The sequence below is a fragment of the Sitophilus oryzae genome, unplaced genomic scaffold (assembly GCF_002938485.1).
Source record: "Sitophilus oryzae breed Bouriz unplaced genomic scaffold, Soryzae_2.0 scaffold_1693_pilon_pilon, whole genome shotgun sequence".
Classification (NCBI taxonomy): domain Eukaryota; kingdom Metazoa; phylum Arthropoda; class Insecta; order Coleoptera; family Curculionidae; genus Sitophilus; species Sitophilus oryzae.
In genome coordinates this window covers 1,058,044-1,130,132 of record NW_022146383.1, presented here as the reverse complement: position 1 = coordinate 1,130,132, position 72,089 = coordinate 1,058,044, and the positions used below count along the sequence as shown (strand labels likewise).

The following is a 72,089-nucleotide window of genomic DNA, read 5'->3' as shown; positions in this document are numbered from 1 at the left end:
AATCAACGTAATTGACTGTTTACGTTGATTAATGTAGTTTGAATTCTGGGATTAGTTTTGTTTATTCTTTAATCAAATCATTATATTGACAATATTAGTATCTGTACTCTTTGAAACTTTGTTACATCTTTAAAAATAATCTAAAATGTCAATATTCCATGGGTATAGTGATAAATGAGGTCTAAATTATAAGAAAATGCATTTTCTACGAAAACTTGAAGAGATAGGTAAAGATAGTATAATACAATTTGATAAGACAATAGCTTTAAACGGCAATAACTTCTTTAATTTAAATGGAACACCCTGTATATTTTATGAGAATCGCATGCACAATTTAGATTCTCATAAAATATACAGGGTGTTCCATTTAAATTAAAGAAGTTATTGCCGTTTAAAGCTAGTAATTATTTATATAAATTTTCAGACACTCTGTATAATGTAGTATTTTGTTTATTGTTGCAATACAAGATTTGATCAATAAATAAACTTCAGTTCAATTTAAAAAATACAACTATAATATTTTTTACTGATTTGGGACACTCTGTATCTGGTAAAAATATTTTTAAATTTTAGCTCTAATAGTCCTTCAACGAACACAAAACTTACAATATGTAAAAATCTAATCGTTTAGCTACAATACTCCATGTCGTATGTGGTGAACAACCCTGTATAATAATCAAAAAAATACTTACTGACTCAGTAATAATTGATCCGTCTTTTGATCTCAATCTCCCATAAATATCTTCCCAAACATCATCCTTTTTTTTATCACTATCATCTTCCTCATCTGAATCATTTTCTTCACTATTATCAGCATCCATATCATCACCTTCGCTACCACTGTCTTGAAACTCATCAATTTCCTCCTCATTTTTCACAATTTTCCTTTTTTTACTTGATTCACCTTCTCTATCATCAAAACTTCTCTTTCCTGATTTTTTGTTACCTTGTTCTTCCTCGATATTATCACTATCACTATCAGAAAAATCTGAGTTCCCTAAAAATATTACACAAAAAATACATACACAGTAACTGAATACCATTTAATTATTTACCTTCATCTTGGAATTCACCATCGCTGGACTCATCTTCATTTAATATATCTTCAAACCCATCTTCCTCATCACTATCGCTCTCAGTAGTATCATTTTTTTGTTTATTTTTCTTACTTTTCCCAGATGTTTTGCCTGTCATCAACTCAAAGTCTTCTTCAAACTCGTCATTGACTTCGTTTAGATCTTGTTCAGTTGATGCCATGTCTTTCATATTATTTAAATCTGTTGCTTCAAGAATATCTAAAAAATATATGTATAAAGAATGCTTCATTAAATATTGAAATTATAAAAAAACTACAAGCACAAATAACAAACTAAAAATAGCTACTACCCGAAATCAATAGAAAAATTAAATTAGCATAGCTAGAATCCCAATTACAAAGAGATTATCTAAATATGTGACAGAGGCTACATCATAATTAAAAATGGTTCATAAATTGTAGTATACTTACATGCCAAACCATCAGATACAAAAGATTTCGGTATAGCTTTCGATTTCCTTTTGTTCAATTTGAGTTGTTTCTCCAATTTCCTCAAATTCTGATCCTCTTTTTCATTTTCCTTCAATAACTGGTCTTTTCTTTGTTTGGCCATATCGTCAATAAGCTTCTTATGTTGTTTTTTCTCCTTTTTACGTTCATTGTCAATGATATTATTATTACCTACATTATTCTTTGCGGTTTTTGGCTCAGTTTTAACCGATTTTATATCACTCTTAGTTTTCTCAGTCTTTCTATTTAACTTCTCCTCTTTAACATGCTCATTTGTAACAATTTCACCAGAGTTTAATTTCTTTTTTGAAAAGTACTCGTTTCGTTTTAACTTTTTCGCTTGGCGTTGTTCTTTTCTAGACTCTTTTCTGGTTGGTTTGCGGCTGAAATTGTTTTTCTTTTTAACTTTTAAACCCATTTTTAAACTATAATAAACAATGTGTTAAAATATCAACCACTGAAAATATTACGCTAAATTTGTGAGGTTAGATCAGTTGTCAAATATAGAAATGGGTATAATTTATCGATAACAAGTACGGTTTTAGTGTATCGATATGTTTGTATCGATAAAATACTTGTCCTTTATTTATTTCACTTTTCTTACAACTGGGTACTTGTAAGTCTTACAGAATATTCCCCCGCTTAAATTAAACAAATATTCTATGTAAACAACTGTTTTATTTGTCAATATTTACAGATTTACAGGGTGTTTCTTATATTGACATGCAAATATTTAATTAAAAAATCAATTTTTTATGTATAATATGTATAACAACATCAGAGTTATTCTGAAAAAAGTTTTTCTTAGAAAATTTTACCACCCCTATCTCTAAAGTCAAGATATTTAGGATATACATTCATATGATTTTTTTTGCTTAGGATATGTCTAAGAATCCCCCTTAAATATTAGTATGTCATTAAGGAATACCCTGTATATTTTTTACATCATCAGGAAGGCGTAAAATATCACTTAATTTTATACAAATGTTTGTATAATTAACAGGACAAATAGAAAATGGCTTTAAACAAAGAAATTAAACAGAATTATCGATAGCAGTAGTGAGATAGAGACAGATGTATACACTGCACTGCTACCTTCAGTAGTGCTGGAAGTTCCTGGTGAAGAAGTGGTAGTTAATTCAGGAGTAGTAGTAGGCGGAGGAGGACTAGTAGTAGTTGTAGATGGAGTACTTGTAGTAGTAGAAACTGTAGTTGAAGATTCTGTTACAACAGAAGTACTAGACGATGTGGATGAAGAAGAAATTGTGCTTGTACTACTTGGAGAATTAGTAGAAGTAGACCCAGAACTAGTAGTAGTATCTGTAGGAGTTACAGTAGAACCACTTGATCCAGTGCTAGTAGAACCAGAAGAAGTAGATTGGCTGGTTGAACTAGAAGATGTAGTGCTGGCAGAGATGGAAGTAGTAGATTGGCTAGCAGTTGGAGAACTACTAGGTACTGTACTCGTGCTTGCAACAGTGGTACTTGGTGAGGCATCATCATTAGTAGATGACCCAGTCTCTGAATCTTGCTCATTTGTATCTCTTTTTGATATACTTTTTATTGGAGATTGTACATCGCAGCTCACAACATTGACACTTGTCTTCAATCTTTGGCAGAAATTATTACTGTCATCCACCAGGACACATTGCTTTGTATATTTGACAGTATTACCTGTAAGAGAATACCAGATTGATTTAGAAAATATACCGAAAGTATATATTTGCATCAAAATTTTAAATTATTTTTTCATTAAAATTAAAAAAAAAAATAATTGTAAAAAACATTTCATTTTCAACTCTAACCTTAACTGAGAGAATTTTGAAATAGAAGTTTGAGATTTGATTATTTTTTTTTAAATAAATATCAATCAAATCTCAAACAAAAATCCTGATTATGGAACTTTGATTTTGAAGTTTTAAATTTATTTAACGGACAATAATGTAGAAAACAGTATTTTTTACCATCAATATACTCCAAATTCAAACATCCAAAATTCGGAGCAGCACCAACAATACTATCTTCTGATTTCCTGCCAAAAATATCAGAGTTCTCTGTATTGCACAGAGTATACTCTGTATCTTGACTAAAACAACTCTCTCCTATGCAGCTTTGACATATATCAGCCCCACCTATAAGAATAAACAATCAATTAATATATCTAATTGTATTAATTATAAAATTTTATATCACTTAATAATAACCAATAATCTCTAAGACTATAATCGCAATAATATTGTAATTGTGTATTTTTTTGTGCAGGTAATATCGTAACATTAAAGGATTTGGATTTTATAATGGGTATTGAACGTTGTAAAAAGTATCTTATTTAGTTTTACACTCCTTGATTAACAAAACGTCACAATTGAGGGTTTAAAATGTGTTACATGTATTAACCTTTTTAAACGGTTTTATTTAGCTCGACCCGTACGGTATTTATTTATTTGTTTGTTTATTTGGGTCAAAATTACAAATTGAAATTTAAGTACCTTCCTGTTGTCAGATTGATCTGAAATTTGGTACACACCTTTAGTTCCGATGACAATACAATATAGTAATATCAATAACATTGTAAATCTAAGATGGCCGCCGGTACAAAATGGCGAATTTCATATTTTCCACAACCCCTCAACCATGGGTATCAAAGGAAAGGGGAGCTACACTAGTAGAATACTGTGATTATGACAAAATTTAAAATCCAGATGGACGTCGTTACAAAATGGAGTATTAGGTGAGGGCATGAGTAGTCGTGTCCAAGAACAGTTGTGTGTCCAAGATTGTGTGACGTTAGAAGGACAGATAAAAAAATAGGTGATTAGATGTACCTACGTAGTTAGCGGTAGCTTTACCACCCAAGTTAAGGCAATAGGTTAAAACGCGCTGAGGGACACCACTGTATGGCATTAGGGTGGCTAAAAAATGTAATGTCGCAAGCGTTTTCCCCTCAAGATTGGGCGCCTCTTGTTGTATATTATAGCCTTGCTCCTCTACTGAACCTCTGGGGGGATCGACCTTTTAAAATGTCCATTACTCATTAGAACATGGAAGCAATAAATAAAAAAACAAACAAAAATAAAAAACAGAAACTGCTACACAACGAAAGAAGGCTTGAAAGGCGAAAGAAAGTATAGAACGAAACGATGCAAAAAGAAAGTGAAAATGAAACCTATAGTCTACAGAAACAGAGAACGGTTAGCAACAGAAACACCTGAGCAACATGATGCCGCCGGTTAATAGCTGGCGTGAGAGACAAAGGCAGCTGGGTAGAGTCAGAAACACCTGAAGGCGTCATGAGTCCAGGCTAGCATCACAACGTGATAGACAGAGAGAGAGTTGTTAGCGGCAGAAACACCTGAGCGTCGATGGTCTAGGCTGGCATCACAACGAGAGAGACAAAGAGAGAGTTGTTAGCGTCAGAAACACCCTGAGCGTCATGAGGTCTAGGCTAGCATCAGAACGCGACAGACAGAGAGAGAGTTGTTAGCGTCAGAAACACCTGAGCGTCAGATTGTAATAAATTATCAAGGTAAAAAACCATGTAATAACGATGCACTAAATGAATTAAATAGAATGAAAGGAATATTCGGTAGGCATTTCCGTTAAATACTAAAAACTAGAAAATAAAAAATCGGTAAAAAACTTTTTAAGTTAAACGGTTTTATCTTATGTGCACTGAAAACTAGAAAATAATAATAACAATTAGGTATTTTGAACTTCTAGTTCAGAAATATTTTAGTACTAGGCAGAATAGCTTTTTAGGCATATTAGACTAAAATAAAAACGTGCGGCCCATTAACTATTGCTGTAATACTTTCTTCTATATACTAAGTGTGGATTGCATCGACTTACTATAATCATAACTGGAGATTTTTGACAATCAATAACCAGCCAAACGGCGGCCTTCACCAACGAACGCCGAGCTCATGATCTATCAAAGTATAAAGATATGCTTTGCCATAGGTAGAATTTCAGAGGGGCCCCACGTTTTTATTTTAGTCTAATATGCCTAAAAGCTATTCTGCCTAGTACTAAAATATTTCTGAACTAGAAGTTCAAAATACCTAATTGTTATTATTATTTTCTAGTTTTCAGTGCACATAAGATAAAACCGTTTAACTTAAAAGTTTTTTTACCGATCTTTTATTTATATTATACGAAATAATTAGTAATTTTAAGGTCATTCTTTATTATACTGTCTATTTCCTGTTTAGTAATCATTATTTTTTGGACATGAAAGTACGCGTACAAATAAGTTTTTACCTATCAGTTAAAACGGTCAGATATAGTGATGTAAAATTTCCAGAAATATATTTCCTGAAAAATTTGAAATATGTGGAAATATTGGAAATATATGAAATATTTTAAAAAATAAGAAAACCTGAAATATTTATTTATAAAAGTCATAACAAAACATCGCAAAACACAAAATGAGTTATTCTGCAAATTAAAAAATAAATTAAAGTTAAATTTGTACAAAAAAAATATTTTTGACACACTAGTCGAGCAAGAGGCATATCTTCATCGCTGTCATCAGCATCACACTTAATAACATCTTCTTGCCAGTCTATTTCCTCAAAATCTTCAATAGTATCGGAAATAAAAATTGATCTATTGCCGTTTCCTATTTTCATTGTGGGATACATAGTGTAGCTTAGCGGCTCTATCATTAGTAAGCCTGTTTCTCTTTTTTGAATGAATATGCCTATAAACGCTAAAACTGCGTTCCGTGGCAGCCGAAAATGCTGGCATCATCAAAATTTGTGAAGCTACTTGTGATAATGAAGATGAAGAACACAGTCCTTTCCACCAGGAGACTGGGTTATCAAAACTACCTTTCCATATGAAGTTATTTCCAAATAATCTGCCACTTCTACAACGGTAATCTGCTATTTTATCTATTATTTCTTGCTCCTTTATATTGAGTTTATTTTTTGATATATTAAGTATGCATTCTATGGCAGAAAGAATTTGGGTTTCATCTTTCATCAAGTTTAGAACCTTGTGATTTTGGATTTAGTAGTTCTGCAGCATAATGAATGGGTTTAATAGCAAATTTTTCTCTTTGAATTCGCTGAATCCTCAAACTCGATATATTCACCATATTATATGTTTGTAAAACTGTTCTATAGTAAGTTTAATGTTTATAGGGTTACGAAATATGAAAGATATATTAATAAACATCGGGTTCGAATCCAATTATTCCCAATATTCCCAATATTTCCAATATTTCCGAGACACGTTTGGAAATTTCCAATATTGCCATTTCCATGGAAATATTTCCGTAGAAGGAAATATTTACAACACTAGTCAGATATGATGGATTAAAAACTTTAGCAAAAACCATGAACAGCTTTTATTTATTATACGAGGGTTGTCTTTTTTTGCATATAGAAACATAGTAGGCTCCTGTCAACATATATCAAATGTTAAAATTAACTGTCATCTTTCGTTTTACATCGCTTTGTTTAAAGCTGTACAGGGTGGGCTAAATTGGACGGTTTTAAAGGAAAACATCCTTTTCTATAGAAGATAGACAAAAACTAATATCGGTGTATGGAGCTCAATTTTCATCAAAAACATGATAGTGAAAAGCGCACATCGATATCTGTTTCCGTTTCGGAGTTACGGGGTGTTTATCAAAAATGTGCATATTTCTTTTTGTTTTGGAAATTAGGACACAATTTATTTAAACTAATTTCAAGTCCGGATCTGTTTTTTTTTAATATTTAATATATTCATCGTTACAATATTGATAAGCTTTCAAACTTAACAGTGACGTAGGTTGGATACGGAAAATCGAATGCAATAAAATAATAAATAAAATGTAGGTAATATAAATATAATATAAATAAAATGTAATATAAACAATCAACTCATTTCCCCGGAAGATGGATTTGAAATGGTAGAGCAGTCTAATGGCCAGCGAGGTACCTGGGCCGTCTGATGACGTCAAGTAATTCGACAGGTCCAAATTTTAACAAAAAAGTAAAATCAACACATCTAGGCAGTACAAAATGCATTCGAAAGTATAAGAACATCTAAAAAGCTATAAATAAAATTGAACGAAAAATAAATTTGTGCAATAGGGAGGCTGAAAACCCTTTCGAACATGCAGACTGTGTAAAGCATTAGAAACTAGTTTGTAGAAGTTAATTTATTCATAATAACTACAATTAATATTATGCAAATTATTAGATCGTACACTGAGAATTTCAAATTCACAATAAGAAAAATTAAAAATAATATCTTTAAATTGCTGATCTGGATATTATTTATTTGAATCTTTCAATTGGCTCAATTTTCCTTATTCGATGTTAATTAGCACTGATCAATATTGTTGCGATGAATAAAATCAGATTAAATAATTTAATAAACAGAGTCGAACTTGAAATTTTTTTTAAATTATAATTAAACAAAAAAAAAGTATAAAGTGTGGTATATCGTTGTACTCAGGAGACTGAGTTCTTTCAAAATCTGAAATAAAAAATGCAGGTCCGTATTTAAAAAAATTAACTTGGCCTCTGTATCTCACAAATTATCAGCTAATTTGAAAATCTAAAAATAATATCAGATAGCCCTAACAAAGTGGCTATGAGAATGTGCAATTAGTTTTTCGATTTTCTAAAAACTAACGACAGGAAAAAATAAAATTAGTTTTAAAAAAAAACGTTTTTTCCAAAAAACTCAGCAATCCTTGAAATTTTTAAAACTTTTTCGATGGCATTTTGGTGAACAGCCTAAGACGCAACTTTGCCCCAATTTATCCATCTTCGTTAAATAATAATCTTCAAATAACACTTTAAATTTAACCAAAAATTTTTCCGTTGCGTTTTTTGCTGAGTGTATTTTCAAAACTTATCCAAAATTATTATTCTGAATAAAAAATATTTTATCATTTCTTGGAAAACTAAAATTTTGTTGAAAATTTACCGTATAATGGAACGACCATCAACAAAGCAACCAAAAAAATCCTTTTGCTATCCATAATTGTACGAACTTTTGATCCTGTATTAGACTATTATCACTACGCCAAGACTACGGTTGGCAAAACTCAAGACAGTCAGATGGAAACTGCATTAAACAAACCGCGAAAACCAAGAAGTATGTTTCAGTCGCCCGGTTTATCAAAGATAACAAAAAAGATAAAAAAAATGATTAATTCTTCAACGTGATATAAATGGCGGGGGACGCCCTAAAGTTGCACAAATTATCCCACAATAAAACTTGAGTAAACAAGGAAAAAAAAATAGTATGTAGCTATAGACAAAGCCCTGTGATAATCTGCCTGGATGCCATAAAACTGTTTACAATGGGTGGATATCACAGCTATTTATTTGCTTTTGTGTTGTTTTTGTTGGTTGGATAGTAGAAATAAATTTTGCAATATTTGTACAATAACTAAGTGTGTTGTCTTTGTTGCAAAGTTTTAATTCAAAGTACAGTAGTGTTTCTTGATATGATTTCATCAAAATTCTTTAAAAATCCTGTTGAAAAATTCTTGGAAATAAAAAGAGTAAGGAAGAATTACAGATGTCTCCAAATTGTCTTTACAAGAGGAAAAACTTGTTTAATATTGACATTTCGAGAAAAATCCATTCTTCATAAAAATGTTTGCTTGTTCCAAAGACATTATAAAGATAGACCGAACATCTCATTCATAAATACCCGTTGGTAGTGTATCAAACATTCCAATGTGTCAAACAAGGACAGAAGAGACAGAGAAGTCTAAAATTTCCGACCCCGGCAACTAGGCGCATTTAGGATTGTTCCAGCGCGTATGGCCAGTGGCGTATCGTTTTTTGGAACGAATTTAAAAAGTAAAGTAATTAGTAAAATTTTTACTCCATATTAATATACTACATTAACACTTTTTCGTCAGATGAGTTTTGTTATAATATAATACAATTAATATCCCACATATACTTATGTTGAAACGTTAGTAGTTTTCGAAAATCACTCCAACGTCGATTTTCAATTTAAACTTTCAGTTACTTTTGAATACTTACAGGGTGACTCAGGCTTCCGAAACAGTTCTATATTAGGTTTGTGGTTGGTGACTTTTCTTTCAATTTTTTTTTCAGAATATGGAGGCATTTAAGCACATTTTAGACATTTTTGTAAACATAGGTGGCCGGAACATATTTTCAAACCAAAGTTGTAGATTTGCCATTAAATTTCCATTCCAGAAATACCTAGGGTTGCCACTTGTCCTTTTTTGAATAGGACAGTCCTTTTTTAGAATAACTTGTCCTTTTTTTGAAATAACTTGTCCTTTTGACTTTTTTTGACTTAAAAAGTCATTTTTATTTACGTATTTTCCATGAGAAAATTACCTACAGCAAACAGAAATATTCTTTTCGTCCAAATTTAATTAGGAATGTTATAAAACTTAACTTATAAATAAATTTTTCTTGTTTAGATTAGGCAACATTATTTAGAACTTCCCGTTTAATCTCAAATGATAGTTTAGGTTTTAGTTACCTTTTTTTATCTTAAAAAGAACTTTTCAAAATTAGTACCTAATTAGTAACGATTTAGTTAGTTCGCAATCGATAGCTTCCTGTGAGGTACTGTGTAATAGTTGTTTAATCTTGTATTATTAATAACTTCCTATACCAAAAATCAATATTTAATGAGAAAATTGTGTTTTTTTTGAAAATATAAGACAATATTTGACTTTCGGTCTTCTTCTTGTATTATGATGGCTCTGATACGAGGCAATTGCCTTTTAGTCTCGCAATAGAAGGTTTTTATCATTAAAAGTATAAAATCTGTGTGCTACACTTCATGAACTGTATTAAGCATATGTATTGCGGTTTGAATCACCCTGTATGTTGACAAAAATATTTTGAAAATGTGCGTTACAATGGCCCCCATCTTATGTAAAAAATTGAAATAAAAATCACAAACCAAAAACGTAATAGGAAAAAAGCTTTTTGGAGGCCTGGGTCGCTCTCTATTCTATATAGGTATGTATAAAACTAGTAGCCTAAGAATTATTTACAGTTCGTCCCATTCTAAAAAAGTTAAACACACCGTACAAAAAACTAGGAAGATGTATTTGTACGGTGGTAAAAAATTGTCTAAACAAGGCCGAAGGGGCAGATATAATAAAGCAATAAAATGTAAAAAAGGTCGGGTAAACACCTATGTTTATTTATTGAGCAAAATTCCTTTAGAATATCGTTGACCAAATAGGACGCAATTTTAAGAAAAAAATGTCACTTTCTGGCTTATAATAAAGTTTCAAATGTAACGTTTATATTCAAATTTGTTATGATCTACAACAGTTAGGTAGTAATTGAGACGAATTATAATTCAATTACCGGCTACTACGTTCTTGTTTTAATAGATCAAAATTCAACAAATATAATTAGAAATTATTTTAATTGTGAGAGGCTCCCTTGTGGGACGCCTATGTACGATTACGGCGCGGCGGAAACAATACCTACCTGTGAAAAGACAAATTCGGGTAATTTGAGTTTATTTGTCCACACATTTGACACTTTCGTACCATATTGAAAATTCGCAGATTCAAAAGTACGTTAAACAAAAACAAAAACTACTGAAAAACACTGAAAAGTTCACTTCGGACTTAATTCCGACTTCGAACACACCGTAAGCTAAACGTAGTACGCTATAACGGATCAAGGGCCGTTGTGAGGGGTGGTGGGACGGACGGCTCATTTCATTCTGGAAGACTAGCAGCGACGTTGCCAATAGTTCTAGACGTTTCAGCACATTAAACAGTAAACATGTCCTTTAATAGTAACGCATATATCCTCTGGTTAATAACCATATTATTACGCATGCTTCTTTCAAAATAAACTATTAATTTAATTAAGAAATTGAGATTTATTGATATACGGTGAAGGTTTTAAAGTCACCTTTTCTGCAAATCAAACTAAGTAGATATGCGCAAATTTGAGATGTGGCAATGTCGCCTATTTCAGTTGGTTTTTACATTACGTAGTCAACCTCCGATTGTTTGATCGGGTTAAAATGCACAATGTTATATCTGTTCTTACTAAATCTATGGCTTGTTCTAAAATGGTTAATCATATTAGTCCTACAAAGACCGTAAAGCCCCGGTTACACGGCCCTGTTCCGCCATTTGACGAACCGACATTGTCAAAACGGTTTGTGTGGTTCGTGGTCTGCAGACTGATCCCGGAACTTGAAAATTTAGTTCGATTTGACATGGATACAAGGCAACAGGCTGTGGTAGCTGCTACTTTGTGTGTCATGTATAGTAGATTATTGTTGCAACAAAAATGCAAAAAACGCAAGAAGAGATGGTAGGTGACAACATATATGCGAAATAAAAGCAGGTAAACTTATTTCTTTCTGTATATAACATTAAACTGTTTTAATTTCGAAATTTATTTATTCAATATTTTTTTAATATGGATTAAATTTCAGATACAGTGGATCAAATATGTTAGTTGATTTGGTTTTGATCATGCGGACAATATTTCGGTCCTTATGACCTTTATGTTTTGGATTCCATATTGCCTCCTCTAATTCAAGGGCTTCAACAAAATCCAAATTTTTCTCGTTGGTCCACGACATCTCGACGTTTCTATTCTTTACGCCACATTCAACTGATCCTGTTTCCATGCACCGACAATGGTCCGTAATTTTCCGAGCCAATACGAACGCTCATGGAGCAACACAGTCCCTTTGTTCCGTGAAATTTTACCGACAACCAACGCCGACGGGACCTTCCGGACCACGGATCATGGACCGCGAGCCACAGCGAACCACCTATGTGACACGGTCCGCGGTCCGAGGTTCGTTGTGACAGGTTCGTCGGACCACGGACCGTGTAACCGGGGCTTAATAATCTCCTTCACCAAGCGAAGAATTTTGGAGGGACTAGGATCTCTAAAGCTGCGTCCACATTGCTCGCGAGCAGGCCGAGCGAACACGTGAAACACGAAAAACATGGTCAAAACAAACAGTCGGAGCGAGATGTTCGCGGCGCTCGCGGTGCTCGCGGTGCTCCACGTGCTTGCGATCTGATGAAATGCCTGTTTCGACTGTTCAGCTCTGTCGCGGAACATGAAAGAGACGCTTCGGAGCCAAGCGAGCATACTTTGGGGCAGTTCGAAGCGCTCGAGTTGTTTGCGATGTTTGTTAAGTTTTTAGTTTGGTTTCATTCATAGGATTCGGTATTTACTGCAGTACGATGACACTACCATGATTTTTCTTATTTTATTTTGTTCACAATTACAAATATTTGTGTTATGTTCTTGGATTAATACTATTAAATGTACCTTTAATAAAATATAACTCTATATTTTTATTGCCTACCTATCTTAATATGATCTGTGAGAACTTTATTTATATTTTGGCATAGAACCCGAAAATCAATTAATATATAGATGTTCCATTAGAAAAAAAACACAACTTTGATATGTAACTTTTTTGGGGACACCCTGTATAATTCTATATCTATACTAATATATAAAATCCTTAAGTGACTGACATACTGATTAATCACGATCCTGTTCAAACCACTCAACGTAAGAAGCTCAATTTTGGCATACAGGTTAATTGTAGGGTGTAGATTGAAGGGATAAGATAGAATTTTTCGAAATTTTAGTTCCAAGAGGGTGAAACCACCCCTCAAATATTACAATATTTTTTATTTAAAAAACGGTAAAATTTCCGAAAAAACGCTTAAACACGTATATTTTATTTTGTTTTTTTATATATTTTAAATTTTTTTAAAAATGTATACAGAGTGTTTCGAAAAATCTGGTCATTGATTAATCACGATCCTGCTTAAAGCGCTTGACGTAAAAAGCTGATTTTTGGAAAACAGATTGACTTTAGGGTGTAGAGGTTTAACGAACCGAGAGTTTTTCCGAAAAACACGTATATTTTATTTTGTTGTTTTACATATTTTAAGACTTTTTATAAATTTATACAGGGTATTTCATAAAATATGACCATTGAGTAATCACGATTCTGCTTAAACTGATTGACGTTTAAAGCTGATTTTTGGCAAACGGATTGACTGTGGGGTGTAGAGGTTCAATAAGGAGGGGTTTCTTGAATCTCAAATTCCAAGAGGGTGAAAGCGCCCCTCAAATATTACAATATTTGTTATTTAAAAAACGGTTAGTCTTTCGGGAAAACGCTTGGACAAGCATAATTTATTTGTTTTTTTTTACATATTTTGAAATTTTTTAAAAAATCATACAGGGTATTCCAAAAAGTTGGGTAATTTCCTCGGTAATTTCTTAACCACGATTCTGCTTAAACTGCTTGACGTAAAAAGCTTATTTTTGGCAAACGAATTTTTCAAATTCCAAAGAGTTGAAACTACGAAAAGAAAGTCAAATTCCAAAGAGTTGAAACTACCCCACAAATATTACCAAGTTATATAATAATATCGCCATATTGTTTTTTCTCATGCTGACATAAATGTGAGAAAATTTTTTCCAGTTTGTATGTTAGTGGAAATTCTTGCTTCGCTTTATCATCACCATTACAAATGATTAATTCGATGCTAACAAAGTCGCTGGTACACGGTAGTATTTTTATAAAATGCTTTCAGTTAACCTACATACGCTGCCAAAATTTTATTTCGATATAAACTACCGTTCTCCTTGGATCTTCCGCGGCGTATGAGAGACGCCATCCTGTATTTATACCTTGGGTAGTAACTACAGTAACCAGTAAAAATAAAAATATCCATACAATTTTATACATTTTTTATTAAAAAAAACTATAGTACTCTCCCTTACAACTAGTACCGTGCAATTATTTACAATATTTGACAGTGAGTGACGCGTTGTCAATAATTTAGAAACAAAATTTCTAGTTCTTAAACGATAATGACGAAGAGTGTGCCTAGGAACAGGGCTGTGTACAAGAAACTGCCAGCCGCGCTGTTTGGTTTGGCTGTGGGGCTGTCTGTGGGAGGAGAACTGGTGGGACCATCTGAAGAACCGGAAGCCGTACTGCTATCTGAAACCGTACTGCCATCTGAAACCGTACTGGCACCTGAAGATGAGGTAGCTTCTGTTGGAGCTGCAGAAGGGGTTACTGGTGGATTGACAGTTGTAGGACTAGAAGCTGGATTATCAGAAGCAGATTCATCTTTTAGTAATGCGAAATTACCAGAAATTTCACATTTGGTGATTTGAGCCTTTGCTGCGGCCGCTGCACAGAAACTTTTTGAGTCTAGCAAACTGATGCACTGTTGTACTGTTTGGATATTCTGTCCTGGAAATTAAAAAAATATTATAATACTAATAATATATTTTTTTTAAATTGTGTTTGTTGGGAGTATCAGTTAAGCTTCGTTCAGAAACTTGAAATTAGTAGAATAAATTAATGGTTTCAATTATACTTTATACTTTTCAGTTTACGATCATTCACAATGTCTAAAAAATACAATTAATAACTTTTTTATTTTTTCAGTTAAATAAACGAGATTTGGTATATTGGTATATGACATAAATTAGGATTGATTGACGTATTCGATTGTTTTCGGTCATTTCCTGTTTCACCGGAAATGATTACAACTTTTGATTTTTAAATGGCACTTTCGGTATTTCTTTACTTTGTTCGATAGAAAATAACACTCTGAATAGAATGACATATCATATGTCAACTTTTGACATTTTCGCATATGGTTTATTTGAAATTATAACATGCGGTTCGTAACGAAAATTAATTTGAAATACCAAGTGTGTGGTACCAAATTATTAGTAGAAAAATGCCTTTTCCAAATATGCTAACAAGCCACCCTCGTTCCATTTGAAAAAATTGAGATATGATTAAAAATACGACTTGAGCATTTTCTAACTGGACACTAAAACATTCTTTCTTCTTCTTTCTCAGCCTGGTTCCATCCAGTGTTGGATATAGGCATCTTCTAGGTTTTTCCATGCTTCGCGATCTCTAGCCAATCTTATCCATTGTCTTCCCGCCACTGCCCTGACGTCATCGACCCATCTCTTTTTTGGTCGGCCCACACTTCTTGTTGTTCCCCTAGGTCTCCATAGGATTACTTTTTGGGGCCATTGGTCTGGATCCTGTCTTGCCACATGTCCTATCCATTGCCACTTCAGACTTGCCACTCTTTTAACGACATCTATTAATTTTGTTTTTTGACGTATGTGGGTATCCGTATTTTTTCCCTAATGGTGACTCCCAACATGATTCTTTCCATGGCTCTTTGTGCTACTCGTAGTTGTTCTGCTGTTTTTCGGGTAATTGCCATAGTCTCTAAGCCATACGTAAGCACAGGTAGAATGCAGCTGTCGTAAGCCTTTTTCTTTAGGTTCATGGGCACCTTTTTATCCTTGAAAATATTGCTCATATTTCCAAATGCTACCCATGCCAAATGGATCCTGCGTTTGATCTCCGTATTTTGGTTTTCCTTGCCCAGCTTGATTTTATGACCTAAATATATATAATGGTCTACGTTTTCAATAATAACGTTGTCAACGGTAATGTTATGGATATTGTTGCTCATTATCTTGGTCTTCTTCAAGTTCATTTTAAGGCCAATTTTCTGGGATTGGTCATTTAGCTCATTTAGCATGGTGTTTAGTTCTTGAATGTCGGTGCTCAGCAAGACAATATCGTCTGCGAACCTCAGATGGCTAAGGTGTACCCCATCGATGTTTAGACCTCTATTTTCCCATTCTAATTTCTTGAAGACATTTTCCAGTGCCAGTGTAAATAACTTGGGAGAGATGGTATCTCCTTGTCTCACGCCCTTGCCGAGTAGTATTTTTTCTGTTTTGAGGTCATCATCTAATTTAACTTGGAAGGTTGCACTATCATAGATATTTTTAATAATGGAATAATATCTGGAATCAATTCTCGCGTCCTCCATTGCAGCTAGAAATGACCAGGTTTCGATGCTGTCAAAGGCTTTTTGGTAGTCTACAAAGGCCAAATGTAGAGGTATATTGTATTCTGTTGTTTTTTCAATGACTGTTTTAATTGTTTGTAGATGATCGATGGTACTAAAACCTTTTCGAAAGCCTGCCTGTTCTATTGGCTGATAGGAATCTAGTTTCGTAGACCTAAGAAACTAACTAACTAACGCACCAAGTCTCGTTATTTTATCTAAAAAAATAAAAAAGTTATAGGGGTGAGCCACTTTTGAGACGCACCCGGTATTTTTATTATTCAATCAATCAGTTTCCCAATCAGCTCGATATATTGATGATGTTGCCAGTATTACTCATCAAGAAATACTACTGTTTTATTAATTAATTACGGCCGCGTAAACAAACATAACATAATATACAGTTTTATATACCTTCTAATTACTAATTCATTTTAATAAAATTAAATAATAAATATATTGTAATTATATTCCTGCAGATTGAGTGAAAAGTTTTATTCTTAAATATCTACTTTACAAATTATAAAGGCGTGTTGAAATATTAATCTTGTAGAATATATATATATATATATATATATATATATATATATATATATATATATATATATATATATATATATATATATATATATGCTATATATATATATATATATATATATATATATATGATATATATATATATATATATATATATATATATATATATATATATATATATATATAATATATATATATATACCGTGAGCCACTGAATATCTTACCTACAATGACTATAATTTTTAAACCAAAAAAGATATCAAAAAAATAAAAAATACCGTTTCTATAATATCGAGGGGGAATACATATGACGTATTTTTTGAACCACCCCGACCTACCCCTTAGGAGGCACCCCTACTCACTTGAAAATCTTAAATGGCAACAACCCACTTGTGGCGCCTTTTTGGAAAGCCCATAAAAAATGCTAAACGATGATCATAAAGTTTTTAGGGTGAAATTGAAAAACTACCCCTTACACGAAAAATTAGGTGGACATTAAGGAGAAAAGTGATTTTTTCAGCATAAGTTACAAATTGGGACCCAGCTAAATGTGGTTTTTTTTTAAACTACCCCGACCTACCCCCCTAGGTACCACCCCCTCACTTCTAACCTCAAGATAGCGATACCCCACTTGTGACACCTCTTATAAAAAATGCTGAACGACTGTCATAAAAAAGAACGAAAAAAATAGAGCCTAAAAATAAAACAAAAATGTCAAAACGTATCAAAATCAATAGATTGAATTATTTTTGTATCCATGAACCATTGCGAGAAAAAAAGCTGGTACAAAGAAATTTATTGTAACTCTTAATGAAGACCTCATACACTTTCAGCAAGATGGAGCCCCTTCGCATTATTCTATTGTCACAAGGCGGTGGTTGGATAAATATTATCCAAGGCAATGGATTGGCTGAAGGGGTCTAATCGAGTGGCCGCCAAGGTCACCTGATCTCACTCCTTTAGACTGTTCCCTGTGGGGTTACACTAAATCCATAGTCTACAAGACAAAACCAGGTTCGTTGCAAGAATTGCGGCAGAGGAGAACTGAAGCATGTCGAAATATTCCGAGGGAGACTTTCCAAAAAGTGAGAGAAGAATTTGAAAATCGTTTGTATTTTTGTATGGAACAAAACGGCTGTCATTTTGAGCAATTATTAAAATAAATTATCATTTTAAATTTCTTTCAAATTGTCACACCTACATTTCTTGTCACTAACCAGTAATTAAGTTGAAGTCTGTATAACGATCGTTTAGCGATTTCAATTAGCTTTCCATAGAAGTGTTACAAGTGGGGTATCGCTATCTTGAGATTAGAAGTGAGGGGATGCCACTTAGGGGTGGGTTGGGGTGGTTTGAAAAATACTTCATTTGCGTCAAATCACCTTTTTCATTAATGTGCACCTAATTGTTCGTGTAAGGGTGGTTTTTCAATTTCACCCTAAAAACTTTATGATCATCATTTAGCATTTTTCATGAGCTTTCCAAAAAGACGCCACAAGTGGGGTGTTGCCATTTAAGATTTTCAAGTGAGTAGGGGTGCCTCATAAGGGGTAGGTCGGGGTGGTTCAAAAAATACGTCATATGTATTCCCCCTCGATATTATAAAAACGGTATTTTTTATTTTTATGATATCTTTTTTGGTTGAAAAATTATAGCCATTGTAAGTTTTCAGTGGCTCACCCTGTATATTATCAACATAAAACGAGATGTAATTAACGAAATATCATCGTAACAACAGCTATTTTTAAAACGTCTAGGTTTACTTATTTCACTGAGATTTATGAAAAAAAAGTCCTTTGCCTCGGGTACAGATAACAATTTTCCATAAACGTCTAACTATTAAAAAAATAATCCGTCAGAAAAAAAATTTATTGTAAAAAAAATGACGTTCAAATAAAGGATTTTATAACAATTTTAACCAATACTTACCATCATTGTATACCAAATTTAAGCAATTATATGTTGACTGTACTACATCGTTTTCAGTCAAAGATTCGATGCCCAGTGGTAAAGATTGGTATGTACTACAGTCGCACGTTGTACTCTCCAAGCTTGCACCCAAGCCTATAAAAAATAGGAAAAAATTATTAACTTTTTTAGATTATAAAACATTTTTTTATTATAAAATTAGTCAAATTCAACAAACCAAAAACCTAATATAGAACTTTTTCGGAAACTGAATCACCCTGTAGATATATTTTTGTTAATTTCCAAGTAATTTCATAAGATTTTTTTTTCCTTAATGTTTTCTATGAACAAGATGAAGTACGTATACTTTATAAAAAGATAATACGGTTTTTACCAATCGAGATACACTCTAGATTAAATTTGAAAATGACAATTTAATCAAAATACGGCCGAATATCGTAGTATTGATAAGTAAAATCTACATCAAGTAGATTAAGCATTTACAGACTGTTTTAAAAAACATGTGACATTTCTCATGAGGGGATTCCTCACGTAAAAATAGAGTAGATTTATTGTTTATATCGATATAGGTTCGATTCTGCTTTGTTTCGTAGCTACGGGGTGTTAAAATCTTAATAATCTTTCGATTTATTATAATTTTTTTCAAAGTACTTTTAGTGATTCGAATAAAATTTTGAGGGTAAATGTGCTAGATATTTTAATGGCTAAAAAAGTGTCGATAAGTTCATCAGGGACGTACATATGGGTTATTGCTGGAATATTTTTCAAAAAAAACATGTGCGCTACTGACTTTTTTCCTTTTGATATCCTGGGCACTGGAGAATATGTCGAAACTTTTTAAGCTTGAAAATATTTAGCATTTATAGTAACTTTTACTGTCAAAATTTCATTCGAGACGCTAAAAGTACTTGGAAGAAAATTATAATAAATCGAAAAAATATTAAGGTTTTAACACCCTGTAGCTACGAAACAAAACAGAATCGGACCTATGTTGATATGAAAAATAAATCTTATTTTTACGTGGGGAATCTCCCCACGAGAGATGGCACATTATTTTTGAAACACCCCGTATAAAACAGATTTTTAACGACCCAAATCTGTCTCTTATCTAGCCGACCCTGTATATTAATTGATAAAAATCTATAAATTTTTAGCAAAAAACAACCGTAGCGAAAAAAATCATACAGGGTGTCATTGAAATGGTGTAAAAATGGTTTTTTGTCGTGAATAAATTTTTTGAAGTTATTTTTTTGCAACGTGGGTTCATTTTTTGAAAACTACATACTTTTTCCTACAAAAGAGATACTCTTTTTGCACATCGCCCAAAGCGATGGTTTTCGAGAAATTGAAGACAAAGCGTTTGCTCTGTTGTGTTGCTAACTGGTTAATCAACATAAGCTTATGAAAGTTATGGCGGTTCAAAAGTAACCAAGTAGTTATCAAATAATTAATTGAAAAATCAAAATTTCATGATTTTTAAAACATCTTATTGCTATAATAAACCAAATAATCCAATTACCAAAAGTCCTTATTAAAATAATGCATTCCTTAATTCATTCATAGTAAATGTTCAAAGTAACCACCATTCATTTCAATGTAGACATCTGATCTTCTTCTCCACGATCTGTGTAGATACCCTGTGGAATATCCTTGGTGTTGTCCGAATTTGATTGGAACAATTAATAATGCGTTGCCCTAGTTGCTTTTCAGTATTAATCGGCACTGAGCAAACCAACATTTTTTAAAACCAAAAAAGTTTATTTCGTTTTTAAAGCAATAAGATGTTTTAAAAATCATGAAATTTTGATTTTTCTATTCATTATTTAATAAATACGTTGCAAAAAAAATATCCTCAAAACAGTAATTCACGAAATAACCCTCTACCCTTGCAAAAACTACCCTTTCCGCTTTTCCAAATAATTTTTCAGTATCACCATTTGATTTAGGGTCAAAATTTATGGTAGAGGATTTTTTTTCTAAGTCTTATCTCGTTTTTTAAGCCTACAATTTCAAAAAAAGCGTTTTTTAAATTCACCCTTTCAGTGCCCCTAACTCCCTTAATATGCATTTTGCGCCCTATACTTATAGGAACTTTTTTTACTATTTTTAGGAGTACTATTACCCCCCGATTTTTTTTTACACCATTTCAATGACACACTGTATACACCAAGTTTTCAAAAATTGTAATAATTACTACAATATTAATATTATAATACGTGGGAAAAATTGACATACATCTTGTACTTTTATTAGAATCCAAAATCATCCAATATTATTATCTTAATTAATTTTTTTTATATATAACTATAGAATAAATACATTTTTTGGAGTGGACTTGCGTCAGTTATTTGCTTTTGAGATAAAAGTATTGATTTCTAAGGATACATGATCCTTTCTATCAAATCAAGAAAAAAAGTATATTTAAATAATAATCATTTCAAATAAATCTGTATTTTTTCAATTTTTTTTAATTTTCTTTAGATTAAAATTAGTTTTGAAATATATAAATACTGATAAGATAGATTGGATAAGTATTGATCCCAAAACGAAGTTACATTTGTTATAAAATACATATAATTATAAATAATATTATAAGAATATTACAAGCCTTTTTCTTTAGGTTCATGGGCACCTTTTTCTCCTTGTAAATATCGCTCATATTTCCAAATGCTACCCATGCCAAATGGATCCTGCGTTTGATCTCCGTATTTTGGTTTTCCTTGCCCAGCTTGATTTTATGACCTAAATATATATAATATTGTTTGTGTCTACGTTTTCAATTATAATGTTGTCAACGGTAATGATATGGATATTGTTGCTCATTATCTTTGTCTTCTTCAAGTTCATTTTAAGGCCAATTTTCTGGGATTTGTCATTTAGCTCATTTAGCATGGTGTTTAGTTCTTGAATGTCGGTGCTCAGCAAGACAATATTGTCTGCGAACCTCAGATGGCTAAGGTGTACCCCATCGATGTTTAGACCTCTATTTTCCCATTCTAATTTCTTGAAGATATTTTCCAGTGCCAGTGTAAATAACTTGGGAGAGATGGTATCTCCTTGTCTCACACCCTTGCCGAGTGGTATTTTTTCTGTTCTGAGGTCATCATCTAATTTAACTTGAAAGGTTGCACTATCATAGATATTTTTAATAGTGGAATAATATCTGGAATCAATTCTCGCGTCCTCCATTGCAGCTAGAAATGACCAGGTTTCGATGCTGTCAAAGGCTTTTTGGTAGTCTACAAAGGCCAAATGTAGAGGTATACTGTATTCTGTTGTTTTTTCAATGACTGTTTTAATTGTTTGTAGATGATGGATGGTACTAAAACCTTTTCGAAAGCCTGCCTGTTCTATTGGCTGATAGGAATCTAGTTTCGTAGACCTAAGAAACTAACTAACTAACGCACCAAGTCTCGTTATTTTATCTAAAAAAATAAAAAAGTTATAGGGGTGAGCCACTTTTGAGACGCACCCGGTATTTTTATTATTCAATCAATCAGTTTCCCAATCAGCTCGATATATTGATGATGTTGCCAGTATTACTCATCAAGAAATACTACTGTTATATTAATCAATTACGGCCGCGTAAACAAACATAACATACAGTTTTATATACCTTCTAATTACTAATTTATTTTAATAAAATTAAATAATAAATATATTGTAATTATATTCCTGCAGATTGAGTGAAAAGTTGTATTCTTAAATATCTACTCTACAAATTACAAAGGCGTGTTCAAATATTAATCTTGTAGAATATATATATACAGGGTGAGCCACTGAAAACTTACCTACAATGGCTATAATTTTTAAACCAAAAAAGATATCAAAAAAATACCGTTTCTATAATATCGAGGGGTAATACATATGACGTATTTTTTGAACCACCCCGACCTACCCCTAAGGCGGCACCCCTACTCACTTGAAAATCTTAAATGGCAACAACCCACTTGTGGCGCCTTTTTGGAAAGCCCATGAAAAATGCTAAACGATGATCATAAAGTTTTTAGGGTGAAATTGAAAAACTACCCCTTACACGAAAAATTAGGTGGACATTAAGGAGAAAAGTGATTTTTTCAGCATAAGTTACAAATTGGGACCCAGCTAAATGAGGTTTTTTCAAACTACCCCGACCTACCCCTAGATGCCACTCCTTCATTTCTAACCTCAAAATAGCAATACCCCACTTGTGACACCTCTTTGGAAAGCGTATAAAAAATGCTGAACGACTGTCATAAAAAAGAACGAAAAAAATAGAGCCTAAAAATAAAACAAAAATGTCAAAACGTGTCAAAATCAATAGAATGAATTATTTTTGTATCCATGAACCATTGCAAGAAAAAAAAGCTGGTACAAAGAAATTTATTATAACTCTACTTTAAATGAAGACCTCATACGCTTTCAGCAAGATGGAGCCCTTTCGCATTATTCTATTGTCACAAGGCGGTGGTTGGATAAATATTATCCAAGGCAGAAGGGGTCTAATCGAGTAGCCGCCAAGGTCACCTGATCTCACTCCTTTAGACTTTTCCTTGTGGGGTTACACTAAATCCATAGTCTACAAGACAAAACCAGGTTCGTTGCAAGAATTGCGGCAGAGGAGAACTGAAGCATGTCGAAATATTCCGAGAGAGACTTTCCAAAAAGTGAGAGAAGAATTTGAAAATCGTTTGTATTTTTGTATGGAACGAAACGGCTGTCATTTTGAGCAATTATTAAAATAAATTATCATTTTAAATTTCTTTCAAATTGTCACACCTACATTTCTTGTCACTAACCAGTAATTAAGTTGAAGTCTGTATGACCATCGTTTAGCGATTTCAATTAGCTTTCCATAGAAGTGTCACAAGTGGGGCATCGCTATCTTGAGATTAGAAGTGAGGGGATGCCACCTAGGGGTGGGTTGGGGTGGTTTGAAAAATACTTCATTTGCGTCATTTAGCTGGGTCCCAATTTGTAACTTATGCTGAAAAAATCACCTTTTTCATTAATGTCCACCTAATTGTTCGTGTAAGGGTAGTTTTTCAATTTCACCCTAAAAACTTTATGATCATCATTTAGCATTTTTCATGAGCTTTCCAAAAAGACGCCACAAGTGGGGTGTTGCCATTTAAGATTTTCAAGTGAGTAGGGGTGCCTCATAAGGGGTAGGTCGGGGTGGTTCAAAAAATACGTCATATGTATTCCCCCTCGATATTATAAAAACGGTATTTTTTAATTTTTTGATATCTTTTTTGGTTGAAAAATTATAGCCATTGTAAGTTTTCAGTGGCTCACCCTGTATATTATCAACATAAAACGAGATGTAATTAACGAAATATCATCGTAACAACAGCTATTTTTAAAACGTCTAGGTTTACTTATTTCACTGAGATTTATGAAAAAAAGTCCTTTGCCTCGGGTACAGATAACAATTTTCCATAAACGTCTAACTATTAAAAAAATAATCCGTCAGAAAAAAAATTATTTGTAAAAAAAATGACGTTCAAATAAAGGATTTTATAACAATTTTAACCAATACTTACCATCATTGTATACCAAATTTAAGCAATTGTATGTTGACTCTACTACATCATTTTCAGTCAAAGATTCGATGCCCAGTGGTAAAGATTGGTATGTACTACAGTCGCACGTTGTACTCTCCAAGCTTGCACCCAAGCCTATAAAAAATTAAAAAAAAATTAACTTTTTTAAATTATAAAACATTTTTTTTATTTTAAATTTAGTCGACTTCAACAAACCAAAAACCTAATATAGACTTTTTCGGAAACTGAATCACCCTGTAGATATATTTTTGTTAATTTCCAAGTAATTTCATAAGATTTTTTTTCCTTAATGTTTTCTATGAACAAGATGAAGTACATATACTTTATAAAGAGATAATACGGTTTTTACCAATCGAGATACACTCTAGATTAAATTTGAAAATGACAATTTAATCAAAATACGGCCGAATATCGTAGTATTGATAAGTAAAATCTACATCAAGTAGATTAAGCATTTACAGAGTGTTTTAAAAAACATGTGACATTTCTCATGAGGAGATTCCTCACGTAAAAATAGAGTAGATTTATTGTTTATATCGATATAGGTTCGATTCCGCTTTGTTTTGTAGCTACAGGGTGTTAAAGTCTTAATAATCTTTCGATTTATTATAATTTTTTTCAAAGTACTTTTAGTGATTCGAATAAAATTTTGAGGATAAATGTGCTAGATATTTTAATGGCTAAAAAAGTGTCGATAAGTTTATCAGGGACGTACATATGGGTTATTGCTGGAATATTTTTCAAAAAAAAACATGTGCGCTACTGACTTTTTTCCTTTTGATATCTTGGGCACTGGAGAATATGTCGAAACTTTTTAAACTTGAAAATATTTAGCATTTATAATAACTTTTACTGTCGTGTGTAAATTTCATTCGAGACGCTAAAAGTACTTGGAAGAAAATTATAATAAATCGAAAAAATATTAAGGTTTTAACACCCTGTAGCTACGAAACAAAGCAGAATCGGACCTATGTTGATATGAAAAATAAATCTTATTTTTACGTGGGGAATCTCCCCACGAGAGATGGCACATTATTTTTGAAACACCCTGTATAAAACAGATTTTTAACCACCCAAATCTGTCTCTTATCTAGCCGACCCTGTATATTATTTGATAAAAATCTCTTCATTTTTAGCAAAAAACAACCGTAGCGAAAAAATCATATACACCATGTTTTCAAAAATTGTAATATTTACTACAATATTAATATTACAATACTTGGGAAAAATTCACATACATACTGTACTTTTATTAGAATCCAAAATCATCCAATATTATTATGTTAATTAATTTTTTATATATAACTATAAAAAAAATACATTTTTTGGAGTGGACTTGCGTCAGTTATTTGCTTTTGAGATAAAAGTATTGATTTCGAAGGATACATGATCCTTTCTATCAAATCAAGAAAAAAAATATATTTAAATAATAATCATTTCAAATAAATCTGTATTTTTTCAATTTTTTTTAATTTTCTTTAGATTAAAATTAGTTTTGAAATATAAATATTGATAAGATAGATATAAGTATTGATCCCAAACGAAGTTATGTATTTGTTATAAAATACATATAATTATAAATAATATTATAAGAATATTACTCAAGCGTGGAGTACTTATAGAAGAAACTCAATCACATTCAAAAGAAAAAAAAAATAAAAGAAAAATATTAATAATAATAAACATTCGACTAAGTCATGACCTATGCATGCGAAACCTGGACACGTAAAATGAACATTATAAGGAAACTGCAGGTCGCACAACGCTCAATGTAAGAATAGAGTGGATACGACAAAAGACCCAGGTAATAGATGTCATCCACAGAATCAAATCCCTCAAGTGGCATGATACCCACAAGGAATTATTTTTATATCACGTAAAAGTGCAAAAATATGCAAGACCGCAAAAGTCTTGCATGCTTGCTCTTGCAAGAATTGAAATATGCAGTAATATATAAGGGGTTCCATTTAAAAAAATTAAACTTTGATGTGCTACGACTTTATGACCGATCCTGTATACTTAAGTTTATATAATAATAATAGCTGCCGTATATAGCGTTTAACGCTTTGGGAGCAGCAAGGTACAGCTTGCCATGCTAGAGCCGTTCGGTATACAAGGAAGGTAATGTGGCTAGCACTACGCTTCAACCGTCTATTATTACCTCAGGATTGTGAATCCCAAGTAGGTACCCAAGGTATTTTTATTTTAATAAAAATTGTTGGCTGATGAAATGCCGACTGTAGGATTCGAACCCACAACCTTAGATTGGTAGACGAGAGCTGTGCCTATGCTTAAGTTTATTACTCGCTAATATCCCAAGTAGCACAATAAATTATTATGAGAGTGAAGTGTTTTATACACGATTTATTAAAGTGATCTCATACACTGAATTGTTATATAATAAACGCAAAGAACACAAATATATCATAGAGACAAATGTGTTTTATTATTTTGTTATATAGATGTTTTGGTGACTAATTTATAAAACATTTTTATAAATATATTCGTTAATATGCTCAGGAACGTTTATATAACAAATCTTATACAACTATTTATGCTGCAGCTAGATATATTTTATAATTGATTTATAATATAATTTAAAACAATTATAAAATATTTACAAAACAGCTATAAAAATATGCATTTTAGTTTATTAAAATATTATCGACATGTTTTATAGCTGATTTTACGACTGATTTATAAAACAATTTGGTCTTCGCAATAATTTAGTCGCGACCGCTACTCTAAGAAAACAATTTTATAATTGCTGTTAAAGTAACGAATTAAAATTCTCATAAAACGATTAAAAAACAAAAGTGTTTCCCCAAATACAAAAATGTTATTTAGGAAGCCTTATAAACATACTATAGTACTAACCTCAAACTTTGGTTTTGGTCAGAGTTTAAAATATATTTTAAAAATGTGATTTTATCTCTAAAACTGTGGCGTTCGTATCTAAAAGGTGAAGGAAAGAAAGTCATTCAATGTTGCCAGAATAAAAATAGAGTCTTCAAGTATAATTAAAAGTCAAATTTGTGTTTAATTATGTATTTATTATAGTAACAAACTGTAAAGTTTTAGACAGAATGAAAACTCGTGAACACCTAACAGGCACAATTAAAATCAAAAAGCCTTCCTACCTTGGATATATAATGCGGCACTCAGAATATGAAGAAATACAGCTCATAATAGCAGGAAAATCGATGGAAAACGTAGCATAGGGAGGAAAAAGAAATCATGGCTACGTAACATAAGAGATTGGACCCACACCGACGGAAACACCCTTATTCGCCAAGCTCTGGACAGAGAGTCATATGCCATATTAATCTCCAACCTCAACAGAGGAGGCACCTAGGAGGAGGAGGATATATTTTACAATTTTTTCCTAATAATCGACTGTTCCTGTACGTATCAACGACCCTGTATATATTCATAGAATTTTTTTCTGGTATTCTTATCTGTAGCATCACCTTCCGAAGTTTGGTACACTAGTTTTTGATACCCTGTTTGATGCTTTTGTTTACTTTTTTTCATATATTTGTTGAGGCGTAGGTATTTATTTTTTTATTTAATATTATTTATAAAATCTAGTAATTTTTTTTCAAAAGTTTCGTCATAAAGGTCTCAAATACACATCGTTGAAGCCAATATCTCCCCTCAGATTCTTCGATATACAGGGTGAGTCTTAAATAAGTGCAAATACTTTCTCTTTACCGTTTTTCAAATAAGTCCAAAATAACCGAGTTATTTTGCTTTGAAAATTAAAAAAAAAGATTTTTGCTTAAATTTTGAGTACCACTGGCTCTTTTCTGGGTCTTCACAAGAAAATTTAATCTACTACTTATGTTGCCATATTTCAAGAAATTAGGTTTTTTAACTGAAAACTAAAAAGAAATCCATTTTTTTTTTCGAACTACACCTGAATATATTAGCACTTATTTAAGACTCGCCCTGTATATTTGAGAATCCGTTGAGTATTTTTCTTTCATTGATATGTCTAAATACATGGACTTTGGTAACGTCTTAGTAAAAAATTGGTTTTAGAAGAACAATAGAACTAGATATAGTATTCTCTCTTGAAATTATTTAACAATTTTAGTTAAATCAAAATATCGTTTTTTTACTAGATAATGAGGAAAATTAGACCCTGAAACAGGTTGTTTAAATTTCTTCTGTAACGGACTTACTTTGATCAAAAAGAGCAACCAAGAACACAGAACTGATGAGGAAGCACTTCATTTTTATGTTAGTAGATGTATAATAACTATGTTAGTAGTTCGATTTGACTATAGTAAGTAACAAAGTGTTTTGGTAATAAATTATTGGCTACTTTTATATCACGACGAGATAAAATCAACGGAGAGTCACAGAAAAACACAGATAATCATAATCTTTTATCTCGTGAAGATACTTCAGTAATTATTATTATGGATCTTTGCTATATTTTTCTATGATGGATATTGTATTCGTTAATGAGAGTAGATTCCAGGAAATTTGATGAATACATACAAAAGATATTTAATTCTGTTAAGCCTTTAAAAAAATTTGGGTGTGTAACGAATTAAAAAAATAAACGTCACAGTAGACAAATAGAAATAACAACAACACGTTATCTGTAGAACTCATAGACATGTGTAATATATAAACTAACCAAAAATAAAAATATGTGCGATAAAAATTAAAGTTTTAGTTACCTAATCGAGGGCGCGATTTTTAAATTCATTGTTGCCAACCCTGGATTGACTAACTGGAATTTAAATTTCCTGCTGGGGATTCAGGTGGTAGCTCTGCTGTCATTCGTTTTGACACTTCTGTTTTGTATTACGAGTTTTGGGTTTAAATGAGTTTTGTTGTGATTCTTTAAGCTTTAAAAATTTGTAGTAGCAGACCTTGCAGTCGAGCATTGTTCTTTTTAGAACCTCTTCTAGTGCGAAGTGTTTAAGATAGCTTAATAGCCGTAAAAAACTCATCGCAACCTTATCAGAATATTTTGAACGGGAAAGAGGTAGTAATGGCCCCTTATGTCCCTTAAGTGATGTTAAGAAGGTGAGTTTTGTTGATATAAACAATAACTATTTATACCGAGTATTGCATCGTCGAGCGGGACATAGGAAATCCCACGTAAATTTTAATGGGGTCAATTATTGACTTCCCTAATTATTTTAGAGAATAATTCTATTTAGGTTTATTGAAGAGCACTAAAACCCACATTTCAATAGAATAACTTTAGATATTTTTGATTAGCCCGTTTACGAGTTATCGCCGATTTCTTTTTAAATATTTCTCCTTTCTTATGGCCCTGTATTTACTTATGAGCACCAGTCAAGGTAAAAGATAACTGTCAAATGAAGTTGTCATTTCAGAAATTTATCTCTTTAGTGCTTTATTATTATTATTAAAAACTCATACCTACATCGAAAATATTAGCCATGAATTACACTACCGAAGAAAAAGTATTGATGATTAAATGGTATTATCAAGGAAATAGTTATCAAAAGGTGTCGGACATGTTTGCTGCTCTGTATCCGAATAGACCGATACCTGGAAAATCTACAATCGCAAGGAATATCCAGAGATTTGAGACCAAAGGCACCCTAATAAATAACTGCAGATGTGAAGCAAGGCAGGAACAAAGAGAAGATGCAAGAAATTATACCGACTTGGAAGTTTTATTGTGCGTGGAAGAGAACGATGGAAAGATCAGCACAAGGAAACTTGAGGATGAAATAGGAATAGATCACACTACAGCGTTTCGAATTTTGAAACGACATAATTACTATTCCTTCAAATATGAAAAGCACCAAGAGCTACGAGATGGGGACGAAATACGGCGGCAGGCGTTTTGTTGTTGCTGTTGCAAACACGGATAGGGAATTTTTAAAAAACATATGTTTCACTGACGAATGCGCGTTTACCTTAAATAATGAACCCAATGTTTCAATTATCAATATTGAAACAAAGAAAACCAACACAGGTTTGTCGAAACAAGAACGCAATATCCACAGAAAGTAAATGTTTGGGCAAGGATATTCGGACACAATATTATCGGGCCATTATTTCTTACGCGAAATTTAAATGCAGAATATTATTTGGAACTACTCAAAAATCATATTTTACCTGCTTTACATGATGCCGCTAGGGGAAATCAGGAAGTTTGGTACCAAATGGATGGCTGCCCGGCACATGATACCCTACGTAGGCTGTTCGGGAATATTTAGACAATAGTTTTAACGGAAACGTTATTGGCCTAAATCATACAGTAAATTGGCCAGCAAGGTCTCCTGATATTTCGCCAAATGATTTCTTTCTCTGGGGCCATTTAAAAAAACAGGATATACAAGGATAAAAAATACCCAAATCTAGACGAGTTAAAAATGCTATTTCTGCCGAATGCAATAGAATTTCAGTTTACCAACTAGCGAATGTAAGAAGAGAATTTTATGATCGCCTGGTTGCTGTCTAGCAGTCGATGGAGGAATATTTGGACATCTTCTTGAAATCCTAAAGTTCTAACGATTTAATAGTACCTAAATTAATAAGTTATTGAATATTGGAATAATACTATAATTAACCTTGTAATTGATTACTTTATTCTACTTTAATTCATATTAATTTGTATTTATAAATACATCTTTAAGATTTCCGATGTAGGAATGAGTTTTCAATAATAATAAAGCACTAAATAGGTAAATTTCTGAAATGACAACTTCATTTGACCGTTATCTTTTACCTTGACTGGTGCTCATAAGTAAATACAGGACCACAAGAAAGGAGAAATATTTAAAAAGAAATCGACGATAAACGAGCTAATCAAAAATATCTAAAGTTATTCTTTTGAATGTGGGTTTTAGTGCTCTTCAATAAACTTAAATAGAATTATTCTCTAAAATAATTAGGGAAACCAATAATTGACCCCATTAAAATTTACATGGGATTTCCTACCCGTCCGACGATGCAACACCCGGTACCTATACATATGTATTTATGGGCAATTTTTCTTAATTTTTTTCTGTTTCTTAAGCTTGAACAGTATAATTTTTTGGAGATAAATAAAAACTTGATGAAAGATATTTCTTAAAAAGTTTTTTATTAATAAATAACCAACTAACACAATCCCCTTAATAACTATCAATATACACACAGCAAACACATACAGGGTATTCTAAAATAGTGCCTTTCTTATATTTTGCTAAGACAACCCAAAAACTAAAGGTACTACTATAATGTACTTTGATTAATTTTATTTTTTTTTTTATTTTGTATTTATTGTCTTTTATTTAAGAATATCCTGTATATTCTTAAACCTAACAGTATTATAATATATCATTTTACAATAAACTACATAGGTACATCAAAACAACAACAAATTACGATATATTTGTATATAGGACTTATATGCTAAATTCTAACTAGATAATAAATAGTATATAAATTTATATGTATGTATAATACGCGTACATATTATTATAATAGATTTTTCGAAACTTCTTATATATCTATTGATTTATACAGGGTGACAATTTGAAAACGAAAAGTATTTAATATTACCTCTACCGATGATAGTATGAAAATTTGGCGAAATACGTCAATTTACATATCAAGGGAGACAATTTCTGAGGCATTTCTTGTCGTGCTACTTTCAACCCTTTGACCCCCAGGGAACCTACCCCTAAAATTTTAAATGGCAACCCCTATTTCTTTTACAATTTTTGTGTTCCTTATAAAATTCTCAAAAAAATAATGTAGTTTATGTAGAATTCTATAAGAAACACAAAAATGGTAAAAGAAATAGGGGTTGCTATTTAAAATTTTAGGGGTAGGTGCCCTGGGGGTGAAGGGGTTGAAAGTAACACGACAACAAATGCCTCAAAAATTGTCCCCCTTGATATGTCAATTGACGTGTTTGGCCAAATTTTCATACTATCATCGGTAGAGGCAATATTAAATACTGTTCGTTTTCAAATTGTCACACTGTATATCGTATATTCGAATAAATTTATTAATCGAGTTAGTCTTGAAATAGTATTTATGTTTCTAATTTTTATTTTTTTTTTAATTATTTCTTTTGAGTTTCAATATTTAAACAAAAAATGATTTTATGTTGTAATTAAAAACACATAAAAAACATGATACGATGATACAATCCAGCATTTAACCGTGCAGTTTTTTGAATCCAAATAGTCACCTTCAAAACTGAGACACCCTGTGGGTGATTACTTTTTTTAATTAAAAAAATGTATGATCGAAAAAAAAACGGCGTCATGAACGGCTAGCGAATGAGAATCGATGATAATTTTGGCGAGGTCAAGCTCTATAGACGTCTTTTACTTGGTCTGTACTCTTCTTTATTTTTTTATGGAGCTTATTGCCAGTTAAGAAGGTTGTAATTTATTTATATATTGAGTAAAAATTATTTTTAAATGGTGTAGTTTAAAATGTTGATATAAACCTTTTCAAAAAGTTAATTTTTGACAAGGTTTAGGTCAATTTTTAGTACATGATTGTCATTTCCTAGCCGTCTTTGACACCGTTTTTTTTTCGATCATACGGTAGTGTGAAGTTTTACTTTATTTTAATACTGTCTGCTTTCGCATGATTAACAATTCAAAAAATTTCAAAATTTGAGTGTCGCGTAGGCTACTGATACAAAGATAGTTGTTGACATTAAGAACAAGTTGGTTTTATAGCGTGCCGATGCAGTGTTGCATCCGTCTTTGTTGCATCTGGAACAGTGAACTTTCTTCAGGAAGCTGTTGTCGGCTTTTTTCATTCTGGCACAGATGTCCAGACTGCTCTGTTCTGCCAGTTGACAGCCCCTGATGATGTGCTCTTTATTGCCAGCTGAAAAAAAAAGAATCGTCTTTAAGTGTTGTATTAAGTGCATGAAATATAGATAAGCAAATAATTTTATAAAAAAAACTCCATATCGACACATATCCCTACCTACACAAGTAAAAACCGGCAACACTGTATGCGGCTTTTTATTTTGTCTCTCTGTCTTTCAACCTATCATTTATATTTATCGCTGTTTATTCGTGATAATTGAAAAAAGAAAAAGTGTTATTGGTTCCAAGATCACCAAATGATCACCCTCGAATTTCGGACACCCTGTATATTAATTAATTATAGATTAAAATAAGGATGGCGCTTCTATTAAACGATATTTATCCTAAAGTTATGTAGATGTAATTATAATCAAGTGATTAATCGTTATTGTTAAGTTTTCATAAAAACACTGTAAAAGTTAAGCTCGGAGAATTCGAATCAATATTAAAAGACACTTTTTATACATTCTAAAGCACTTAATACTATGCTGACACATAGGTAGCGAATTTTTTTATCGTATAGTCATCGTCATACTTTAATAAAAATAAACATAATCACATTGCTACTCAGAGAATGTCCTATATAAAGGTAATACTTAATACAAAATTATATGCTGTATGATCGAAAAAAAACCGGCGTCAGCGATGGCTGTGAAATGAAGATCACTGTCATTTTATATGGAAAATTATATAGGGAATGTCATCGATGTTCACTTCCAAGCCAACTCGATGCCGTTTTTTTTTTCGATCATACGGTATAAGCTGTGGAGTAATTGGTAATAGTATATACAGGGTGAGTCAATAATCAAATAAGTGCAAATATTTTTAGGGGTAGTATATTTGGATCCCAGAAACACGTCTACCAGGTTTTTTTTGCCAAAAATGTATTAATTTTTTTTTTTAGTTTTTAGTTAAAAAACATAATTTCTTGATAATATGGCAACATAGGTAGATTAAATTTACAAAAAAAATAAAACAGAAAAGATCCAGTGGTTCTCAAAATTTAAGCAAAATTTTTTTGAAAATTTTCAAAGTAAAATAGACTCGGTTATTTTTGACTTATTTAAAAAACGGTAAAGAGAAAGTAGGTTTCTTTTATCTTGATCTACCAGCCCTGAAAATATTTGCATTTATTTAAGACTCACAAGATTCACTTGAAAAAGGAATAATCCCGTCTCAATGGAACAACGCCTTAACGACAATTCTCCATAAAAAGGGCGATATCACCGAGCTTGAAAATTATAGACCGATAAGCCTTCTTTGTCACATGTATAAGCTGTTTACCAAAATCATTGCCAAACGTCTCGAACGTAAACTAGATTTCTATCAACCAAGAGAACAGGCAGGCTTTAGGAAAGGTTATGGAACAAACGATCATCTTCAAGTAATTAAAGTCCTGATAGAAAAATCTGTGGAATACTACAGGCCCCTAGCATTGGTGTTCGTTGATTTCCAGAAAGCATTTGACACAGTAGAGTTAACATCAATAATAGCAGCATTGGAGCAGGGAAGAGTAGATTATAGGTATACAAGGCTTATAGAATACATATATAGTAATGCCACCACAACTGTAAAACTTCACGAAACAACAGATAAAATTGAGGTAGGCAGAGGAGTTCGACGAGGGGATACTATTTCGCCCAAACTTTTTACAGCTGTCCTTGAATACGCAATGAAATCACTCTCTTCGGAGAATAGGGGCATAAATATCGATGGTGAAAGGTTGACACATCTCAGATTCGCAGATGACATCGTCCTTGTCTCAGATAACATCGGAGATTCAAAGCAGATGCTCGAAGAATTAGTGCAGGTATCATTAAAAGTCGGTCTCCGGATAAATACGAGTAAAACGCAAATAATGACAAACTTAGTGCTGACACAGAACATCAGAATAGGTGACGCCGACATAAAAGAAACAAATATATACAAATATCTCGGGCACGAAATACAAATCGGAAAGAACAACCAAACACACGAGATACAAGAGAATAGGTTTGGGTTGGGCTGCTTTTGGCAAACTGCGGGAGACCTTTAAAAGTGATATACCCATATGCTTGAAGAGGAAAGTTTATGAACAATGCGTCTTGCCGGTAATTACATATGAAGCGAAACTCTAACATTAACGAAAAGTCAGCAGAAAATTTAAGAGTAGCCCAGAGAGCCATGGAGAGAGCCATGCTTGGAATAACTAAAGAGACAAAATCTCTAATAACACTATCAGACAAAAACCAAATTAAAGACATAGTGGGACACGTAACTCGAATGAAATGGAGATGGGCAGGTCATGTGGCGAGAACATCTAAAGACAGGTGGACTAGAAGATTGTTAGAATGGAGACCTCGAGCAGATTAACGTAGCAGAGGCAGACCACCGACACGCTGCAGCTGGACCGATGATGTAAAGAGGATTGCTGGAAATCGGATGATGACGGCCCAAAATCGAGAGACATGGAGAAATATGGAGGAGGCCTACGTTCAGCAGTGGACAACGATGGCTACTTAATTAAAATTAATCTATTAATTGATCTTCACGAAATACCCCATCAATAATTATGGAAATAATATCGTATGTCGAAGAGAGTATAGAATAAATTTGAATAATATGAACTCTTGGCATCCACGCAATACTGGTCAAAATAATTATAGGGTTTAAAAATATAATAGGGTTTCCGTTTTTACCCTTTGGGTACGGAACCCTAAAAAAGAGTTTTTTCCTATGACATCAGATAAATTATATATTTTAAAATTAGCATTCATAAAAATTATATTACTTTGACGTATACATTCGCACCTGCCACTTATACCAATTCAAATTCTATCATATCGAACATTGTTTCTAAAAAATGCCAACTTTACTTTAAAATATCTTAATAATTATTGATATAAAATAATAAGGAATTGTTGTATTTTTGCATATCAGGGTCTCCTTTCATGATTAGATATTGAACTTGAGAGCATCTGACGATGATTGTACCTGATATTGCCAATCACCTAGACGACACGAAAATGTAATAATGGTACTTATTAATTAATTGTTATCTGGTATCGATCTGAAAAAGAATCAGAATAATTCACGTCCTTTTCGTTTACTTGACAGATAAAAAATATCCTAATATTTTTTTTTTTGCTTTTGGTTAAAGTTTTTACGTTTTATTTTTAATTTAATAATTTTATTTTTGTAATTAATTGATTTATTTGTTTTATAGCTGACTTTACTGATTACATATTGGCAAAAACTAGTCCATTATGAAGATTATTCTAAGCCGGTTATTTATTTATTTATTTATTGATGTACATTTGATTTTTGAACAGCGGGAAGGTACAGCAATGGGTAATCCATTGTCTCCATTTTTGGCTAATTTATTCATGAGCAGGTTTCAAGTGGAGGCTAAGAATCAGTTTGAGTATTTTCCAAGAGTATGGTTTAGGTATGTGGATGATATTTTTGCTGTTTTTGACACATATTCAGACAACATAGATAATTTTATTTCTAAGTTAAATAATCGTTTTCCTTCCATTAAATTTACGCATGAAATTGAGCAACGACAGATTACCATTTCTAGATGTATTAGTTATTAGAAATACTAATAATTGCCTGGAATTTGATATCTATAGGAAAAATACCACTACACGCAGATATATTCCTAATGAATCACATCATAGTGTTGAACATAAAATGGCTAGTTTAAATTTCTTAGTTCATAGATTACTTAGTTTCCCCTCCTTTCCAACGAAAGATATGGAATAGAAGAGATTACATTAGGAATGTAGGGTTGAGTGTAATGGATATTCTCCTTCACTAGTTGATAAATTAATTAGAAAACGTAGGTATAGGTTAATGATTACTGAAAATTCGACTTTTCAAGTGGAGAAAGATACGTTTAAATATTTTTCAATACCGTTTGATAGAGAGTTATCCCGTGGTCTAAAAGGAATTTTTAAGAATGTCAATTATAAACTTGTGTATAGTGCTAATTATAAATTACAGCAATTAGTAGGTAATCCAAAGGATAAAACACCTCCACTGAAAAGGTCGCGTATATATGAAATTTCTTGTAAAGATTGTAATCAGAAATATGTTGGGCAAACTAGAAGATCAATATTAACTAGATTTAAAGAACATTTAGCTCAGATAAGAAATGGTAGACCGGATAAATCTTGCGTTGCCGAACATATTGTTCATAAAGAACATTGTATAGATCTTGGTCAATTTAAAATTAATTAAACAAGTCTCAAATTATAGGCAATTAGATGCATATGAAAGCATCAGAATTAATAAATGTAAAGATAGTATGAACAGAGTCAACGGTCCAATTCCTTCAAGTTCTTTGTTCCTACTACTCTAGTGGCGGAAATCTAACTGTTACGCTCAGTGGGCTCTGACTCGGTTGGCTCGGTGCCTACTGGGCGAGTATATAAACGCTCAACTTGTAGATTGTACTTTAGTTTATAATCATCTGCTGATGATGCTAACATGGTTAGCGAAACGCGCGTCCAGTGTAAAAGTAAAAGTGTTTTGGTGTATTGTGGTGATTTAGTGTAATTTTATTTTGCTCGTAATAACAAGTAAGAGGATGCCATTAATACCCAAACTAATAATCACAGAATTTAATAAAAACTAAAGTAGAAATAACTTTGAAAGTGGTATAAAGTGCTTAACAATCAAACTTACTTTTCTGACTGCAGTCAAGGGTAATAAAAGACCTTTATTGTCACGTTCTAGTTCAAAATAGTTTACCAGGGAAGCTACAAAGCTCTTTGCTTCGACTGTTTAAATGCTTCGGCATATTTTCAACTCACAATTTCAAGAAATGCAATATAAAAACTCGAAAATTTAGCTCTTAAAAGAACTGTTTGTGCTTAAAAACAAACAAGAATTACTCACAAAAATTCAACAATAACACGATATTATACAAAATAATGAGTGAAACTAGGATAATTGTCAAATAATAAAGAACAACACTGCTGAACACGGCGCAATGTGACCAACATAGTGATAATAAAATTCGGTTTAAACCAAAGATATTTAAACTCAGGAGATACAATTATTTACCTTTTTCCTTCATCGGCCATTATTCTATCCTTATTTTCGCATCTCTCTTACACCGAAAACATTTGCCAGATTTACCTGTATACTGGTATTAGTATTCGATTAAATACCACAACCTATATATTTCTATAATATATCAAGTACATTAATTTGCTAACGTCAATTTTTTCATTTAGTGCTTAACTATTTTAAATTTTATAATGGAATAAAAATATCATGTTCGTGCTTCTTTTAATAATAAAAAAGCAGTTTGGCAACGTCAGTTTTAGAAATATGCCGGCGTAGTACAACGGATTTCGAGGATGAATGAAAATTCCTAGATTCTCCTGTTGCGATGTTGCTAAGCCGCCGATCAAGCTCCGTATTCTTTATTTGCAGTATTATAGTATTTTTGCGTTATTTTGTGGACTTCTGTGGACATGAATTTGAAAATATGGTGCATTCGTGTATTGTGTACAAGAGAGTGTATCATTTAAATCCAAATTTAACTTTTCACCGGTAAATAAAAATAAGTAGGGTTAGGTATATTATTATATCCTCTTCTCTGTAGATCAGAGGCGGACCTAGACATAAAAATAGCAGATTTCTAAATTATATTTATTTTTAGGTTTATTTTTTAAATTGTATATTTATTAATTTATTATGTTTTTTAAATTATATATTTATTAATTAAATTATTTGTAGAAAAAAGGTACATGGTACGTACTAATTACTAATAACTTAATAACAATTTCGGTTTCCCTTTTAAGAAAGGGTATTGAATAAGTATAATCTAGGTACCCACTTGGGTTTGACAAATCATTACCTATCTTTTGTGAAAATTTTATTGGGGTGTACCAAAAATGGAATTTTGCGGCCTTACTTTTTTGTTGCCGTTACAATTTAATACGGCTTTTGTTTTAAATTTTGGTTGCTATAATGTAAATGGCCTCTCTGCTTATCTCTGCTCATCCCTGATAAAATTATATTTTCACTTTTTTTATCTAATTTTATTTTTTTAATTCTGTTTATTTTTATAATTTAATTTATTTCTATTTTGTTTTTGGGGTCGCACCACTCTGGTACTTTGTATCATTGTATCATTTTAGTAGTTGTAAAATTCATATAGGTATATAATAAATACACATATAATAATAAAGTTTTTATCAAAAATATGTGAAGTCTACAAATATTAGTTTTTGGTAAAATATTGTGTTACTAGGTTAAAATAACTATTTTATCTTGTTATTGCTAATAGAGGGAGTCTCATTCACCGGAGATGAACAAGGTTTGGAACAAGATATTGAAACTACATTTACTATTACACCCAAAATTTGATATAAATAAAATATCAAATTTTGTATTGTGTTTAATAAAATAAAGTAAAAACGCTTATTGATTTTTTTAATCGTTATTCTTATGTGAAAAGTCATCTTATAATAAAAAATTATGCCGGTTTTTATTTATTTCGCTATCTTCTCTCAACTTATTTTTTTCCTATTAATATCCTCACTCAACTTTTTACAATGCGACAAATATGTAAGTGTTATTATTATTTTTTTAAATTTATTAAACAATTATTTTAATTTCCTTAAAATACTGTCGGTCGATCGGCACGCCACTGGAAATTGACCTCAACCGTCTAATTTTTGTAAACAACTACATTGTTGCCGTTGCGCCGATAACATATTCCCTTCTTTGTCCATTCTCTCTCGCACTCATTGATTTTCGCAAACCAATGTGTGATGAAGGTTTACAGCATTTTATGAATGGATCGTTGTATCTCCCGGGTTTAAATATCTTTGGTTTAAACTAATTTTTGTACCTTTAATCTAATAAAAAATCTGTTACAATTATTTGCTCTATAAAGTAAAATACAGAGCTGCCCGATCTTAAATTATTCAACAAATTTAAACATTTTTGCCAAAATTTCTTTTAGTCAGGTTTAGTGTCAATAAACTTTAGTGTCAGTTTTTGCTTTGACATTAAAAAGTATGTAAGAGCATAAAAATTCAGGAAAAAACGGTTTTACCAAAATTTCTTAAAAATAAACAACATATATTATTTTTATTTAACCTTTCGAGGACCGTAACTTCTTCGGGAAGCATTGGAGGCTCATAGGAACTTTTTGTTTTATTTTGATGTGTAGAATCACGTACCATAGATAGATACACGTTTTTTTGACACCCTGTATAAAATGCAAATCATAGACAAATATATTATGTTGCATAGAAAATTAATTAAAGAAATAAGTTAAAATTTTTGCTTGCTAAATAGAAAAAAATGTGTTAAATTGCATGTCAATAATAAAAATAATAAAATAAAATAATTTATTTCAAAACTGGCTATATCAATTTGGATATTGTAAAATTTTCAACATTTAAAAATTGCTAAACTTTGAATTCGTATTGATTACAATTATTTTAATCTATTGTCTATTGGTTTTTTTAGAAATATATCGCGAAATTAACAATTATATTGCATAAATTTTTAAAGTACTTTGACACCAAGGTCATCAAATATCATTAATTTTAATAAAAGTACCCTTATGTGAAAGCGTTTAACGCTTTGGAGTACTTGTTAGATAATCAAAGTTACGTCATAGGTATATATCTTTCCAATCGATATAATAAGTAGGCCTAGATACTACCAAAAACGTTGATAAAGTATTATAGTAAATGCAAAGAATAAAATATATAATCGTAATAATAAAAAAAAATATTTATAATATTTTGTAAATATTTGTACCCATTTTATTTTTTATACATACAGAGTGTTCCAATATTCCGTGGAAAAAGAACTACTACGTATTTTTAGCATCAAAATAAGTTCATTGGACAAAATTTACCTCTGTACAAAAGTGCTTCGTTTGTCCGCCAGAGGGCATTAAACTTTAAAAAATAAACACATTTTTTCAGATATTTCAAGAACCGTTATTCCGATTTGAATGAGATTTTGGGTGTCTATGTTTTGTTAATATTTGTTATATTTATTGTTGCTGTATTTTTTCTTGATTTTTGAGAAAGTCAAATATTAAAGCATTTAGGAAAACATCCAAAATTTTAAAATATCTGAAGAAATGTGTTTATTTTTTTAAAGTTTGATGGCCCTCTAGAGGGCAAACGAAGCACTTTTATATAGAGGTAAATTGTGTCCAATGAACTTATTTTGATTCGAAAAATACGTAGTAGTTCTATGTCCACGGAATATTGGAACACCCTGTATATACAGGGTGTCATTGAAATGATGTAAAAAATTTCTGTCGGGGCCCATTCTATTGACATGCTGGTTCCATTCACTTCTTCTCTGCCTTATCCATCTGACAACGTCGTTTATTTGGCACTTTTCTCTTATGTCTACATTCCTCTGTCTGTCCCTCAATGTGTATCCAGTTATCATTCTTAAGGTCTTCATTTCAGTAGTTCGTAGGATTCTCTTTGTTACTGATGTTTCAGCTCTGGTTTCCGCACCATATGCCATCACTGGTCGTATGCAGGTTTTCTATATTCTTGACTTACATTCTGTACTCAAATGTTTGTTTTTCCATATGGGATATTTAAGATGTCCTGATATTGCGGCAGCTTTATTGGCTTGTTTCCTTACTTCTTCTTCTAGAAATCCTGAGCTTGTAATTTTGCATCCGAGGTATTCGAATGACACTATCTGATCAATAGTTTTGTTTTTTATTACCAATTTGCACCGTAGAGGCTCCTTTGTAATGGTCATGCATTTGGTCTTATTTGTGGAAATTTGCATGTTAAATTTTTCTGCCTGTCTGTTAAAAGCTTGTAGCATTCTTTGGAGGTCGTCCTCTGACTCTGCAATAAGTACTGCGTCATCGGCATAGCATAATATGTTTACTTTATGCATTCCCATTCGATATCCTAATCCAGTATTCTTGACGGTTTTTATTACTTGATCCATGATTGTGTTGAATAACAGTGGGCTGAGACTGTCGCCTTGGCGAATACCAGTTGTAGTTCGAAGATGCTGCGTTAAGGTAAAGTTTGTTCTTATTTGGGTTGTTGTGTTTGTGTTTAAGTCCTTGATAGGTTCTGTGAGTTCTTTCGAGACATTACTGCTTTCCAAGATGGTGATGATGTCTTTTAGTTGGACTCTATCAAAGGCCTTTGTTAAATCTATAAAACATAGATAGGCTGGAGAGTTATATTCTAAGGATTTTTCAACTAGTTGCCTGAGTATGAATAGTGCATCGGTAGTTGATCGGTTTCTTCGGAACCCTTGTTGTTCCTCGCTTATCGGCACTATTGAGGAGATTTTGTCCGCAATGATCTTAGTCAGAAGTTTTAGCGAGGTGCTCAGTAATGTTATTCCTCTATAGTTTGCTGGGTCTGTTTTATATCCCTTTTTAAAAATGGGTATTGTTATACTTTGTTTCCATTCTTCTGGTATTTTCTTATGTTGTAATATAATGTTAAACAGTTTTGTGTATTCCTCTATGATAGCCGTGTCTGCGTTTTTTATTAGCTCGTTTGGTATTTTATCTTGATTAGGAGATTTTCTATTTTTAAGTTTCCTTATTGTCTCTTCTACTTGCTTGTAGAATACATCGATTATTGTAAACAAGCTTTAAAACTAATTTAGACGTTCTGAATGAAGCTTCAGAATGCAATTAATAAGACTTACTTTTTGTTACAACTTTTAAACAGTCCAGGTCCAAGTTTTTCGAGATGTCCGAAGAGTCAACTTCAAAAATTTTCTCATAACTTGGGTCGATACGATGAGCAAAATGTTTGGTATTGTCCAAGGCGTCGGAATCGCATTTTCTCAGTGGTAGATTGTAAGTTTCTGGGTTTTTGCACATCGTTTCGTTATCTTTGGTCGAACACAGGTAGCATTTTACTGTAGATTCACCTGAAACAGAAGAAAAATACTCTGTAAACTATTATAAAATTATAATCCGAGGACACAACCATTCGTGCCATGGTACTTGATATTGGAGATTGAGAACTAACCTCTGTAAAACCGTCTCAGATACTGGATTTTGTCAAAGACCTGAGACTGTAATAAATTTATTAACTATTACGAGAAAACTTTGATTTTTTAATACAGACAACAGTTAACATATTTAGAAAACACGCTGTATACTATCTTCTTCACCTGACATAGAGAGATTTAAAATTAGTGGAACATGATATGGTTTGGGAAAAACCTTATAAGATATTAATCTAAAATCAAAGTAATAAAAATAATCAGCTATACATACCAGGTGCATCTCAAAAGTGGCTCACCCCTATAACTTTTCTATTTTTTTAGATAAAAAAACGAGATTTGGTATGTTAGTATATGACAAAAATTAGGATTGATTGACGTATTCAATTGTTTTTGGTCACTTCCTGTTTCACCGGAAATGACCACAACTTTTGATTTTTAAATGGCACCTTCGGTATTTTTTTATTTTATTCGATAGAAAATGACATTCTGAATAGAATGACATATTATCTGTCAACTTTTGACATTTTCGCTTAATAAAAAATTGTATTTTAAAATTCAATCTAGAGTGCCATGGCTATGTTAAAAACACTAATGCTTAATCAAGGAGCCTTGGAAAAATAGATTTGATCGTCTAATGTTTTTAGTGTTTTGTTTGGTCTTGTCCAGGCTGGTTAAAAAATGCCTAAATCGTATTTTTAACCATATCTCAATTTTTTCAAATGGAACGAGGGTGACTCATTAGCATATTTGGACCACACACTTGGTATTTCGAGTCAAATTTTCGTTACGAACCGCAAGTTATAATTTCAAATAAACCATATGCGAAAATGTCAAAAGTTGTGAGAGTGTTATTTTCAGAGTGTTATTTTCTAGTTTCTAGAGAGTGCCATTTAAAAATCAAAAGTTGTAGTCATTTCCGGTGAAACAGGAAGTGGCCGAAAACAATTGAATACGTCAATCAATCCTAATTTATGTCAAATACTAACATACCAAATCTCGTTTTATTAACTGAAAAAATAAAAAAGTTATACGGGTGAACCACTTTTGAGACGCACCCGATATACTACACGAATACTACACGATCCTGTAGATACATTTTTTAATCTTAATATTTTATTTTGGCTAATAAAATATAATATTTGATGTACAATATTACTTAAAGACCCCGGATTTCGGATAAAGGAGTATTAATAAAATTTATATAAGTATTAATTTCTAACAATTATTGCAACAAAACCGTTGGTTTTTTCCTGTTTTTGGGACTTTGTTTTCACGTAATCTATCGATTTTCTAATCGTATCTCGCAATGTAACCACTCAGCTGTGATAACTTTGTTTACAAAATAACTTGTAGCAGCGTATGTAACGTAAAATTACGATTTTATTGATATTTTTGGTTATAACAAATGTTTATATTATGAAAAAAAGTATTTCATAAAAAAAAATAAGTATTTTATTTCGCTTTTTTTGTTTTGTCCTAGGGAGCACTATAAACGAATTTCTTCAACGGAGCCTCGAAAACCTTCATATTCCTTCAACTTCGCAAAAAAATCAAATCTTGCGAAAAATCACCAAATTTCGTGTATTTTACCTGTTTTATGATTAGGAGAAAACTTTTAAAAATTTATTTCTGGTAATTTTTGGATAGCGATGTATTTCAATAAACTTTTTATTAAAAAAATAACACCGTCAAAAATGCTGTGATAGATACCCGATAGTATTATAACGTAGGTTTCAAAAAATTCATTACTTACAATGACTGTTTGAACAGAGAATTAATCATGTAAAACGTCATGATGGTATGTGTGTAATACAAGACGTGTTGAAAGATAAAAATGTATCTATTCGTTTTTTGTTAAATGTTAAAATCTTTCGAATTGTGGACTTTTTGACAACAACATTGCCACAGTTAGCCTGGGCCAAGATGTCAAGAAAAAAAAATATATAAACTTTGAGTACTTTATTTTTTAAATGCCGATACCACTGGCTTCAAAAAAATATAAAAATTAAAATCGCCGACGTACAATTGGGGTCTCTACACAAATTTAAAAAAAAAATTACAACCAAAGTAAAAAGCGCGCAAAAAGTTTTGTTAATAATAACGACCATCATCACCAAAAGGTATGCTTACTTTTGCCCCCCTCCCTGTTTCTAAATCCAGGAGGTTGGGTCTCTGCACAAATTTAAATAAAAATAAACAAAAAAAAACTTTTTTCTAAGATTTTAGTGATAAAATTTTACTTTATTATCATAAGTATTATTAAACAAGTAAAACTACAAACTAACAATTAAGGAAGTACAATTAATAACTTTAACACACACTGAATTTGGTCTAAAAAGGAAAAAAAACAATTTGGTACTAGCTATAAGTAAATAAATAAATTTTAAACATGGTTACTGTTGTAGGAAGCAACACTCCTAAGGAGATTATTTTGACCAATTTGTCTGCCTGGCCAGGTGGAAATACCATTTGTTTAAAAAATGTGAACTTACTGATGATTTCCATTTAAAACTGAGCATAGATAGTGGAAGTGGATCTTTAAAAATTTGTCTGTCTTTATGTTGTTACGAAAATCCCGAAATAAAACAAGAAAAACATAAAAGTACCGGAATAAACAAACGCATTTTAATAAGATTGGCTCCCAAAATAATAGAAACCTACAAAAATATCAGAGCAATGTTTGAGATTTTGCAACACCATACTATTTGCGGAGTCAGTTCTTACACATTTGCCGCAGATCTAAAGTTGATAATGATTATATTGGGCCTTCAATCTTTATCATCATGCCATCCACGTGCCTGGTGTGATGTTAACTCAAAAAATTTACAGTCAAAGGGAGAACTAACATCCATAAAAGATATTTCCAAATGGAGTACATTATAGAACGAGGAGACAGGTGGAAATTTAAAAGAAACAAAAAAGTACAGTAAGTGTACTGCTAAGTTTACTTTATTGACTTTTTTAATAGTTATTTTTTGCAAATTTTAATTAAAATTTTTAGGAAATTGCGTCAACATTCCTTTAATAACTGGTGATGACAATCTTCCAATTATCAACTATATATTTTTAGATGGGAGTGTACAAAAAATATACGATTCTCTAAAAAAGGACTTTCCGGAAATTGCTGAAAGCTGGCTAAGAAGTTCTGGGATACAATTAGACCATTACAGCAGATTTAATGGAAATAATGCCAGACACTTGCTTACAAAAGTTGACGTCCTTAAAGCACTAGATCCTGGTACTTACTTTGTAACAAAACTTTATTTTATTATTGTTATTTGGACACTAAGCCCTTTGCTTATTTTTTTTAGACAACAAATACATAGAGGTATTTTGTACCTTCAATGATGTGGTAGCCAGCTGTTTAAAAAAATAAGAGATACGAAAATCAGTTTTACTCCAAAAATTCACGCTGTTGTTCACCATATACTGGATTTTGTTAGTATTTCACAGAAAGTATTAGGCCTTTACTCTGAGCAAGCCTCAGAGCAGATGCATCATTCTTTTAAGTTGTTCTCAAAAAACTTTAATTCAAACCCGAGATCACAAAAAACTATCAAAAAAATCTCCTTAGGAGTGTTGCTTCCTGCAACAGTAACCATGTTTAAAATTTATTTATTTACTTATAGCTAGTACCTAATTGTTTTCTTCCTTTTTAGTCTAAATTCAGTGTGTGTTAAAGTTATTAATTGTACTTCCTTAATTGTTAGTTTGTAGTTTTACTTGTTTACTAATACTTATGATCATAAAGTAAAATTTTATCACTAAAATATTAGAAAAAAAATATTTGTTTGCTTTTTCCATTGGATTAAAGTCTATTTTTATTTAAATTTGTGCCAAGACCCAACCTCCTGGATTTAGAAACAGGGAGGGGGGCAAAAGTAAGCATACCTTTTGGTGATGATGGTCGTTATTTATTATTAACAAAACTTTTTGCGCGCATTTTACTTTGGTTGAAAAAGTTTTTTTTTAAATTTGTGTAGAGACCCCAATTGTACGCCGGCGATTTTAATTTTTATATTTTTTTGAAGCCAGTGTTATAGGCATTTAAAAAATAAAGTACTCAAAGTTTATATATTTTTTTTCTTGACATCTTGGCACAGGCTAACTGTGTTGCTTTAAACTGAGGCATCCTTAATTAAACAATAATTAAATACTCCTACTACATATTTTAACAATTTTACTCATTGATTCCTCATCAAAAAATATACACTGTGTCAATTTTAAAACTTCCCACCTTTAATATCTTTCTTGCAGTTAAAATTATGAAAAATCGAAAAGACACGTCAATTTTATTTGTGAGGGAGACACTTTAAATGAATATTTTAGCCTTTTTCTTTCAACCCCCTAGGAGGGGTAGATGTCACCCTTACAATCTTAAATGAGTCAAGTGGCACATCGTTTAAGAGAGCGTTTAATTCTCTTTTTAATGGTATCCTACTTTGTTGCTTTTTGTCCAGAGGTTTCCGAACAATCGCGTTCCAAAGTTGCAGAATCAATTAAACATGCCTGCATTTTTGTTTTCAGGCTAGTGTTTACGCAAATATGATTGATATCCTTGTAGTACAAATAATGATTAGAATATTAGGTTACACCACTTTCACCCTATCTTATAAGTTGTTCAAAATAATAAGTAAACAATAATAAGAGTCTGTTTTCAAACTCCTCCCTAACATTTCGGTAAACTTCCTCGGGAATTGAGCGGCATTCTGATGTAATTCGCCTTTTAAGATCATCAATATCAGTAGGTTGTATTTTATAAACATTGGATTTACGATGTCCCCAAAGAAAGAAATCTAAGGGTGTTAAATTCGGTGATCTTGGAGGCCATTCAATTGGTCCACTTCTGCCAATCCATGTACCCAGAAATCTCTTGTTTAACCACTATCGGACCGGAAGAAAATGAGGTGTAGCACCGTCCTTCTGGAACGTTAACAAATCCTCCTGTAAAACTGGATTACCCTCTGCATCAATTTGAGTTTCTAGCTTTTGGGTGTTGTGTAAAAGGATGACTATTGATCCTCTTGAAGCATATCAAGATGCAGATCGCCTGTCAAGTTTCCTTCAATAAATAAAGGAGCAATTCATTCAAGCATTTCCAAAAACACCAGCCCAAACATTAACTTTTTGGGGATATAGTGTATGTCCTTCTCGAAAAATATGAGAGATTGAAAAAAATAATAAATAAATTGAGAAAAGAAACGTTAATGTTTATGATGTTTTCTGTTTATTAATATTTCGATCCACCTAGAAAAATGTAATGGCTACGTCTTCTAATCATTTATACTACAAGAAGACCCATTGCAATGATTTTTGTGTAAACACTAGTCTGAAAACCAAAATCTCAATGCAGGCATGTTTAATTGTTTCTGCAACTTCGGAACGCGATTATTCGGAAACCTCTGGACAAAAAGCAACAAAGTGGGATACCACTGAAAAGAGAATTAAACGCTCTTTAAAACGATGTGCTACTTGACACCCCACTTCTATTTAATATTTTAAGGGTGATATCTACCCCTCCTAAGGGGTTGAAAGAAAAATGCTAAAAATATCCATTTAAAGTGTCCCCGTTACAAAAAAATTGACGTGTCTTTCCGATTTTTTATATTTTTAACTGCAAGAAAGATATTAAAGGTGGGAAGTTTTAAAATTGACACAGTATACAGAGTGTCTCAGATTTTAATCGGGAAAATTTAATAGACGATAGAACTTAGACTAGATAGCAAAAATAAAACAAAAAGTTCATATCAACTTGTAAGATTTAAAGCTTCCTTTTCGAGATACAGGGTACCATTAGAATCCCAATTATAATATTAATTACCAATTAGAATTTAATTTTTTTCGCAAGAAGTAAGGGAGACAAAAAAGTCAGGAGACAAAAAAATTATATTTTTAATTAATAAATCCAAAAATAATATAAACTTTTAAAAAAGCAGTGGCGTGCCTATTTTTTCCTTTAAAATAATTTAACAGTGATGCCCCACCACCGCCCCTGACCATTAAACTTAAATCTAATTACTTCAAATTAGGTCCCATAGTAAGTATTATAAACGGGTCAAGTTATATCAAAATCGATTAAATGGTTTTTCAAATATCTTATTTTTTTTTCTTTTTTAAGTAACTTTAACACCCTGTATCTCGAAAAGAAAGCTTTAAATCTTAGAAGTTGATATGAACTTTTTGTTTTATTTTTGCCAGTTCTATCGTCTATTAAATTTTCCCGATTAAAACCTGAGACACCCTGTATAATAATTCCTATAAACATGGATGCGGAAATGCATAGTTTTGAAGTTACAGGGCGTACAAAACTTTTAAAAAATAGGCCCTACAATAAAATATGTAGCACTCTTAGTAGCTTTTATCTTCCAAATTTCATTCAAATCGCTAAAAGAACTTGGAAAAAAATTATAATAAAACGAAAAAAAAAAGAAGATTTTAAACTCCCGAATGTACGAAACAAAGCAGAATCGGATCCATGTTGATAAGAAAAATAAATCTTATTTTTACATAAGGAACCTCCCTACGAGAAATGGCACGTGTTTTTTGAAGCACCCTGTATAATTCCAAATATACGCACTTAATTTTTTTTTTGCTTTACTTCCAGAAAAAAAAACATTAAACTTAGAGATAGATGCTTATAGATATAGAAATATTTTTAAGTTTGCTATAAATTGTTTAATCAAAAAAAGAAAAGTTTGTACAGACGTAAAAAGGTTTGCGTATTTCTTTTTTCTTAATATAAATAATCTTAATTAAATAAAAATGCACTCACCACTTTTGATGAACATAAACAACAAAAACGCACATTTAGTTAATACAAAATACATGTTGTGGCTAAGTTTAGTCTGAAAGAATAAACTTGTGGAAACTATTTTGTAGTTTGTGACGTTCTGGCAAAGAAAATCACTCTAAATGTGAAGGAACTCTTGGTAAATAAAATGCGCATATCTGGAACAAGCGGGTATAGTCCAGTAGAAAAATCCTAAGTTTCAGTTAAGTAAAGAAAGTATTAAAATGTTTACTATAATAATTTAATATCCAGTTTAAGAAATCTTGGAAGAATACATCTTTCATTGGTAAGTGGAAAACTAAGTAATCTATGAAGTAAGAAAGTTGAGGCTAAAAATCAGTTTGAGTATATTCCAAGAGTATGGTTTAGGTATGTGGATGATATTTTTGCTGTTTTTGACACACATTCTGGCACCATAGATTATTAACTTAAAAATTAAATAATCGTTTTCCTTCCATTAAATTTACCTATGAAATTGAGAACAACGTTAGATTACCATTTCTAAATGTATTATTTATTAGAAATACTAATTGCCTGGAATTTGATATCTATAGAAAAAATGCCACTACATGCAGATATATTCCTAAAGAGTCGTTTCACAGTGTTGAACATAAGATGGCTAGTTTAAATTTCTTAGTTCATAAATTATTTAGTTTTCCACTTACCAACAAAATTATTAGAAAACGTAGGTATATGTTTGCGATTGCTGAAAATTCGACTTTTCAAGTGGAGAAAGATACGTCAAAATATTTTTCAATACCGTAGAGAGTTATCCCGTGGTTTAAAAATAATTTTTTCAATTATAAATAAACTTGTGTATAGTGCTAATAATAAATTACAACAATTATTATTAGGTAATCCTAAAGATAAAACACCTCCACTGGAAAGGTCAGGTATTTATGAAATTTCATGTAAAAATTATAATCAGAAATATGTTGGGCAAACTAGAAGGTCAATATTAACTAATTTTAAAGAACATATAGATCAGATAAGATATGGTAGACCGGATAAATCTTGCGTTGCTGAACATATTGTTGATAAAGAACATTATATAGTGTATAAATATCAATAATTTAAAATTAGTTAAACAAGTCTCAAATTACAGGCAATTAGATGCATATGAGAGCGTCAAAATTGATACAATGTAAAGATAGTATGAACAGAGAAAATGGCCCAATTCCTTCCAGTTTTCTGTTCCTACTGCTCCAGTTTCGGTAATTAATTGTTACGCTCGGTTTGTTTTGATTCGCTTGGCTAGTTTTTGGCATGCCCACTCGAAACCAACTGAGCGAGTATATAAACGCTCAATTTGTAGACATTAGTTTAGTTTTAGTTGTCTGCTGATGATGCTAACATGGTTAGCGAGACGCGCGTCCAGTGTAAAAGTAAAAGCGTTGGTGTATTGTGGTGATTTACTGTTTTATTTTGCTGTTGTAACACAAAAGGTTCCAACCCCCAACTGTAATAATAATTGCATTTCATTGATTTCCAGCATATTTCGTTCCATATTGAGAATAACAAACAAAAAAAGAACGTCAAATAGTAGAGTGGAAACGACAAAAGACAGAGGTAATACTAAGGGCCGGCAAAGGTTAGTCTTGGGTCGAGATTTCCATATGTAAGAAAAGTACAATGCGTTTATAATGTACTGAACAAAGAGAGGACAGTAACTACGTTGCCAAACGTATGAAATAAACCGAGAAACCGTGCACATCGCTAAGAGACGTGGAAGGGGATATAGCAGATTTGTCGCAGTTGACCGGTCGACCCAATCAATACCTCTGTCAGTACTTAAAGTTCTAGGGAAAGGTGTACGTCATGTGTTCAGCTTCACGATTTAATTACGTCTCGTGATACTTAATTTGTTTATTTATTAACGAGTCGTTGTAATTTTCCCTATAGCTTGAAAATTTTGCAAAAAGTGCAAGCACAACAAACACTTGCATTTTTGGTAAAAATAAGTGGAATTGAGTGGGTGTTCGATAGTGGTCGCGCTATTAGAACTCTGAATTCAAAAATCGATATCTCGAAATCTATTAGAAATAATAGATTGTAGTTTTTTCAAGAACTTTGTTAATATTTCTGCTGTATTTTCTTTGTAAACAGTATGTGAAAATCTTTATCGATAAAAAAATTACACGATTGCTGAAAATTGATATGCTCTAATATAGTAAATGGATGGATTCTTTACAATTTTTGAATGGAAAAAACAACCTTATCGAATTTTTCTTATGTAAACATATTGTATAATATCCGATCTTGAAAATAAAAAAAAATTCAATATCTAAAGTGGTTCTTGAGTTATTATTATGTTATAACTTATGTTATTGTTGCCTGTTATGTGTTAAAAACTTGAGTTTTCTCGTTATAAAAAAATGACACCCTAACGATATCCTCATAATTCCATTTCCGATGCTCAGAAACATGTCTAATGATTTTATCTAGTTATCTCTTGAAAAAAAAGTCTTTTAAAAATAAGCGGTTTGCGATCGTGATTTTACTTTACTTAATAGGGAAAGGCGTATCGGCAACGCCGCAACAGCACACCGTCGCGCGTCACGTCGGTCGGTCGCATTTCTCTCACTCCGACTTAATAAGATCACTATGCGATTTACTTCCACACATGTAAATGCCGACCCAAAAGTAACAGTTGCCAGCACGGTATATGTCATTCGCAGAATCAAATGCTTCAAGTGGCAATGGGCAGGTCACCTGGCAAGAAAGACGGACAACAGATAGACCACAAAAATTACAACATGGTACCCACGAGGAATCAAGAGAACCTGAAGAAGACTAAACCTAAGATGGCACCATGATATTAGAAAATTAGCAAGGATAACTTGATCCCACATAGACAGCAAAAGACAACAATGGGTCCAATTACAAAGAGAGTATCTAAATATGTGGGAGGCTATGCTGAATGAGCCAAAAATTCCAATCCGCTATAAAAATCTCATAGTATTTAATATAATTTAATTATGAATGCAGACAATCTAAAATCACTTGTCATGTCTTACTTGAAACACGTTATCTACATTTAAATTTTTAAGTGTTTTATTTCAAGCGTTTTCTTTTTAGCAAAAAAAGATTCCCAAAAATGCGAGGAATTGCAAAAATGGCTCTAAGTGGTTGCTGTAAATGAAGTACCATATTTTACTGGCAATAAAATCTTTATATACCTACCAGCTAAATCGCTTATCAGTCGTCCTATTATGTTGAAGAAAAATATCATATTATTAGTGTATTTTAAACAAAATAATTGTCAAATGAAATTAAGTCCTCTCAAGTCAGATGGTCTAAACAAGTCCCCTGTTTTACCTGTCAGTCAGGCAGGCAAAACGAAAGATAAAACGTTAGGTGTGGACCATACTTTATACTGTAACTATTAAAAAACAATTTTTTTCCCTATGTGCGCATATTTGAAGTAAAACTTCTTACTAACAGCTATTAAATTGAAGGATTTGAAGGATATGTTTGAAAAAGTGTACAGGATGGGTCAAATTCGACGCTTTTAAATGGAAACATCCTTTTCTATAGGAGATAGACGAAAACTAATATCGGTGTCTGGAGCTCAATTTTCATCAAAAATATGATGGTGAAAACCGCATATCAATTATCTGTTACCGTTTCGGAGTTACGGGGTGTTTTTCAAAAATGTGCATTTTTAACAAATCGCTGTAACTTTTTTGCTATGGAAAATTTTGTATTTCTATGAAAACATTTCCAAAGCACCTTTTTTACGTAGAATTTAATGGTTTAAGTATAATTTGTTTAACATTAATGATTTAAGAGTTATCAACAGAAAAATTGATTTTTTATTTGGCACATCCTCTATATTTTTAATTAACTGAAAAGAATTTAAAGTTACCTTTCCAAAAATATAGCACACTTGATATTTTGTTATAATCTCCTTCGAAATACAGAATTTTTAAAAGTTCGCCACTTTTAATTAGTAGGCTTTGGACCCCTTATTGATGATATGCCCTTAATCGAACTCGAAAACATATTTTACCAGCAAGACGACGCACCGCCCCTGAACGCTGAAGTTATTAGCAAATTTTTGCAGCCAATTTCAAGAATAATTGGATAGCTAATCAAGATCCCAGCCGTTGGCCGTCGAGACCGCCTCACTTAGAGCCCATGGATCTAATCCTATGGATATATTTGCGAATAAAAGTTCCTTATTCTTCCGTATAATCTAGACAAGGATTAAAAATACTTAGCAGTTATGAAAGGGTATCTTTCACCCCCACTGAGTTAATGAATTCCGCGAGAAATGTTCAAAAACTGCCCCGTCTGTCCATAACAGATATAAGGTCGATTTGTCGAACACCTGTAGCAAAATCTCATGTCTTGGTTTGCTATTTATTTTTATTGTTATTAGATATAGTTTAAATGTGTTGATGTTGGTTAAATATATTTTAAATTGTTATAAAATTCTGCATCTCCCATAGCAAATATTATTTTCGTTTTAATTGATGCTCACAGCTAGAATTTTTTTGCATTACAGCCGGTGCTGTTCAAAGTCTACTTATTTAAAGCGGGCGAATTTTTATATACTCTATATTTCGAAGAGGAATCGAGCAAAATATCAAGTGTGTTATATTTTTGAAAAGGTAATTTTAAATCCTTTTCAATAAATTAAAAATATACAGGGTGTCCCATATAAAAAATCAAATTTTCTGTTGATAATTCTGAAATTATTAATTTCAGAATTTTTTTTTCCCACCCTGTACTTTGAAATGTTGAAAAAGTAAAAAATAGATTTTTACGTGTAACAAATAGTTTTATACGGGTAAAAAATAGTTCTTACATGTAAAAAAAATCAAATTGGGTGTTTTAACCAAAAAATAAAAAAAGATATATTGGTATCACGCAATCGCGTGGTATTTATACACTTTATTTTTAATTTGCTGTTCCGTATGACTCATTAATATAGATCTATGTGTATTTAGCGTTTTAATTGATCTGCGTGTAGGTATCAATAATTTTTCTGTAATAATCGTTTCCGAGAAAATACAGATATAAAATGAGATTATAGGTGATACATTTTGCGTTTGATTCTTGTGTATATTATATGCTTTTTATTTAAAAATAAAACAGAAATATGATATGTTATAATATCTATATAAATCTTTGAATAAGAAGACTAAGGAAGGAGCATAATGCTATCCATGTATTCATGCATGGTGGGCGGAAAAGGCACCATAAAAGCTCTCTAGGGTGGGGATCCTTGACAGTTCTGTTTGACGATTCATTTGACACATTTGAATTTGATTTGAAATTTTGTGGATTTGTCAGTCTTTATGGAGCTTATTTTATGTTATTTATTATTTATTCTACTACTGATAGTTGTATAAAGGTGGTAAATCTAGATGGAAATTGTGGCAGAACTTAAATTAACAGTGACACTATCGCGAATTATCGAAAAAGACTCTAAAATAGTTGGTTGTGTAGCGTGCGGTGGATCTCGGCAAAAATTGTGTGAAATAATGGAACAACTTTTCGCTAGTGAGTGACTATATAATATACATACGTGTAGTAAACCGATCATTTATGAAATTCACTTAAATTAACTAAATTATATATTTTTCTTGCATTTTAGCTTTTATTTATTACTTGTCAAAGATTAGATGTCAAAGAATTTAGATACGTTAATTTGACTTACCTGCTTCAGTAGCGTATTGGATGTTTGTGTTAATAAATACTTATTATAACTTATCTATTTTTATTAGAATTATATATTTTTATAACAATTTTAATAACTACCAACATTTATTCACAACGTAAAATAAAACAACAAATTATTGAGTCTACCCCACGTCTACCCTACATCATAGTTTTACATTTTTTAAATAAAATTAGAACGACACTGATAAACCGGAATTTAAGTCGGCCATATTTGAGGCCCATCGCGGTGTACCTAAGATTTTTGATATGCTCCTTCCTTAGTATAAAAATAAAACAAAGTGGGGTTAGTAACATGCCATAATTTCTTCAATTTTTACAGATATACAATTAATTATCTGTTAAAAATATAGTTTCTCGCTGGACACAGCATCTATTAACGGAAGAACAGAAAGCAATTAGAGTCAATGGGTGTCAAAGAAACCTACACCGACCGGTTTCACACAGGAAACTCCAAAAATATATACAGTATTGTCAGTGGTGATGAATCCTGGATTTACTCTTATGAACCCTAAAATAAACGTCAATCGGATGTTTGGGTGTTTCGAGATGAACCAAAATCGACGAAAGTTATCCGTTCTCGAAGTGTTTCCAAAAAGATGGTGGCGACATTTGTCTCAAAAGCGAGTCATGTAGCCACAATCCCTCTGCAAGATCAAAGAACTGTAATTGCTGATTGGTATATATGTTTGTCCATACTAAACTTGCTAGATGCGTGCAACTTCGTAGTTATAAATAGTCTTTATATAACTTCTTTGCGGAGGGGGTTAATCTTTTTTTTGGTATAATATAACAACAAAAGTTTAACACCCTCCACATAAAAGTTGAAACCAATGCAATCAAAACCCTTCCACATAACTTTGTGGATTTGGTAGTGTAACAGATTTTTTCCTTTATATTATTATTTATGTTATTAACAGATTATTTCCTATGTCCTTTACGTTCAAGTCGATGTTTTCGGTTATTAGTTTCGAGAGAGGATCTTTTTAACAGGAAGTAATAAAACAAACATCTTTCAAACGTGAATATTTTTAAATTTCCAAACTTATAGAAGGACAAAGCAAATAAACTGTAGAACTTAGAAGTAAACAGAAAAATTGTAAAGATAGACCTTAGAAAAAAGCGCTGGGACGTTGTAAAACCAATAACCACCCTTGATAACATGTTTAACTATCGCCGGATGTTTGTAAAGGAACTGTGAACTTTAGAAAAGCACGTACCTAGATGTAAATGGCGCCAAACGTGAATTAAATACATAAAGTGGTCATATTACTGCCATCTAACAACGGGAGGTCGAACCAACTTGGTTTGAAGTGCGGTGTCAAGCTGACCAATCAAACAAAGAACAGTACCTTTAGGGATGATCATATTGGCTAAGTACCGAATGCACCACCCTTCAACCCTGTAATGTTGGAACCTCGGGGCTGTTTTTAGGGAAAAAAGTTAGTTCGGTTTGAGTTTCTAAAAGAGACGGTTCTCCCTCGGGTTCGCGAAACTCGGTAAAGTTCACGATGTGACCCCCTGTAGTCTTTAAGTCTGGTGTCTGCTAATAGTCTTTTTAAGTTCTTTTCTCAAATATTCTTAATTTCTGTTTTATTATCCTTCTTTAAATTATTTTAATGTGTTGTAGTAAGATTTAATAATGAAGGTTCAATTGATTATGTAATTATCATATTTTTCAAGTAACTATAAGTGAAAATAAATATAGAGTGATATATATTTTTGAGAAGCTCATAGCAAGACAGATCATATGATTGTGATAATATAACTTTAGTTCATATTTTCAAAGATATTTTTTTGGTAGTAAAACAGACTACGCCACTGTATTCTACGTAAAAAGTTCTACAATAAGCAGTTTTCGCCTTCTCGATACCTTTAACAATAACAGAGATACAGGGGGTGCCCCAATTTGCAACATTTTCGAAAAGACCCTGTAGCTCAGAAACTAAGAGGGCTATGAAAATTTTGTTTGCAGCATTTTCCGTTTCACGAAAAAGTGGGACAGGTTTGTGCAAATCACACCCTTCTATCTTCACTAATAACGGAGATACCCTATGATTTCAACCAAAATGGGACACACTGTACATAAATTGAAGAATTAAAATGTTAAAAAAAATTTTTGGAATTGTCAAATATTATTCGTTGAATGAAACTGAATATATCGAAATTAATTAAATCAAATCGTTTAAGTGATCTTTTCAAAAGTCAATAACTCGAAAACTGTTGGTATGAGGTGCATTTTGTGTATTTCGATTTTTGCTTAGAATTGAAGGAAAAACCAAAATATGCAATAATATACAGGGGGTTCTATTTAAAAAAAATTAACTTTGATGTGCCACGACTTTATGACCGATCCTGTATACTTAAATTTATTACCCGCTAATAGATATTTTTAAACCCTATAACTTTCGTATTTAACTTTTTGAGGTATCTCCTATATTTTACCTAATAATCGACCATAAATAAAAGCGACCCTGTATGGTAAAATATAAAAAAACAACCTTTCTACTAATCCCTAACTATATAAATAAACAAACATATCTCGTAACTCTGGATTAGTTTTCTAAGTATTATTCGACTGTACTACAGCATTTCCAGCGAAATGCCATTGTTGAGGGACATCGTCAGGATTTCTGGCGCCTGTTTGTCCCATTTTCAGCCCCCACGAAGAGGGATGAACGGGAGGGGTGCTAACTCAGACGTAAACGGAGCAGGGGAGAGTCGTTTGAGCGCCTCATTACAACGTATCGCTGCAATAAACAGGCTGACAAGGCAGGGATGCATCGGAAAAATGCACCTTTGGAACCTAATTTACGTTTTATAATTCTTTTCAGCTGTGGATCTCAAGTTGTAAACTGAGAAACTATAACATTGTCTACAGTATTTTTTGACAAAATTATGATTATTTTTGAAAAGTTTAATCTATTACTGTAAAAATATACAATTCTGATGGTGTTAAGGTTGGGAATTAAGAAATCTTCAAGTCTAATAAAGTTTAAACCATTTAAGCTGATTTAAGTACAGGGTAGCGCCTCTCATACGCCGCGGAAGGTCCAAGGAGAACGACAGTTTATATCGAAATTAAATTTTGGCAACATATGTAGGTTAGCTGAAAGCATTTTATAAAAATATATAGAATAATACAGGATGTCTCCAAAAAAAGTTACCTATCAAAGTTGTGTTTTTTTCTAATGGAACACCCTACACAGGGTTGTTCACCACATACGACGCGGAGTATTGTAGCTAAACGATGAGATTTTTACAAATTGTAAGTTTTGGGTTCGATGAAGGACTATTAGAGGTACAATTTAAAAATAATTTTACAAGATACAGACTGTCCCAAATAAGTAAAAAATATCAAAGTTGTATTTTTTTAAACGGAACACCCTGTATATTATTACATTTTTTAGTTTCTACAATTAAAATAAAGGTAAGAGATTTGATTAAGGTTTATTATACTTAAACCTTACCGTTTTGAAATATTTTCAATTTTGTGAAATTGCAGTAAAAATTTTAAGGCTTCATTTCTCCAAGGGTATCAAAGTTTTTAATACTAAATATTTACGGAAGTTTATTTACTGATCAGTTATTGTGTTGCAATAATAAAAATAATACTACCTTCTACCTTATACAGAGTGTCTAAAAATTTATTTTAAATAATTATTAGCTTCAAACGGCAATAACTTGTTTAATTTAAATGGAACACCCTGTATATTTTACGAGAATCAGATGCACAATTTAATTGTCTATCAAATTATATTATACCATTTTTTACTTATCTCTTTAAGTTTCCGTAGAAAATGCATTTTCTTGTAATTTAGAACTTATTTTTCAATATACCCATGGAATACTGACATTTCAGATTATTTTTAAAGATGTACCAAATTTTTAAAGAGTACAGATACTAATATTGTCGATATAATTCTGTTTATTTCATTAAAAATTAAAAAACTGTTTTAAATATTTGTTAAAGAGGATCAATTAATATGATTCCAGTATTCAAACTACATTAACTGACTGTTTGCGTTAATTAATAATAATTGCTCCAAATACTAAAAAACTGAATTTTGTATGGGCATTAGACAGTGTGATAAAAAGTAACACCTTAAAAATGATATTTCATTTTTTAATAAATGCTTATTTATAACAACAGAGACTTTAATTTGATAACTTATTATTATATTGATTTAAATTAAAGAAGTTATTGCCGTTTGAAGCTAATAATTATTTAAAATAAATTTTTAGACACTCTGTATAAGGTAGTATTATTTTTATTATTGCAACACAATAACTGATCAATAAATAAACTTCATTAAATATTTAGTATTAAAAACATTGATACCCTTGGAGAAATGAAGCTTTAAAATTTTACTGCAATTTCACAAAAATTGAAAATATTTCAAAAACGGTAAGGTTTAAGTATAATAAACCTTAATAAAATTTACCTTTTATTTTAATCGTAGAAACTAAAAATGTAATAATATACAGGGTGTTCCATTTAAAAAAATACAACTTTGATATTTTTTATTTATTTGGGACACTCAGTATCTTGTAAAAATATTTTTAAATTGTAGCTCTAATAGTCCTTCAACGAACCCCAAACTTACAATTTGTAAAAAGCTCATCGTTTAGCTACAATACTCCGTGTCGTATGTGGTGAACAACCCTTGATTTTCGGATTCTACGAAAAAAATAAAGGTAAGTTTTATTAAAGAAGCATATACATAAAATGAAGAGTAAATTTTAAATTTCGATAACAGCTACCTAAATTTTTGTTGACCTTGTATAGCCTGATATTTAATTACAGTAACCATTGTATGTTAAACCAAATTGAAATTTGACCCGAAAAGTTATACAGGGTGAGACAAAATTAATATGGAACATTAATCACTTTAAAAAGCAAGTTACTCCTTTATTTTAAATTGAACACCCAGTATATTTTTCCGGCGTTCAATGGGGAATTTATATATCTTCAAAATATTATTAAGGTTGTAACTAACTACCCCCCAGACAAAAATTTTCAGTTAACCTACATATGCTGGCAAAATTTCATTTTGATATAAACTACCGTTCTCCTGAGAGCTTCCGCGGCGTATGGGAGGCGCCACCCTGTATATTAAGTCATTCTGGTAAAGTCAAAACTATCCAATTGAAAATAAATTTTATAAAAAATATATAAAAATCTCAAACAATGTTGTATCTTACGAAATAAAACTGATTAAAGATAATAGTTCCCATGCTGCACTTTTTAATATCGTCAATAATAGTAATAGTTCGACTAATACTCTATACATATTTAATGAACGAAAATCTTTGTTTAAATCTATCTAATCTCCAAATAATTCGCTCTAATACATATTATAAGATGATTGTTAGCGAAAATATAAATATGATCCTAAACAAATATAGGAATTACTAATAACCGCTAATCTAGAGTTCATGTGGATTTAGATAAATAAATTAATTTTAAAAGAGCGTTAATGTGCAACTTAACGATAACCTGAAAAAGTATTATATAATTTTTATTATACAGTGTGTGTTATTTGTAGAAAAAAAGTGTAGAAAGAATAATCATCATCATTTTGAGCTTATTCAACCATTTCCAATTATGGTGTAGCCTCCATTATGCAGGGTGTAATAGAACTACTACGTATTTTTCGAATCAAAATAAGTTCATTGGATACAATTTACCTCTGTACAAAAGTGATCCGTTTATCCGCTAGAGGGCATCAAACTTTAAAAAAAAGCTACACATTTTTTCAGAAATTTAACGATAGTTTACCATTAGGTGAAGAAGTATGATTCTTGGATTGGAGGGTATAAATTCATCATTAAATAACATTATTATCATCAAAAGAATATATTAAAACCGAATTATAACGAGAATACTGTCCTGGACTAGTTCCTCTTGAACTCGATGGCATATGTCCATCTTCAGTTTACCATTAGCTGAAGAAGTATGATTCTTGGATTAAAGGGTATAAATTCATTATTAAATAACATTATTATCATCAAAAGAATATATTAAAACCGAATTATAACGAGAAAACTGTCTTGGACTAGTTCCTCTTGAACTGGATGGCATATGTCCACCAGCAGTTTACCATTAGCTGAAGAAGTATGATTCTTGGATTGGAGGGTATAAATTCATTATTAAATAACATTATTATTGTCAAAAGAATATATTAAAACCGAATGATAACGAGAATACTGTCCTGGACTAGTTCCTCTTGAACTCGATGGCATATGTCCATCTTCAGTTTACCATTAGCTGAAGAAGTATGATTCTTGGATTAAAGGGTATAAATTCATTATTAAATAACATTATTATCATCAAAAGAATATATTTAAACCGAATTATAACGAGAAAACTGTCCTGGACTAGTTCCTCTTGAACTGGGTGGCATATATCCATCTTCAGTTTACCATTAGCTGAAGAAGTATGATTCTTGGATTGGAGGGTATAAATTCATTATTAAATAACATTATTATCATCAAAAGAATATATTAAAACCGAACTATAACGAGAAAAGTGTCCTGGACTAGTTCCTCTTGAACTGGATGGCATATGTCCATCTTCAGTTTACCATTAGCTGAAGAAGTATGATTCTTGGATTGGGGGTATAAATTCATTATTAAATAACATTATTATCGTCAAAAGAGTATATTAAAACCGAATTATAACGAGAAAACTGTCCTGGACTAGTTCCTCTTGAACTTGATGGCATATGTCCATCTGCAGTTTACCATTAGCTGAAGAAGTATGATTCTTGGATTGGAGGGTATAAATTCATTATTAAATAACATTATTGTCGTCAAAAGAATATATTAAAATAGAATTATAACGAGAACACTGTTCTGGACTAGTTCCTCTTGAACTGGATGGCATATGTCCATCAGCAGTTTACCATTAGCTGAAGAAGTATGATTCTTGGATTGGAGGGTATACATTCCTTATTAAATAACATTATTATCGTCAAAAGAATATATTAAAACAGAATTATAACGAGAAAACTGTCCTGGACTAGTTTCTCTTGAACTGGATGGCATATGTATATCAGCAGTTTACCATTAGCTGAAGAAATATGATTCTTGGATTGGAGGGTATAAATTTATTATTAAATAACATTATTATCGTCAAAAGAATATATTAAAACCGAATTATAACGAGAAAACTGTCCTGGACTAGTTCCTCTTGAACTGGATGGCATATGTCCATCTTCAGTTTACCATTAGCTGAAGAAGTACGATTCTTGGATTGGAGAGTATAAATTCATTATTAACTAACATTATTATCGTTAATAGAATATATTAAAACCGAATTATAACGAGAAAACTGTCCTGGACTAGTTCCTCTTGAACTGGATGGCATATGTCCATCTTCAGTTTGCTATTAGCTGAAGAAGTATGATTCTTGGATTGGAGAGTATAAATTCATTATTAAATAACATTATTATCGTCAAAAGAATATATTAAAAGAGAATTATAACGAGAAAACTGTCCTTGACTAGTTCCTCTTGAACTGGATGGCATATGTCCATCGACAGTTTACCATTAGCTGAAGAAGTATGATTCTTGGATTGGAGGGTATAAATTCATTGTTAAGTAACATTATTATCGTCAAAAGAATATATTAAAACCGAATTATAACGAGAAAACTGTCCTGGACTGGGTCCTCTTGAACTGGATGGCATTTGTCCATCAGCAGTTTACCATTAGCTGAAGCAGTATGATTCTTGGATTGGAGGGTATAAATTCATTATTAAATAACATTATTATCGTCAAAAGAATATATTAAAACAGAATTATAACGAGAAAACTGTCCTGGACTAGTTCCTGTTGAACTGGATGGCATATGTCCATCGACAGTTTACCATTAGCTGAAGAAGTATAATTCTTGGATTGGAGGGTATAAATTCATTATTTAATAACATTATTATCGTCAAAAGAATATATTAAAACCGAATTATAACGAGAAAACTGTCCTGGACTGGGTCTTCTTGAACTGGATGGCATTTGTCCATCAGCAGTTTACCATTAGCTGAAGAAGTACGATTCTTGAATTGGGGGGTATAAATTCATTATTAAATAACATTATTATCGTCAAAAGAATATACTAAACCCGAATTATAACGAGAAAACTTTCCTGGACTAGGTCCTTTCGAACTGGATGGAATGTGTCTATCCAGCAGTTTACCATTAGCTGAAGAAGTACGATTCTTGAATTGGGGGGTATAAATTCATTATTAAATAACATTATTATCGTCAAAAGAATATATTAAAACCGAATTATAACGAGAAAACTTTCCTGGACTAGGTCCTTTCGAACTGGATGGAATGTGTCCATCCGCAGTTTACCATTAGCTGAAGAAGTACGAATCTTGGATTGGGGGGTATAAATTCATTATTAAATAACATTATTATCGTCAAAAGAATATATGAAAACCAAATTATAACCGAGAGAAACTTTTTCTGGACTGGGTCATTTCGAACTGGATGGAATGTGTCCATCCGCAGTTTACCATTAGCTGAAGAAGTACGATTCTTGAATTGGGGGTATAAATTCATTATTAAATAACATTATTATCGTCAAAAGAATATATTAAACCGAATTATAACGAGAAAACTTTCCTGGACTGGGTTCCTTTCGAACTGGATGGAATGTGTCTATCAAGCAGTTTACCATTAGCTGAAGAAGTACGATTCTTGAATTGGGGGTATAAATTCATTATTAAATAACATTATTATCGTCAAAAGAATATATTAAAACCGAATTATAACGAGAAAACTTTCCTGGACTAGGTCCTTTCGAACTGGATGGAATGTGTCCATCCGCAGTTTACCATTAGCTGAAGAAGTATTGCGATTCTTGGATTGGGGGTATAAATTCATTATGAAAGCAACATTATTATCGTCAAAAGAATATATTAAAACCGAATTATAACGAGAAAACTTTCCTGGACTGGGTCATTTCGAACTGGATGGAATGTGTCCATCCGCAGTTTACCATTAGCTGAAGAAGTACGATTCTTGAATTGGGGGGTATAAATTCATTATTAAATAACATTATTATCGTCAAAAGAATATATTAAAACCGAATTATAACGAGAAAACTTTCCTGGACTAGGTCCTTTCGAACTGGATGGAATGTGTCTATCCAGCAGTTTACCATTAGCTGAAGAAGTACGAATCTTGGATTGGGGGTATAAATTCATTATTAAATAACATTATTATCGTCAAAAGAATATATGAAAACCAAATTATAAGTGGAGAAAGCTTTCCTGGACTGGGTCCTTTTGAACTGGATGGAATGTGTCCATCCAGCAGTTTACCATTAACTGAAGAAGTACGATTCTTGATTGGGGTATAAATTCATTATTAAATAACATTATTATCGTCAAAGAATATATTAAAACCGAATTATAACGAGAAAACTTTCCTGGACTGGGTCATTTCGAACTGGATGGAATGTGTCCATCCGCAGTTACCATTAGCTGAAGAAAGTACGATTCTTGAATTGGGGGTATAAATTCAATATTAAATAACATTATTATCGTCAAAAGAATATATTAAAACCGAATTATAACGAGAAAACTTTCCTGGACTGGGTCCTTTTGAACTGATGGAATGTGTTCATCCAGCAGTTTACCATTAACTGAAGAAGTACGATTCTTGGATTGGGGGTATAAATTCATTATTAAATAACATTATTATCGTCAAAAGAATATATTAAAACCGAATTATAACGAGAAAACTTTCCTGGACTGGGTCATTTCGAACTGGATGGAATGTGTCCATCCGCAGTTTACCATTAGCTGAAGAAGTACGATTCTTGAATTGGGGGGTATAAATTCAATATTAAATAACATTATTATCGTCAAAAGAATATATTAAAACCGAATTATAACGAGAAAACTTTCCTGGACTAGGTCCTTTCGAACTGGATGGAATGTGTCCATCCGCAGTTTACCATTAGCTGAAGAAGTACGAATCTTGGATTGGGGGGTATAAATTCATTATTAAATAACATTATTATCGTCAAAAGAATATATGAAAACCAAATTATAAGGAGAAAGCTTTCCTGGACTGGGTCCTTTTGAACTGGATGGAATGTGTCCATCCAGCAGTTTACCATTAACTGAAGAAGTACGATTCTTGGATTGGGGGGTATAAATTCATTATTAAATAACATTATTATCGTCAAAAGAATATATTAAAACCGAATTATAACGAGAAAACTTTCCTGGACTGGGTCCTTTCGAACTGGATGGAATGTGTCCATCCGCAATTTACCATTAGCTGAAGAAGTAAGATTCTTGGATTGGGGGGTATGAATTCATTAATAAATAATATTATTATCGTCAAAAGAATATATTAAAACCGAATTATAACGAGAAAACTTTCCTGGGCTGGGTCCTTTCGAACTGGATGGAATGTGTCCATCCGCAGTTTACCATTAGCTGAAGAAGTACGATTCTTGGATTGGGGGATATAAATTCATTACTAAATAACATTATTATCGTCAAAAGAATATATTAAAACCGAATTAAATCGAGAAAACTTTCCTGGACTGGGTCCTTTCGAACTGGATGGAATGTGTCCATCCGCAATTTACCATTAGCTGAAGAAGTAAGATTCTTGGATTGGGGGGTATGAATTCATTAATAAATAATATTATTATCGTCAAAAGAATATATTAAAACCGAATTATAACGAGAAAACTTTCCTGGGCTGGGTCCTTTCGAACTGGATGGAATGTGTCCATCCGCAGTTTACCATTAGCTGAAGAAGTACGATTCTTGGATTGGGGGATATAAATTCATTACTAAATAACATTATTATCGTCAAAAGAATATATTAAAACCGAATTAAATCGAGAAAACTTTCCTGGACTGGGTCCTTTCGAACTGGATGGAATGTGTCCATCCGCAATTTACCATTAGCTGAAGAAGTAAGATTCTTGGATTGGGGGGTATGAATTCATTAATAAATAATATTATTATCGTCAAAAGAATATATTAAAACCGAATTATAACGAGAAAACTTTCCTGGGCTGGGTCCTTTCGAACTGGATGGAATGTGTCCATCCGCAGTTTACCATTAGCTGAAGAAGTACGATTCTTGGATTGGGGGATATAAATTCATTACTAAATAACATTATTATCGTCAAAAGAATATATTAAAACCGAATTAAATCGAGAAAACTTTCCTGGACTGGGTCCTTTCGACTGGATGGAATGTGTCCATCCGCAGTTTACCATTAGCTGAAGAAGTACGATTCTTGAATTGGGGGTATAAATTCAATATTAAATAAACATTATTATCGTCAAAAGAATATATTAAAACCGAATTATAACGAGAAAACTTTCCTGGACTGGGTCCTTTTTGAACTGGATGGAATGTGTTCATCCAGCAGTTTACCATTAACTGAAGAAGTACGATTCTTGGATTGGGGGGGTATAAATTAATTATTAAATAACATTATTATCATCGTCAAAAGAATATATTAAAACCGAATTATAACAGAGAAAACTTTCCTGGACTGGGTCATTTCGAACTGGATGGAATGTGTCCATCCGCAGTTTACCATTAGCTGAAGAAGTACGATTCTTGGAATTGGGGGTATAAATTCAATAAATTAAATAACATTATTATCGTCCAAAAAGAATATATTAAAACCGAATTATAACGAGAAAACTTTCCTGGACTAGGTCCTTTCGAACTGGATGGAATGTGTCCATCCGCAGTTACCATTAGCTGAAGAAGTACGAATCTTGGATTGGGGGTATAAATTCATTATTAAATAACATTATTATCGTCAAAAAGATATATGAAAACCAAATTATAAGGAGAAAGCTTTCCTGGACTGGGTCCTTTTGAACTGGATGGAATGTGTCCATCCAGCAGTTTACCATTAACTGAAGAAGTACGATTCTTAGATTGGGGGTATAAATTCATTATTAAATAACATTATTATCGTCAAAAGAATATATTAAAACCAAATTATAACGAGAAAACTTTCCTGGACTGGGTCATTTCGAACTGGATGGAATGTGTCCATCCGCAGTTTACCATTAGCTGAAGAAGTACGATTCTTGAATTGGGGGGTATAAATTCAATATTAAATAACATTATTATCGTCAAAAGAATATATTAAAACCGAATTATAACGAGAAAACTTTCCTGGACTGGGTCCTTTTGAACTGGATGGAATGTGTTCATCCAGCAGTTTACCATTAACTGAAGAAGTACGATTCTTGGATTGGGGGGTATAAATTCATTATTAAATAACATTATTATCGTCAAAAGAATATATTAAAACCGAATTATAACGAGAAAACTTTCCTGGACTGGGACATTTCGAACTGGATGGAATGTGTCCATCCGCAGTTTACCATTAGCTGAAGAAGTACGATTCTTGAATTGGGGGGTATAAATTCAATATTAAATAACATTATTATCGTCAAAAGAATATATTAAAACCGAATTATAACGAGAAAACTTTCCTGGACTGGGTCATTTCGAACTGGATGGAATGTGTCCATCCGCAGTTTACCATTAGCTGAAGAAGTACGATTCTTGAATTGGAGGGTATAAATTCATTATTAAATAACATTATTATCGTCAAAAGAATATATTAAAACCGAATTATAACGAGAAAACTTTCCTGGACTGGGTCATTTCGAACTGGATGGAATGTGTCTATCCGCAGTTTACCATTAGCTGAAGAAGTACGATTCTTGAATTGGGGGGTATAAATTCATTATTAAATAACATTATTATCGTCAAAAGAATATATTAAAACCGAATTATAACGAGAAAACTTTCCTGGACTAGGTCCTTTCAATCTGGATGGAATGTGTCCATCCGCAGTTTACCATTAGCTGAAGAAGTACGAATCTTGGATTGGGGGGTATAAATTCATTATTAAATAACATTATTATCGTCAAAAGAATATATTAAAACCGAATTATAAGGAGAAAGCTTTCCTGGACTGGGTCCTTTTGAACTGGATGGAATGTGTCCATCCAGCAGTTTACCATTAATTGAAGAAGTACGATTCTTGGATTGGGGGGTATAAATTCATTATTAAATAACATTATTATCGTCAAAAAGAATATATTAAAACCGAATTATAAGAAGAAACTTTCCTGGACTGGGTCATTTCGAACTGGATGGAATGTGTTCATCCGCAGTTTACCATTAGCTGAAGAAGTACGATTCTTGAATTGGGGGGTATAAATTCATTATTAAATAACATTATTATCGTCAAAAGAATATATTAAAACCGAATTATAACGAGAAAACTTTCCTGGAATAGGTCCTTTCGAACTGGATGGAATGTGTCCATCCGCAGTTTACCATTAGCTGAAGAAGTACGAATCTTGGATTGGAGAGTATAAATTCATTATCAATTAACATTATTATCGTCAGAAGAATATATTAAAACCGAATTATAAGGAGAAAGCTTTCCTGGACTGGATCGCTTTTGATCTGGATGGAATGTGTCCATCCAGCAGTTTACCATTAACTGAAGAAGTACGATTCTTGGATTGTGAGGTATAAATTCATTATTAAATAACATTATTATCGTCAAAAGAATATTTTAAAACCGAATTATAACGTGAGAAAACTTTCCTGGACTGGGTCATTTCGAACTGGATGGAATGTGTCCATCCGCAGTTTACTATTAGCTGAAGAAGTACGATTTTTGAATTGAGTGGTATAAATTCATTATTAAATAACATTATTATCGTTAAAAGAATATATTAAAACCGAATTATAACGAGAAAACTTTCCTGGACTAGGTCCTTTTCGAACTGGATGGAATGTGTCCATCCGCAGTTTATTTCATTAGCTGAAGAAGTACGAATCTTGGATTGGGAGTATAAATTCATTATTAAATAACATTATTATCGTCAAAAGAATATATTAAAACCGAATTATAAGGAGAAAGCTTTCCTGGACTGGGTCCTTTTGAACTGGATGGAATGTGTCCATCCAGCAGTTTACCATTAACTGAAGAAGTACGATTCTTGGATTGGGGGGTATAAATTCATTACTAAATAACATTATTATCGTGAAAAAAATATATTAAAACCGAATTATAAGGAGAAAGCTTTCCTGGACTGGGTCCTTTTGAACTGGATGGAATGTGTCCATCAGCAGTTTACCATTAACTGAAGAAGTACGATTCTTGGATTGGGGGGTATAAATTTATTATTAAATAACATTATTATCATCAATATTACTAAGGTTTCTGGCCCTTTCCGCGTTAATTTTGTTTCTTCCTAGCCGATGGACAAATTCATAAGTATAAAAGGTCCTTTCGGTTGCGACTCTTGACTGAGGTCAATTTAAAATGTCTCCAGTCAAATATATTTATTTTAGAGCTAGACAAATGAAAAAGAGTAGAGCGAGAAAAAAACAATATTTCCAATGTTACCGATCTTGCGGTAATATTAGGCAATATTTCCAAAATTACCGGTAATATTACCCTAGGAAATATATAGTTTCTTTTATTTTGTTTTATTTAAACAAGGATAATCTTTAGCTTGGATGACATTCAAACGTAAATTAAAGTTATTTAAGACCTTTGCAACAACTCACTAAATATGTCGTGATAGTTTAGATATATCTTACCGTAAATTTATGTCCTTAGATAAACATAGTTTCCTTACAATATTACTTTACTGTTCAAACAATTCATAACCATAAATTAAACCTACTTAATGGTTCGTTATTTTCGGTTGCATGTTTTTTTATGTATATACCATACAATGGAAAAAAGGGCGTCATAGTAGCATTCAAGTGAATATGCACGTCCATATTATACAAAATATATTTGTTTCAATATCTGGAGACACCCAGCCGTGATGTTATCTCTAAAATATACTTAAAACCTTTCATTTATTATCAGGGTTGTTACAGTAAATTCCGATTGTATTACACCTATATCTTGTTTTTTACTAATTCTATGATTCATTTCAATAAGACATTTAAAAAAGTTTTTTCTGCTAAATAAAAAATATTCCACTTGGTTTATTAATATAATTTGCAATATTATACAGGGTGAGTTTTTAAGTGCAAATATTTTTAGGGTTCGTATATTTCGACAGAAACACGAATATGAAAGTTTTATTCGTGAAAAGAAAAATTAGAAAATTTGGAAAAAAATTTTATGGAATGTTTTTTTTTACTTTTTAGTTAAAAAACTAATTTCTTGGTAATATGTGGTCCTCAAAATTTAAGTAAAAAATAATTTTTTTAGAAATTTTCAAAGTAAAATAACTCTAAAATATCAACCCCTTATTTTGGATTTATTTGAAAAACGGTAAAGAAAAAATATGTTCCTTTTGTCGAAATCTACCAACTCTGAAAATATTTGCACTTATTTAAGGCTCACCCTGTATATTATTTGTAATTATTAGTCATATTTTTAGCCGACCATACCAATAGGTATGGTAGGCTATTAAGATCGTCAAAAAAAAGTTTCTTTAATTTCACTCAAAATGAGTTATTTGGGTCATATATGACCTAAATACAAAATATTTTTATGGTGTCTGTCGGTCTGTCTGTCTGTCCGTCTGTCCGTCTGTCCGTCTGTCCGTCTGTCCGTCTGTCCGTCTGTCCGTCTGTCCGTCTGTCCGTCTGTCCGTCTGTCCGTCTGTCCGTCTGTCCGTCTGTCCGTCTGTCCGTCTGTCCGTCTGTCCGTCTGTCCGTCTGTCCGTCTGTCCGTCTGTCCGTCTGTCCGTCTGTCCGTCTGTCCGTCTGTCCGTCTGTCCGTCTGTCCGTCTGTCCGTCTGTAACACGATAACTCAAAAACCGCTGAACCGATTTTAACCAAATTTGGCACAAAAATACTGTGGCACCCGAGAATCTGGCCATTAATTTTTGGTGGGGTTGGGGGGTTGGTAAGGGTGTATGGGAGGGTGTTAAAAATTTTAAAAAATCGTTACTCCAAAATTACAGTAGCTAGCGAAACGCGGTTTTCAAATTAAGATTAGGAATAATATTTGCAACATAATTTGTAATAACTTCAAAATCAGTCCAAGTCGCAGTTTTCGAGATATTAACATATTTTAGTATGGGCGGCTATACGTGCCTCCCGACGCCATTTTTTTTAATTTATTATTAATATATGCTGATAAATAATGAACCATTTTGAATGTTTAAAAAATTGTGAATTTCACTGAAAATATTTTTTAAACTTTTAATCTTAGTTTTTTTTATTTAAAGGCTGTAAATAATTCTTATAAAAAACTGTTGAAAAATATCAAAAAATATTCTTTGCCAAAAATAAAATACGATTTTTTTCTAATACGTTCTTGATATTGATTGATTGATTGATCTAATTTTAAAT

The 72,089-nt window shown here is 31.9% G+C and overlaps 3 protein-coding genes and 1 pseudogene across 3 annotated transcripts; all 4 read right to left on the bottom strand.

Moving 5' to 3' along the window:
- Positions 1–2,006, bottom strand: part of LOC115881003 — a 16,715-nt pseudogene extending 14,709 nt beyond the window's left edge.
- Positions 2,007–2,482: 476 nt separating this feature from the next.
- LOC115881041 (putative protein TPRXL) lies at positions 2,483–8,643 on the bottom strand. The gene is made up of 3 exons (XM_030898402.1): positions 8,477–8,643; positions 3,511–3,678; positions 2,483–3,220 (listed from the first exon to the last, which is right to left on the bottom strand). The coding sequence occupies exons 1-3, from the start codon at positions 8,529–8,531 to the stop codon at positions 2,568–2,570; spliced, it is 876 nt and encodes a 291-aa protein (XP_030754262.1). The 5' UTR covers positions 8,532–8,643; the 3' UTR covers positions 2,483–2,567.
- A 5,613-nt stretch (positions 8,644–14,256) lies between these two features.
- On the bottom strand, positions 14,257–28,783 carry LOC115881032 (uncharacterized protein DDB_G0284459-like). Its single transcript, XM_030898389.1, has 3 exons — positions 28,627–28,783; positions 24,419–24,553; positions 14,257–14,785 (listed from the first exon to the last, which is right to left on the bottom strand). The coding sequence occupies exons 1-3, from the start codon at positions 28,676–28,678 to the stop codon at positions 14,385–14,387; spliced, it is 588 nt and encodes a 195-aa protein (XP_030754249.1). The 5' UTR covers positions 28,679–28,783; the 3' UTR covers positions 14,257–14,384.
- Positions 28,784–32,996: 4,213 nt separating this feature from the next.
- LOC115881068 lies at positions 32,997–50,152 on the bottom strand. The gene is made up of 3 exons (XM_030898428.1): positions 50,021–50,152; positions 42,940–43,167; positions 32,997–33,280 (listed from the first exon to the last, which is right to left on the bottom strand). Exons 1-3 carry the CDS (start codon positions 50,073–50,075, stop codon positions 33,054–33,056), a joined length of 510 nt encoding a protein of 169 aa, XP_030754288.1. The 5' UTR covers positions 50,076–50,152; the 3' UTR covers positions 32,997–33,053.
- Between the last annotated feature and the right edge of the window lie 21,937 nt (positions 50,153–72,089).

What these genes read in the sequence shown, in the direction of transcription:
- LOC115881041 (XM_030898402.1), bottom strand. Translation starts at nt 8,531, where the DNA reads ATGGATAGCAAAAGGATTTTTTTGGTTGCTTTGTTGATGGTCGTTCCA. An exon ending in GATGGTCGTTCCATTATACG is followed by an intron (nt 3,679 to 8,476) that starts GTAAATTTTCAA and finishes TTATTCTTATAG; the next exon opens with GTGGGGCTGATATATGTCAA. An exon ending in GAATTTGGAGTATATTGATG is followed by an intron (nt 3,221 to 3,510) that starts GTAAAAAATACT and finishes ATTCTCTTACAG; the next exon opens with GTAATACTGTCAAATATACA.
- LOC115881032 (XM_030898389.1), bottom strand. Translation starts at nt 28,678, where the DNA reads ATGAAGTGCTTCCTCATCAGTTCTGTGTTCTTGGTTGCTCTTTTTGAT. An exon ending in GGTTGCTCTTTTTGATCAAA is followed by an intron (nt 24,554 to 28,626) that starts GTAAGTCCGTTA and finishes AATTTTTTATAG; the next exon opens with GCTTGGGTGCAAGCTTGGAG. An exon ending in AAATTTGGTATACAATGATG is followed by an intron (nt 14,786 to 24,418) that starts GTAAGTATTGGT and finishes TTTAATTTCCAG; the next exon opens with GACAGAATATCCAAACAGTA.
- LOC115881068 (XM_030898428.1), bottom strand. Translation starts at nt 50,075, where the DNA reads ATGTATTTTGTATTAACTAAATGTGCGTTTTTGTTGTTTATGTTCATC. An exon ending in GTTTATGTTCATCAAAAGTG is followed by an intron (nt 43,168 to 50,020) that starts GTGAGTGCATTT and finishes CTTCTGTTTCAG; the next exon opens with GTGAATCTACAGTAAAATGC. An exon ending in TTTAAAAGTTGTAACAAAAA is followed by an intron (nt 33,281 to 42,939) that starts GTAAGTCTTATT and finishes TTTTTTTTTCAG; the next exon opens with CTGGCAATAAAGAGCACATC.